We start from the raw sequence: 71,929 nt of genomic DNA on the forward strand, positions 1-71,929 counted from the left end.
ATATGTTTAATTAAAAAAGACAAGAAAATATAAATAATTTAATTATACGGAGGATGTGACTGAGTTTAAATATTGAATAAAATAAGATGAAAAGATTAAAAAGATTAAAAATATAAAATATATAACAATAAACACCAAATTACCCAAATCATGTTATGTAATAGAATAATATATATTATATTCTTATATATTATTGTTTTTAATTTTTTTTATAACGCAATAGTATAATATTTAACAATCAAAGAGAACAAAAAAAAACTTAAAACACAAAACTAAATTATACCAACCCAACGTAGAGTTATAACAAACACAAAAATTATCAACTTAAGCAGAGATGCAGGAAAAAAAATACTCCAAAATTTTTTGTGTGTGTGCGTGTGAGAGAGAGAGAGAGGGAGGGAGAAACAACTTTTTTTTGTGTTGGAAAACTATGCAAAAGAATGGAAGAGAGAATAACAAATTTATAGAAGATGGTGTGAATATGAAGAGACAAAATAAAGGAAGTTGAATGGAAAGATGAATAGTGATATTAAGGTTGAGGGTAGTGGGGAGATGAAAAGGTAAGGGAGGGAAAGATGAAGAGACAAAATAAAGAAAGATGAAAAGTTATATTAAGGTTAAGGGTAGTGGGGAGATGAAAATGTAAAGGCATGAGAAAGGTTGGAGAAAGTGCAATTATTAAAAAAAAAAAAAGAGTAAATATTAAGAAACAATTAAAAGAAAATTGGAAAGAAAAAGAATAATGACGTGGATGCTGATGTGGCTTAATGTGAGTACAATAACATTAAATGCTACGTTTCAGCTTTTAGTAATATATAGATATAGATTGTATGTTTATTTGTAAACTAGTTTAAACTTTAAAAATATTCTTACATAGATGTAAGTGCACAATTGCACCTGGCCCCAAGAACAGTTACGGGCTCAGGCCCAATGAGCTTTAAACAATGTAATTTGTAGAGTGTGGGCTTGAAACCCAGGTTAGAAGTGTTTGAGGATTAAATGGCAAGCCAAAGATTATAAACACTTAAAAACAACAAAGAATACTATAAGTCAATCTGCTCGGACGTAAGCCGAGAACTGTTCTTATATTATTTCTCTCTCTCTCCCTCTTTCTCTTTCCTTTAAGTTACAAAAAGGGGATCCTATTTTCTGTCTTAGATTGCTCTTTAAATACTACTCTTTTGAATACTTTGTACACGTGTTGCCTCACCTCCCCCTTAGCCCAAATATTTCTTTTCTCAGTGCCTTTGAATAGTAACCAGAAGTTTCTCTTCCACTGTTCATGTGTCACTTCCCCATAAATGCGGCCAGGGTGGTAGGTGCAGGGTCTTTAATGTGGAGGTGGCAACCTTTATCTTTGACATTTCTTCAATACCGGTGCTTCTGGGGCATTCTAGGGTTTCCCCCTTTTAACCATTGGCCTTAACCGTGTCATCCCCTAATCTTTACTACGAAATCCCAAGTTCTTCGGTGTCCATCCGAGGGTAAGTTCACCCTCGGCTGGATCCTCGGATCCTCGGCGTATGGGCCGACCCATAGTACTAACAAATTCTACACCCAGGAGCAGGTCGGCCTTCCTTAACACGGCCCAAAAGGCCCACATTCTCATCAGGATCTTTTTGCCCCCCACAATAGCCCCTCAAAACTCTAATTTTCAACGTCCGAGGAGAAAAATAGGGTTTTGATCCGACAAGAACCTACTCCACACACTTTGTGAGTGATGGCACGTGTGGAAATCGTTTCGCGTCCCAGAAGATGCCACTTGGTGGTTTTATTTTCAAGAACACGCGTATTTATTACTATAAGTTACATTTTGTCTCCCACGTTCAACGGTGAGATGGGCATCCAACGGTCCTCGCTACTCCACGAAATTTTAGGCGGGACAAATATAATTTCGAGGCCGCCTTTTCGCACGTCGCGACGCTTCGGGAACCTGCGCCTTCATTTAATTCATCAGGGACTAATCCCATCAAAACACCAACAATCATACTTTACCTGCAGAAAACCGTGGAAACCTGTACCTTCAACTTTGTAAGTTCTTGCTTTCTCTACTCTTAACCTTTTCTCCTCGGATACAGTCCTCGGCTGTCTTCGTAGATATTCTCCCTTTTAGAGTTTAGCCTTTCGTTCCTTTCTAATGGGTAGGTTTAAGTGTTTAGTTGATACCGCCGCTGGGATGGAAGGCTTTAGGGCCAAATACCGTATTCCCAGTGATGTAGGGTTAAAATATTGCCCGGCAGAAGCCGTGGCCGGTTCTAGGAAAGAGGGAGAGGTTATCATCCCAATGATAGCCTTTATAGAGTGTGGGATGACCCTTCCAATGAAACCTGTAACTAGGGAGTACCTTCGCAACCACCGGTTGTGTCCCGATCAGTGCCTCCCAAACGTTTTTAGAGTTTTGGGTAGCGTAGATGCTCTGAACGAGCAGATGGGTTCAAACCTCACATGGCACGATGTCGTGTTTCTATATGAGTCCCATAAACTTTCCAATGTAGGTTACTACATTAAGTCCCGTTCTAGTGTCGTTAGGTTAATCTCCTGTCTGCCCAAATCCAACAAAGGCATGAAGGACGACCACCTGATCGTCTCTGGGAACTGGCACGACGGCTTCCACTACCCAGTTGAGTGGGGGGATCCAGGTGCGATGCCGTAGGATTAATCTCCCCACAACACAACTTCTTCTAACACACACAGAAATGCATATTCATACTTACTTATACTTGTTAAATATCTGTGTGAATCTGACCAGGTTTGTTTGTTTTGATGTCTTTTTTGCAGATAAGCAACACGTGCATCCTCGTCTGAGTCACTGTAACGTCGCAGATCTAAACCGAGTACTTCGCTCCGAGGTGTTCGTTAGCGAAGACTTACAACTCCGGGCTGCTCATCTCATTCTAGGGTATACTCCCATTTCCTCGGACTTCCAGGAAATAGAGAACGCCATAGTTGCGGGTGACCGAAGACGAAAGAGGATAAATGTAGCTCGGCCCCACTTTCTGGACGACCGCGACCTCCCGGACGCTCCTAACACCGTTTTGTACAACCGGCCTATAGCAGCCATTCCCCTAACTGTGCACTCACAAGCAACTGTCGTTCCAGAAGAGCAGGTGTCTTCTTCGCATACTCTTGACGACGAGATAGATCAATTCCATCTCGAAGACACCGAGAGACCTCGCGGGAATCAGTTTGTTGTACTTTCCGACGAGGAGGAAGAAGCCACCGAGGCCTCTGGAATTGCAGGGCTGGTGGTTGCCCTACCCGAGGACGAGTCCGAAGAAAATATGGGAAGAATGGAGGGTCTCCTCACCAGTAGAGCTGCTAAGGTTGCAGAGAAAAAGACGGGGATGTCCCAAGTTCCCCCATCTTTACCACCTCCCCCTCCTCCAGCTGAGCCAAAACTTCCAGCCGAGGACCACAAGAAGAAGAGAAAGGGGGATACCGATGGGACGATCAATAAGGACCCCAAGAAGCCACGACAACAACTCCCTCCGGTCCAGCAGCAGAAGCTGGACAAAGGCAAGGGTAGGGCCCGCTCGGTTGAAATCGGGGAAATCAGGGACGAGGCTGAAGTGCGCCGAGCACCGACCACCTGGTCCCCCGATCTAAGACTGGACGGCGCACCCATCTCCTGCCAGTCCAGTATAAGGGCGGTTCAACAAGGCCATGCCCACCACTTGGCCGAAGTGTTGGAACGCCCTCTCCTGTTGCCCAAGGACATGGAGACCTTGGAAAAGATGGGTCAGCCACAACTATTCCTCTCACTAAAAAAAGACTTAGCGCTGGTAAGTTTTTTTTTTCCCTTTTTTAAGAAGATTCCACTTTTAACAATATTTATAAGTTTTTTTTTTTTTTTTTTTTTTTTTTTTTTTTTTTTTTTTACTATTCCTAATTCCATCATACTTTGTTATAGGCTATTCAGGAGGTCTTTGTAGCCGAGAAGTTTATAGAAGACACTCGGAAGATAGCCAGAACTGAGCTCGAAATCAGGCTGGAGACTGAGAAGTCCTTGGGCACAGCCCTTGCTGAGAATGAGAAGCTGACCTCAGAGGTGGCTGATCTGAGGAGAGAGAAAAATGGGGTCGAGTCAAACTTAAAGACCATGAAGACCCAGATAGAAGGACAGCTTAAGCTCCTTCGCGAAAGAGATGAAGAGCTCTCCCAAGCTCAAAGGGAGTGCTCGGATCTGAAAAAGGAACTGGCGCTGATGAAGGAAGAAGCCAGCTCCTTCCAACTCTCTCTCCAAGCTGCCAAGCAGGCAAGTTTCGATGAAGGGGTAGCAACTACCGAGGAGCAGCTGACAGAGGAGTTCGTGGCTTTGTGCCGGGAATACTGTCAAAAAGTATGGGGGGAAGCTTTAAACGTAGCAGGAGTTCCCCAATCTTCGGATCTGAGGAAGTCCGAGAACGTTTGGCTTCCCCTAGAAATACAGGAGATTGAAGAGGCTCCTGCTGCTACTCCTACCCCCGAGACAACTCTTCCTGCTCTACCTCCGGTGGTCCCACAGCAAATTCCTGATCCTACAGAGCCTTCTGGTTCCAACAAAGAGAAGGAAGGAGGAGGGGATGCAGAGAAGGACTTGAGCCAGACAATGGAACCCAACGTCCTTCCAACGAAGACAGCAGATAAAGGAAAGCAAGTTTTGACTCCTTTTGAGCTGGAGTTGAGAAAGACCAAGGGCACCAGTACCTCTCAGCAAGACCCCCCTCCAAAGGCTTAGGACTTATCTTTAGGACTTCTCTTTTTCCATATTTGAATTATATCTGTAATGTATATTTGACTGATCAATGAAGAACAATTTCATTTGCTTTCCACTCGGGTTGTACCTGTTTTTACTTTATTCTTTTTGTACTTATTACAAAAGTTTCCCATTAAGTCATAGCAAAAGTTTCTCAGAGTACACAAATCTAACTCCAAGGATTGCACAATCATAACTTCCACATAATCATGCGCATATTATTAAAGATTTAATAAAAGGTGACATGGTTAATATATTTGAACAATGTCTCGATTAAAAAGAAGAGAGGACGTCATATAACGATTAAACCCTTGTAAAGCATAGCACTGTTTCTAGTAAGATGTAAGATCCGAGGACCATTCCTTACACAAACTTACTTAACACTTAAAGATATAGAACTTAAGATCCGAGTTAATAAACAATAACGCATTAACATCCAGACATAATAAGGAGATAACTTTGATCAAAGTTATGGTCCGAAGATAAGACTTAACCAATTCTTCGTTTGATTCTTAAAAATTATAACTTCAAATGTAAAATTTCCCAAAGCAGGAGGTCCGAGAACCCGGCATAGCTAAGGTTTTGTTTAACAAATGACAAGACATCAATTTCCACAAGGTTTTTGGTCCGAGGACTGCACTTAACCAAGTTTCTGTTTGATTCTTAAAAATTATAACTTCAAATGTTAATTTTCCCAAAGCAGGAGGTCCGAAGACCCGACATAGCTAAGGTTCTGTTTAACAAATGACAAGACATCAATTTCCACAAGGTTTTTGGTCCGAGGACTGCACTTAACCAAGTTTCTGTTTGATTCTTAAAAATGATAACTTCAAATGTTAATTTTTCCAAAGCAGGAGGTCCGAAGACCTGACATAGCTAAGGTTCTGTTTAACAAATGACAAGACATCAATTTCCACAAGGTTTTTGGTCCGAGGACTGCACTTAACCAAGTTTCTGTTTGATTCTTAAAAATTATAACTTCAAATGTTAATTTTCCCAAAGCAGGAGGTCCGAAGACCCGACATAGCTAAGGTTCTGTTTAACAAATGACAAGACATCAATTTCCACAAGGTTTTTGGTCCGAGGACTGCACTTAACCAAGTTTTTGTTTGATTCTTAAAAATGATAACTTCAAATGTTAATTTTCCCAAAGCAGGAGGTCCAAAGACCCGACATAGCTAAGGTTCTGTTTAACAAATGACAAGACATCAATTTCCACAAGGTTTTTGGTCCGAGGACTGCACTTAACCAAGTTTCTGTTTGATTCTTAAAAATGATAACTTCAAATGTTAATTTTCTCAAAGCAGGAGGTCCGAAGACCCGACATAGCTAAGGTTCTGTTTAACAAATGACAAGACATCAATTTCCACAAGGTTTTTGGTCCGAGGACTGCACTTAACCAAGTTTCTGTTTGATTTTTAAAAATGATAACTTCAAATGTTAATTTTCCCAAAGCAGGAGGTCCGAAGACCCGACATAGCTAAGGTTCTGTTTAACAAATGACAAGACATCAATTTTCACAAGGTTTTTGGTCCGAGGACTGCACTTAACCAAGTTTCTGTTTGATTCTTAAAAATGATAACTTCAAATGTTAATTTTCCCAAAGCAGGAGGTCCGAAGACCCGACATAGCTAAGGTTCTGTTTAACAAATGACAAGACATCAATTTCCACAAGGTTTTTGGTCCGAGGACTACACTTAACCAAGTTTCTGTTTGATTCTTAAAAATGATAACTTCAAATGTTAATTTTCTCAAAGCAGGAGGTCCGAAGACCCGACATAGCTAAGGTTCTGTTTAACAAATGACAAGACATCAATTTCCACAAGGTTTTTGGTCCGAGGACTGCACTTAACCAAGTTTCTGTTTGATTCTTAAAAATGATAACTTCAAATGTTAATTTTCCCAAAGCAGGAGGTCCGAAGACCCGACATAGCTAAGGTTCTCGTTTAACAAATGACAAGACATCAATTTCCACAAGGTTTTTGGTCCGAGGACTGCACTTAACCAAGTTTCTGTTTGATTCTTAAAAATGATAACTTCAAATGTTAATTTTCCCAAAGCAGGAGGTCCGAAGACCCGACATAGCTAAGGTTCTGTTTAACAAATGACAAGACATCAATTTCCACAAGGTTTTTGGTCCGAGGACTGCACTTAACCAAGTTTCTGTTTGATTCTTAAGAACAGTAACTTCATGCATCAGAGGTAGTCATAACTTTGAAATGTTCACCGATAAAAGCACATTTTATTAATAATAATATCTTCTAAGATTGTTTACATTCCATGGGCGTGGTACAATTCTTTCATCTAGGTCAGCTAGCCGATATGACCCTATGCCTGCTACTGATACAATGCGGTAGGGGCCTTCCCAGTTGGGTCCTAACTTACCCCAAGCTGGGTTCTTAGAGGTACCCACAACTTTTCTTAGTACGAGATCACCAGGTGCAAGTGGCCTTAGCCTCACGTGGGCGTTGTAACCCCGTTTTAGCTTCTGTTGATAATAAGCCATCTGGACCATCGCTGCCTCGCGCCGTTCCTCAAGCAAATCTAGGCCTTTTTCCAGGAGTCCATTGTTATTCTCAGGGCTAAAGGAGCTGGTCTTTAGGGTGGGAAAACCAGATTCCAGAGGTATCACCGCCTCGGCTCCATAAGTCATAGAGAATGGAGTTTCTCCAGTGGACCTGCGCGCTGTGGTCCGATACGTCCACAGAACATGAGGGAGCTCTTCTACCCATCTGCCTTTCGCATCATCCAACCTTTTCTTTAGCCCACTGACAATGACTTTGTTAACGGCCTCGGCCTGCCCATTTCCTCGAGGATAAGCTGGGGTGGAATACCTATTTATAATACCCATGTCACCACAATACTTCCTAAAGGCCTTGCTGTCGAACTGAACACCATTGTCCGAGATGAGTGTGTGTGGTATACCGAATCTGGTCACGATGTTTTTCCAGACAAACTTCTTGGAGTCAATATCTCTTATATTTGCTAAGGGCTCGGCCTCAACCCATTTAGTGAAATAGTCTGTTCCCACAAGAAGCCATCTTTTATTGCCAGCAGCTCTCGGAAATGGCCCTACAATGTCCAAGCCCCATTGTGCGAAAGGCCAAGGGCTGGAGAGAGGGTTAAGAACCCCTCCAGGTTGGTGAATATTAGGGGCGAACCTCTGACACTGATCACATTTCCTGGCATAGTCTTGGGCCTCTCTTTGCATATTGGGCCACCAATAACCCTGAGTCAGAGCTCTGTGGGCCAAGGATCTTCCCCCAGTGTGGCTGCCACAAATCCCTTCATGCAATTCTTCTAGAAGCCCTTCCGTTAAATCAGGGTGTACACACAACAAGTACGGTCCTGAAAAGGATCGTTTGTACAGTTTTTGATCCTCGGACAGCCAGAAACGTGGCGCCTTTCGGCGTATCTTATCTGCTTCGGATTTGTCCTCAGGAAGGACATCATCCTTAAGAAAAGATACGACCGGGTCGATCCAACTAGGTCCAGGCCTTATTAGATGGATGCGGGGTGCGTCAGCAATGACAACAGAGGGTTTTAGTAAATCCTCAACGAGGATAACCCTAGGTAAACCTTGAGCCGAGGTAGTTGCCAGCGTGGCTAAGGAGTCTGCATGGGTGTTCCCGCTCCGAGAGATATGGGTTAAGGCGAAGGAACCAAACTCAGTTTGCTGACGTTTGATCTGGGCCAGATATTCCTGCATCCTGGGGTCTCTAGCCTCCATGGTCCCCGTGACCTGGCCGACCACCAGTTGAGAGTCCGAGAAGACATGGACTTCCTTACCACCCATCTTACGTACCATCTGCATGCCTACCAAGACTGCTTCATACTCGGCCTCATTGTTAGTAGCTGAGAAGGCCAATCTTAAAGATTTTTCAAAGACAATTCCTTCAGGGGACCTTAGAACGAGTCCAATACCAGACCCTCTCTGATTAGCAGCCCCATCCACATACACTTCCCAAATCGGAGACACCGCAACTGTAATTGCCTCAACTAATTTTTCACCCATGTGGGCATCTTTCAGAGTTTCTTCCAGCAATGGCTCGGCAAATTCCGCCACCAGGTCAGCGAGGACCTGGCCCTTCACCGAGGTGCGAGGCTTGTACTTTACATCAAAAGCCCCCAGGATGGTCCCCCACTTTGCTATCCTTCCTAAGTAGTCGGCGCTACGCAGCACTGCCTTAAGGGGCAATTGGGTCAGGACAACCACTGTGTGGGACTGAAAATAATGGGGAAGCTTTCGCGTGGCATGAACCACGGCCAGGAGCGCTTTCTCTAAGGGTTGATAACGCACCTCGGCATCACCCAAAGACTTACTAACATAATATACCGGTCTTTGCACCCCGCTATCATCTCTTATCAGGACCAGGCTGACCGCGTGGACGGCCACTGCCAGATAAGCAAACAAAATCTCATGTGCCTCTGGACGAGAAAGAATGGGTGGCCGAGATAGATATTGCTTAAGCTGTTGAAAGGCTAACTCGCAGTTCTCGGTCCATTGAAACCCTTTCCACTTATTCAGCAGTTGGAAGAAAGGACGACACCGGTCAGCTGATCGAGATATGAACCTGTTCAAAGCGGCAATCATTCCTGTCAACCTTTGAATTTCTTTTGGGTTCCGAGGAGGCTGCAAATCCTGAATAGCCTTGACCTGCACCGGGTTTACCTCTATGCCTCTATGAGTAATCATGTATCCCAAGAACTTTCCAGACCCCACGCCGAAAGAACATTTTGAGGCGTTGAGGCGCAACTTGTACCTTCTCAGTATCTGAAAAGTGTCGGCCAAATCTTTCACATGTGAGGGTATTGTTTTGCTTTTCACCACCATATCGTCAACGTATACTTCAATGGTTTTCCCCATTTGCTGTTCGAACATTCTGGTCATCATCCTTTGATAAGTAGCCCCAGCATTCTTCAGACCAAACGGCATGACCTTATAATGGTAATTCCCCGTCGGTGTAATGAATGCAGTCTTCTCCTGATCCTCTAGTGCCAAGGGAATCTGGTGATAACCCTGGAAGGCGTCTAAGAAACTCATCCGAGGATGCCCGACAGTGGCATCCACCAGTTGATCAATACGTGGCATTGGGAACGAATCTTTGGGACAGGCCTTGTTCAGATCAGTAAAGTCCACACATACCCTCCACGTTCCATTTTTCTTTTTAACGACGACTGTATGGGCTAACCACTCAGGGTAGAAAACTTCTTTGATAGCCCCAGCCCTTTTGAGTTTAAGCACCTCTTCCTTCACAGCCTCGGAATGTTCCCTGGAAGATCGCCGAGGTGGCTGCCTTCTCGGAATGATAGCCGGGTTGACATTTAGGTGATGACAAATGAAGCCCGGATCCAGGCCTGGAGCTTCATAAGGATCCCACGCAAAAACATCAACATTATCCTTCAAGAACTCTAACAACTCCATTTTCTCTTGGTGTGGCAAAAGTACACCGACTTGGAAGAATCTCTCCGGGTCATCGGCCACTGGAAACTTCTCTAATCCCTCGCACTGTGTCTCATCTCCTGTCACCACTCCAGATGAATCAGGAGCCGTTAACTGCTATAAATCCTTGTTGATCAAAGCCGAAGACTCGGCTTCTGTCTGATGTAGTACTGCAGCCGATATGCACTGCCTGGCTATTGATTGGCTGCCAAGGATTTCCTCAACACATTCCCCCGAGGGGAATTTAACTTTAACATGTAAGGTAGAGGAGACGGCTCCAAGCGCATGCAGCCAAGGCCTGGCAAGGATGGCCGTGTATGGAGAGTACGCATCAACCACGATGAAGTCCACCTCCACCGTTTCTGAGCCGGACTGAACGGGCAAACGGATTTGTCCCTTCGGCACAACGGCTCTCCCTTCAAAGCTTATAAGTGGCGAGTCATAAGGAGTAAGGTCTTCCAACTTCAACCTTAAACCCTTAAATAGATCAGGGTACATGATATCTGCACCGCTGCCCTGATCTATCATCACCCTTCTCACGTCATAGTTCCCAATCTTGAGGGTGACCACAAGAGCATCGTCATGGGGCTGGATAGTCCCTATCTTATCCTCCTCGGAGAAACCTAGGACGGGTAAGATGCCCTTCATCCTCTTCGGCCTACTACCCATATCCTCGACCTGAGGATGGGAAACTGCCATCACCCTAGTGGGACCTGAGCCGGTCCTGCCAGGGGCAGCGAAGATAACATTAATTGTTCCCAAGGCTGGCCGAAATGTATTGTTCCTCTGGTTGTTTGAACCAACTTGACTAACCTGCCCAGTGGGCTGACACAAGTGCTGCTTCAACTTTCCCTCACTGACGAGCTGCTCTAGATGGTTCCACAGGGTCCGACAGTTCTCGGTAGTGTGGCCCACATCCTGATGGTACTGACAAAAGAGATTTTGGTTTCTTTTCGCAGGGTCCCCTGCCATCTTGCCTGGCCATCTGAAGAAAGGCTCTTTACGAACTTTCTCTAGTAACTGATGCACCGGTTCTCGGAACACAGTATTTACAGCCTGAGGTGCTGCCGAGCCGGATTGCCCGAAGTAATCCCTCATCGGCTTGTTGTTGTGGTATCTATCCGACCTGAAATCCCTTCTCTCCTGCGGGATAACCTTTTCCTTTCCCTTCCCTTGCTGCTGGTCTTCTTCTACCCTATTGTACTCATCAATACGATCCATAAGGCGGCGTACACTGCGGACGTGCTTTTTCATCAAAGACTTTCTTAGGTCGTGGTCAGTAGGGAGACCTACCTTAAAGGTATTAAGAGCCACCTCATCAAAGTCGCCATCTATCTCGTTAAACATCTCCCAGTATCGGTCGGAGTATGCTTTCAGTGTCTCCCCTTCCTTCATGGCCATGGATAGCAGCGAATCCAATGGCCGAGGGACTCTGCTACACGTAATGAACCGCGAAGCGAATGCCCTAGTCAGCTCCCCAAACGAGCCTACGGACCCAGATTTGAGACCGTTAAACCATCTCATAGCCACAGGTCCCAAGCTGGAGGGGAAAACTTTACACATCAGAGTCTCATTGTGAGAGTGCACCACCATCCTCTGGTTGAAGTGACTCACGTGCTCCACCGGATCAGTCCGGCCATTATAAATGGTGAAGGTGGGCTGGGTGAACCTCTTGGGAAGCTTCCCCCTCTCAATCCTCCGCGAAAACGGAGATTTAGAGAGTTGGTGCAACGCCCTACTCATAGTATCGTTGCCTAAGCCCCTAGAACGAAGCTTCTTACGTCTACGGGTTGGCTGGTCGCCCTCCTCACCGGAGGACGTTACACTGGTGGGAGAGCGCGACCTTGAGCTGTGGCCAGCTCCCCTATCCTCCTCTGAGGAAGAATTAGATGAGGACGGTGAAAACCTACGCTTAGCGCGGCGTAGCTTTCTCTTTAGACGGTTGATTTCCTTCTGCATGGATTTAGAACCCTCATCGTGGGTGGTGCTACCCCCTTCATGAATATGGCCAGCACCTGGATATTCTGTATGGACACTCCCTTCACGATCCCTTCGACGTTCAAGACGTTCGAAATGGTCTTCCGGTTGTGATCCCTGTGACTCTGCATGGTGAGAGCCTAAGCCTGCCATAATATTCCTACCTCTTCTAGACTAGATTCTCCACAGACGGCGCCAATTGTAAGTGCACAATTGCACCTGGCCCCAAGAACAGTTACGGGCTCAGGCCCAATGAGCCTTAAACAATGTAATTTGTAGAGTGTGGGCTTGAAACCCAGGTTAGAAGTGTTTGAGGATTAAATGGCAAGCCAAAGATTATAAACACTTAAAAACAACAAAGAATACTATAAGTCAATCTGCTCGGACGTAAGCCGAGAACTGTTCTTATATTATTTCTCTCTCTCTCCCTCTTTCTCTTTCCTTTAAGTTACAAAAAGGGGATCCTATTTTCTGTCTTAGATTGCTCTTTAAATACTACTCTTTTGAATACTTTGTACACGTGTTGCCTCACCTCCCCCTTAGCCCAGATATTTCTTTTCTCAGTGCCTTTGAATAGTAACCAGAAGTTTCTCTTCCACTGTTCAGGTGTCACTTCTCCATAAATGCGGCCAGGGTGGTAGGTGCAGAGTCTTTAATGTGGAGGTGGCAGCCTTTATCTTTGACATTTCTTCAATACCGGTGCTTCTGGGGCATTCTAGGGTTTCCCCCTTTTAACCATTGGCCTTAACCGTGTCATCCCCTAATCTTTACTACGAAATCCCAAGTTCTTCGGTGTCCATCCGAGGGTAAGTTCACCCTCGGCTGGATCCTCGGATCCTCGGCGTATGGGCCGACCCATAGTACTAACAAATTCTACACCCAGGAGCAGGTCGGCCTTCCTTAACACGGCCCAAAAGGCCCACATTCTCATCAGGATCTTTTTGCCCCCCACAATAGACTTGATAGTAGATTGTGTAAAATTGTAAATTGGTTCTTACAATATCAAATTATTGTTTATAATTTATTGATAATATAATCATTCAATTCATATTAAAAATTATATATAAGTAGTTTTAATAATACAAAGTTGCTGAATCCAATTTTCATAAACTCATAAAATGAAAATCATTCTATATAATTAACTCAAATAATATAATTTCAAGAAGGTTGTAAACAAGTTCGAGCTTGTTTAACAAAAAATGAACAAAGCTTAAATGTATAATCTTATTTAATTGGCGATGAGTTCTCTAACTTCGCTTGTATTTGAAATAAAATTTAAATTACAACCCCATATGGGATATTAGTGTGCCCTTTACTTGTGGTTACTTTTGTTATTAAGTGGAGGGTTGCCACGTGTAGCCATGTAGGGTTGGGATTTGGGATGTATGGGATTCAAGTGAATAAGTCTAGCACTGTAAACTTTTACACACATATTTTGTCACAATTATTCTATATAACAAATTGTAATTAGGTGTTTATCACTATTATATAGACTCACGTGAATAGTATACACGTAAAATAGTACACAAGTGAAATGTGTGGTACTAAACGTCTTCGATTCAAGCGGAGGTATGTAAGAGAAGCATATAAATTAGGGACAGCAAGATTTACAGTTAAGTGGCAAAATTCTTTTGTCTTTATTAATTGTTGAAATTATTGCTTTTTACGGATGGAAAATGAAAAGGAGATGCGATGCCGTTTTTGTCCTGTGTAAGTGAGGCCAGAGGTGACAGCAACAAGTGTGCGAAATTATCCGGCGGTCCTCCAGATATGTTAAGGGATTTATTTTATGATTTTTCCCCTTTTCTTCTTTTAAGTGGATGGAATATATCCTTTTAAAGATTAGGATAATGAATTCTTTGGATCCCATATTTTCCTTGAAAAGGAGAAAAAGCATTCCATTATTATTTCTTAATCTACAAGATTATCAGTGATTTATCTCGGGTTAATTAGAATATTCAAATTAACGAGCATATTTTTAATAGATATGATAGGATTTGAACTTATAGATAATCTTTATTATAAAGTCAAGACACTAAATAATTTTACTTTTGATGTAAGCAAAACTTGAATTTGATTCTCTTATTTAATGGGTTGAGTTAAGTGGTACATAATTAACCAATTAGGTTTATCTCCAATTGTATTATCCATAATTACGTTCACTTTTTTCAAATTATTTATGTTTTAAGGTTTTTTTAATTAAGGGTAGGATGACAAATTAGCCATATGATTCAAGCTTCAATTCTCTCTCTAAAAATCCCATCTTCTATAGATTTATTGAATTTGATTGATATCGGATTTATAAATCATCTATTTAAGTTTTAGTTTTTGTAAAAAAATTATATATAAAAAAAGTTTGACTCCTAGTGGACCCAACTTAAAGATCTGCTCTAATTTCAAAAATTTTGGAGCATTCTATATCAGCAGTTTGTAAAAATGTTGTAAAATAGTTTGTGTCTGTAGCATTACTCTTTTTTTTTAATTGTTGTAGCATTACTCTTTCACTATTTAACTAGTCAAATTTATAGAGTGTGGACATATTTCAATAATTATTACATATCAATAATTTGTGCCTTGGACTGTATACTCTTGGTGCAATAATCACTCCACAAGTATAAGTGTTTGTGGGGTGTGGGGGTAAGGGTCAGGGTTCAAGTCTCCAGAAGAGAATTTCACACACACATATACACTCAGATTAGGCTAGAGTAGAATTCTATCTTGTATTAAAAATAATAATAAAAATAATATTTTGTGCCTTGGTGCTATATGAAAAGTCTCTAGGATCAGTTCTAATGTGGGTTTTAAATTGTTACTGCCACTTACCCATAGTAGTTACTTTTCATGATATTCATATCTTTAAATGAAAACAACAGTTTAATCTCAAATCATAAGTTACTAACTTTTTAAAAATAAATAAATTTAAGCATCGCCTTCTTTTTGTAAGGGATGACTTTAAGCATCACTTCAATACAAACTTGTGATACTCCCTACCTCTTACTTTAGACAGTTGCACTAAACCATATTCTTTAGAAAATCAATTTTATTTCTCAAAAAAAAAAGTCTCCTTAAGGATATTAGGCTAGTATTGGATGATTTTATCTTCTAAGTTAAACTTAGATTTCAGACCTTGGAATTAGACTTAAACTCAATTCTTCTTCTTTTTCTTCTATTATTTATTTATTATTTTTTAAAACTAGCACGAGTGTTCAGAGCCTTATGAGTACTTGGCTATTCTCTTGGATGTGCAAAATCCCTCCATTTTACACACCCGATAGTTATAGGGAGGACTCTAGAGGTGGTCTCAAATTAATGCATTTACCTACTTACATGGATACCCTAGTTTGCCATCTTCATCGCATAATGATGTTTGTGTATGAAATTTAACCTAACCTATTGTTCATAAATTTTTTGGGGCGGTTACTTCTTAAGTCTATATTAATGTAGGAAACTGGCATTCAACTTTGGTGTGATTTATTTGTTGAAGCAGTTTCAAACTTTCATTATGACCTTAGACACCAAAACTTACCCCAAATTTGGGGTTCAACGTCTTCACAAATCTAATTGACTTTCCATGCAATTTATTTCCATTGCATCAAGATTGTAATAAAGTCGTAGATTATTAAATCACTCCCAAGCACCCTCCCTTTAGCAGGAGAAGGTATCTCATACATCCAATATATGTATCATCCCTCTCATAATGTGTAAGTCGTACATATATATAATTCATAAGATAATTATTGTCTTAGAGGAGGCTCCAAGTTTGAATATGCAGGGTGCTTATCCCCTACTTATTGTAAAAAAGAAGAAGAGAGAAAATATTAAATCAGTAGGAACTAGGTAACAATGAGATTTGAGTATACAAAAAGAATTAAAAAAAAAAGGCAATTTAACAAGTGACCAGGCTGGTAGAAACCTTCTCATATTGAAACTTCCGAACAAATGATGAGCTTGCGCAACTAAAAATGGCAAGATATCCAAAAATCGATTTGGTGATCTCTTAAAAGCAGATATCAACCTTGCGCTAAGCATGTAAATGAATCTTTTCTATCGTTTGAGTTGGTTCAGAGTAAAAGTAGGTACAAATTCTACTTGACAGTTTCATTATTCTTCTGTGGAGTGTGTTTGAATGTTAGGTGTTAGCTGATGGGAAAGCAGATATAACTTGTCATCTGTATCATTCAAACCAAGGCTCTCGTCACCTTCATAATCAATGCCAATTTCACTTGAAGAAGAATTATCAGCATCCAGCTCGTGCAGTTCTGATATTATCAGTGCATTCATTCTTGCTCGTTCACGGTCTCTTGGATATGTGCAATAGAGGAATGAGTAGATGAAGCAACAAATTGCGGAAGGAATGCCAATTACTACATAGAGTGCTTTGGCAAGTGATGCAGCATTTTCTCTATCTGTTTCAATCCCTACAGAATTTGAGGATCCTTTCAGATTTGGTTTATAACCATAAACTTTCTGAGCCAAGATCCCAACTACGGCGGGAGAAAATGATGCTAGCATGGACTCAAATGATTCATCCAAAGCATAGATGCTTGTACGAGACTTCTCAGGAACTATCTCTGCAAATATTGGACTGTACACCATTTGAATATCAAAGAAAGAGTTGAGGTATGTTAATTGCAACATCATTAGTTAAAGTTAACATAGCATAGTTGAGCATGCCTCGCTTCAAAACATGAGCAGTTGCAACTATAATATGACGTTCTGATAATAACTTATCAACGTTTCTCAGCCATGGAAAGAAGTGCATTGAAGAGTGTGTTTTCACTTGACTGATCATGTATTCAGGGGGGAAAAAAGGACTGATCATGTGTATATAGTTGCTGCTTATGCAATCTTTATGTTGAAGAGGAACGCCAGGTCAAGGGAAATTGTGAAAACAAAGGTAAAAAAGCAGAACAGCCATGTTGAATTGTTGACAATTGAATTTGGCTGCTCTTTTAAAGCTATTTATTTCTCCAAGTCTAACATTAATACCGTGTACACTAACATATGCCTAATCACTTTCTGCACACTGTATTGATCTTAAACCTCAACAAGATCTGATTATTATTTCTAAGGTTATTATCTACACATGGTCCTTCTGAAGCAGTCAGGAGGTGGGGATCTAGATACTAGATATGGTCATAACATCAAATATTTTAGCATGAAGTAACCTAGCTCAAGAACTAAATCTGAGCACTTTTGCATCACTATAACCCGAAAAATTTTACAATTACAGATGGACAATCACCCCGGTGTAATCAACACTATTACAATCAATTCCAAAATACTAAACAATTAGAAGGGGAAAATCAGAGAATGTGCCGAGCACATAATTGATTAAGTGTACATACTTGTTAGTTGCTGGAGCTGCCCAGGATGTGAAAAATCCAATGATGAACAAGACCAATCCATACATGAATGCAGAAGATGGATCATCAGGCAATAGTACCAGCAAAATTCCGGTTAAAGGAATGGCTGAAGCCGTGCATATCTGTGACAGAATTGTTCTTCCAGTATTGGGTAAACGTTTTGCAAGGATATCCCCCATCCATCCACCAAAAAGACCCCCAAGTGAAACCCCAATTACTCGTATGGTAGAAAGGAATGCTGTTTTTTCATGTGAGAAACCAACAAGTTCCAACCACATCGGAGCAAATGACCAAGCTGCCCCAGCAAATGATCCAGAAACACCCTGAGCCACAATTACCTGAAAAGATGGGATTCTAATAACTGACTTTGCTTCCTTAATTAGGTCCTTCACATCCGACCAAAAAGGCTTTTGATTTTGAACTCCATTTCTAGCTGTACTATTGCTCTTAGAAAAATGTGGATCATTTGCAAATAGGCCAACTAATATACCAACTACGACACTTATGACTGCAATAAGATGGAAAGCTATTCTCCAACCAGGTACACCCAGAATAGAAGTTGGGGCAAAAAGTACAGCACACAGGCCACCAATGATGGACCCAAGGTTTCCTGTTAGTTGTAACCATCCAAAAGCCAAACCTCGGTTGCTATCATCAGTTGAATCAGCAACTAGGGACTGAATTGCAGGTATAACTATGGCAAGTCCAATTCCATTTAAACCTCGTGACACTGCCACCTGATTAACCAAATGAACCAAATTGAATGTTAAAGACTCTTGCACCAGAGATAATGCTCTAGGTCTTTCCTACTCATGGGTCATTCTCTTTTCTTTTTTTAAATGACTATTTTTACTATTAAGCAAATATTTCTTTTTTGAGTGGGACTAGAACGTAATAAGTTATTTATCCTGTAATTCAAAGACTTAGAAATTTAAAACCAGAGCTCGGTTTGTAATAATGCAATACATAAGGAATGAAATTTCTCACGTATTTTTTTTTTTCATTCATTTTAGAAAAAAAGACTTAGGTGAAAGCAAAAGTAAAAGTGTAAAACATAGTACTTTCCATAAAAAGAAACCTTGGTCAAACAAAAAACTTCTATAAGTGGCAAAGAAGTCTTAGAAGTGGGCAAGTAAAAAAGAAAACCAACATATACTAGATTGGTATATGGATCTGCACGTCTAAAAGAATATGCAATAACAAAGAATTGAATTCAAAAAGAAAAGGTTACAAATCTAAACAAAAGCAAGAAAAGAAGTGTGTTATACCTGGAAGAAGGTGGAGGAGATGGCAACACAGAAGGTGGCGGCGGCCCAGAGGAAAGCTCCGAGAGCAATGACATGGGCACGGTTGTGACGGAGAGCTAAGTAAGCAGCAAGTGGGTAACAAGAAGATTGCACTATCGATCGGAAGAGAGTGAGTGAGCCTAACCCAGTTGGGTCAGTGTGTAGAGCTTCCCCTACCTCCTTGTACACGCCTGGCAACAAAGCCTCATCAGCACTTTCCATGATACCAGCCAGATTCACCAGCGCCAATGTCAAAGTCTCTGCTTTCACTTTCATTTTCATTTTCATTTAAACTCTTCTTTTTTGGTCAAACTGCTTTCTTTTTCTCTCTCTCTCTCTCTCTCTCTCTCTCAGGTGCTTCATATTAGAGAGAGAGAGAGAGAGAGAGAGAGAGAGCAGGCAGCTGAGCTGGGGTATTGTCTAGTGTGTAGAAATATTAATTTTCTATTGGTAACTTGTTAATCAAGATGACTATTTTTTTAGTGATGGGGAGATTAAGAACACAACAACAATAATAAAAATTAAAGAAAATAGGATTGACATCTAAAGTGATTACGATTAACAACTAATAAGTTTGTTAAATTTACTTGAACTAAATGAAAGAGCGTAAAGATGTCATTATTACTAAGTTAATACATGAATACATCCGGATATATACTAAGATACTGTTTAGTTACATCACAAACAAAGTAAAATAAAAGTAACTAGTCTTTAACATACAGATTCCAGTGTTGTCCCAAATGTACCAGGTAGCCAAAACATTAGGACAATTATCATGCAACACTTTCTTTAATTTTCTGTTGGTTATCTCGTGGTTGCTAAAAGATCAGAACACCTATTTGCATCAAGATAGACATGCTCTATTGTTACTTGTCACTTTTTCTCTATAGCTTCCACCGTTCCAGCAATAAAACAAGACTTACCATTACTGTAACTTTTGAGTTTGTTAAGAAATGGGCCGTTAATCAAGAATATGTTTCAATTAGTAATTTTTGTGACTTCGATCTCGAGCTAGGTTCAAACCATATCTAATAGCCCATAATTTTGATGTTATACTTTTTGTCCATCCTAGATGCAAAAAGAAGCTTGTAATTTGTTTCGTGGGGACTAAATAGTATTCAACTTTATGGGTCGACACGAACATGACACATTTTTTAATTGTGTAAGGATTTCTCAATTTTAATATGACCTATTTATTAAACATGTTAACACAACATGTCTTGACAGCTTGAAATTACCCATTTGGACCCAGAGTCCTAATTTGATCATTCTTTGCTTCTTTTGTGGTTTTTGACATTTTTCTAATTTTAGCCATTTTAGAGTTAGGAATCATTAGGGTTCATTTATTAATCTTAAATATTAATTAATTATCTCAAATTTCAAGATAATTAATTGATGATTTAAAACAAGTAAATTAGTTAAGAGAAATGCTACGTGCATAACATTTTTACAACAAATCACAGATGGTTAGTTGTTATTCGTTCAAATTTGAACCTAACACTAAGATTACTTTTTTGCCTCAACAATAACAACTAGTAACAACTTGCCACTTAGAATTTGTTGTAAAAATGTTGTGAACATATTATTTCTCATTTTTTAATTATTCAGTGTATCAATATGCGATCATGCATTAAAATTGAACCAATTAAATTATGACACTTCATTAAATAAAATTGATTCTTTAAAAATCAATCATAATTAATTGATCATAATCATGGGGAATCAACCTCAGTTGCAAATGCATATTGAAATCTTAATTTTGACTATAACTTTTGATTTGGTGGTTCAATTTAAGCACACAATATGTTGTTTTGATTGTTAGAACTTCTAGATTTATTTTCAACGGATATTAAACAATCTAACATTAAAAATTATGAATTTTCCCTTACGTCATGAAATGACGACACTGCCCTTGAGGTAAGGTTAAGCAAAGGGTGCAAAATGGAGTATCTACATAGCTCTAAGTTCTTAGCCCCTCAATCTCCTGAAAATTGTGCATAAGGTGCTTTATATAGTCATGCTCAATGTCGGGTTTAGGTGACAGTTGAAACTGAGGTTAACATGGAAACAAGGTTTGGTTTTCGCGACCTCACTTGAGCAAGCTTCAAGTGAGGGTTAGACAAGCCTTTTGCTATTTAAGTGATTTGCTTGAGCAGGTATAATTCTTGCTTGAGCTCGCCTCTTCCATCTAGCTTGAGCAAGTCTTGATCTCATTCAAGCGAGCTATAAATTTCAACACTTCAAGACTCTTCTAGTCAGATTTATAGATTTATACATCATGCTATATTACACCAACAATCTAGAATTCGATTAAAAGCAAATGCCATGGAATCGGACAACACTAAAAACCTAACGGTATGTTTACTTGAAGAAACTTCAGAAGCAAACACACAATACACAATGTGTGCCCATTAAGTCTTTTTATTGTTTGAGTTCATCGTCCTTCCATGTCTGTGAATGTTAGCTGATAGGGAAAGCAGAGTTGACTTGTCATTAATGTCAATTTCACTTGAAGGAGAATCATTAGCCTCAAGCTGTTGCATTTCTGACACTATCAACGAATTCACTCTTGCCCGTTCGTGGTCTCGTGGGTATGTGCAATAGAGGAATGAGTAGATGAAGCAGCTAATTGCCGATGGAAAACCAATTGCTACATAGAGTGCCTTGGCGAGTGATGCAGCATTTTCTCTATTTGTTTCATCAATCCCTAAAAAGTTAGAAGATCCTTCTCGATCTGCTTTATAACCATATACATTCTGAGCCAAAATCTCAACTATAGCAGGAGCCAATGATGCTAGCATAGTCTCAAAAGATCGATCCAAAGCATAGATGCTTGTACGAGACTTTTCAGGGACTATTTCTGCAAAGATTGGACTGTGCAACATTTACATATTAATGAAATAGTAACCTTCAATATTTTAGCTCAAAGTAACCCAGCTAAGGATTTATACTTGTGCACTTAAATCCTGGGGCTTTTACTAGTGCAGATGGACAATGGCTTGTCTAATAACACTATCACTGACAATTCCAAAACACTATAACACTAGTAAGAGAGAATGTGCAGAGTTCACAATCAACAATTAATACTTACTTGTTAGTTGCTGGAGCTTCCCGGGATGCACAAAATCCAATAATGAACAATACCAGTCCATGCATGAATGCCGTAGATGGATCATAAGGCAATACAAGCAGGAAAAGTGCTATTAAAGGAATCGCTGAACCTGAGCTTATCTGTGACAAAATTATTCTTCCAGTATTAGGTAAACGCTTTGCAACAATATCCCCCATCCTTCCACCAAACAGACCCCCAAGTGAAACACCAATTACTAGTATAGTCCAAAGGAATGCTGTTTCTTCATGGGAGAAACCTACAAGTTCCAACCACATAGGAGCAAACGCCCAAGCTGACCCAGAGAATGATTCAAAAACACCCTGAGCCACAATTACCTGGAAAGATGGGATTCTAATAACCGACTTTGCTTCATTAATTAGGTCCTTCACATCTGACCAAAAAGGCTTTTCAATTTGATTTCTAGTTATACTATTGCTCTCATAGAAACGTGGATCTTTTGCGAAAAGGCGGACTAATATACCAACTATGACACTTATGATTGCAACCAGATGAAAAGCAATTCTCCAACCAGGTATACCCATGATAGAAGTTGCAGCAAAAAGTACAGCACACAGTCCACCAATTATGGATCCAAGGTTTCCTGTCAGTTGCAGCCATCCAAAAGCCAAACCGCGGTTGCTATCATCAGTTGAATCAGCAACAAGGGATTGAATAGCAGGTATAACAATTGCAAGTCCAATTCCATTTAAACCTTGAGAGACCGCCACCTAAATTAACCAAATGTACCAAAATGTGAGACCATGCTAATTAGAAGAACTATGTCTTTGTCAGTATTGCCTAGCTATTTGGGGGCAGCAAGCATCAAAGACTTATTTACAATGAATTTTTTAGGTGAGTGTAACATTCTAGAGAGTTAGTGAAATACAATAAGAGTGGTGCTAGGCCAGCTCAAGAACTTTTATATGGATTCTTAACAAAAAAAGAATGTTTAGAAGGGGGAGTGGTATCATTCTTATTATTGTCCCATTACAAATGCTAAAGAAAAAAGTTTAAGCCAAAATGTTTCCTACATGTATTTCCACTCATTTTCACATCTTTCTGATTTAACCAAAACCCAACTTAACGTGCTGAATGGATCTGGACTTGCACATATGATATTAATATATAAAAGAAGAGAAATGAAAAATGAAAATTTATATATACAAATTTTAAACATAAGCACAGAAGAAAGAATAAGGAAGTTGTATAGGAATAGAGGTACCTGAAAGAAGGTGGAGGAGATGGCAACACAGAAAGTGGCAGCAGCCCAGAGAAAAGAACCAAGAGCAATGACATGGGCACGGTTGTGGCGAAGAGCTAAGTAAGCAGCTATTGGGTAACATAAAGACTGCACTAAGGATCGGAGGAGAGTGAGTGAGCCCAACCCAGTTGGATCGATGTGTAGAGCTTCACCAACCTCCTTGTACACGCCTGGCAACAACGCCTCATCAGCTCTCTCCATAATACCAGCCAGATTGACCAGCACCAACGTCAAAGCCTCTGATTTCATTTTCATATCACTCTGTTTCAGTCACTGTACTCTGTTTTCCTCTGCTTCATATTGTGTGTACCAGTACTACTGGAGTTGGGAATGGCGTTGACTTTCAGTCGGGCATTCCAGATACCCTGATGGTCTCCCAGTTTGCATCTAATGTCTACATTTTTGGCAAAACGGCTAAATATAAAGTATAGAGTACAACATCCATCTTTCCAAAGAATCTAGAAAGATGCTCATGTTTTTGGAAACTCAATTTTAACAAATGTCAAGTTCTATTCATATTTTGAGATTTAAATTTTTAAAAATTTTTAAATAAAACTCGGTATTACTAATGTCATGTTCTACTTAAAAATGTGCATAAAACTCGATTTTGAAAATATCAAGTTTTACACCGAACTTGATTTTATGGCCATTTTGCTAAATACTTTGGAAAGAGTGGTGTTTTGCTACATACTCTAAAAATAAAGTGCATTTAGTCATTTCCTCCCTAATTTTGCCCTATAAATTATGTGAGTCACAATTCAAAACAAGAGTGCCGTGAAAATGTCCGTGCATTGTCTTTAGAATTGTAATGGGTCCTAGTATAATTATTTTTTAGATAAAAAGTGTTACACACATTTACAAGTGACTAAAATTGTAAGTTAGTCATAATTTTTACTTCGAAATTATGTATTCAACGCACAGTTTTAGTTGTTTTTTGATATGTGAGTAATAAACATTAATTTTTATTTTTATTTTATTTTGATGTGATTTGACACTTACTTTTTGTAAAATGTTATGAGATTTTGTTGCATCTTTAGAAGAACTCCATAGAAGAACTCCAGTTGGTATCCGTGCTATGTCAGCCAATCATCAGGACTCAATCCCTTTTGCTGTTTTATCTTTCTGTTCCTTCTTGGGATTGCCTAATGAAACTTAAAACATTTCCTCTCTGACAGAACACAACGTCCATCTTACAAACAAGACTACCTCAATATATTCAAAAACATTCTCAGGTAATTATTTGTGCACATGTTGTCAAGACTCATACTGTGTCTCTTAGCATTCTTGAATGACTACTCTTCCATCATTTGAAGACCATGAAATTGCTTGCATTTTATTATAAAATATAAATCCTTACTATAGTTTCTTTAGCCAGAAGTGAACTCAGATTTTGGTTCTTACAAAATTGGCTTCAGTTTTGAGCTAAAGAATTATTGATTAAGCAAGTACATATAATATATACTTTCTTGGTTTTAGAACAGGCTCAAATGGATACAGCAAAGTTGGATAATAGAAGGAGAACTTGGTCAGTTAAAACAGCCGTATATTTGTATGGAGATAGGTTCTTGAAGGTAGTCCTTCACTCAAGAAACCCAGATGGATTTCTCTCAGTTATTTTTCAAAAACTGTCAAAATCTCATCATACCATTTACATTTAATTCTATACAATATCATCCATTTGCATTTTCTAATGAAACTTTTTCTTCTGAATTCTTAAATAAGTCATCTTCAAGAGCAAAAGAAGTCCATATGGCAAGAAGGGACATTGATAGTCTGATAGATACAAAGACAGCAAGAAGGCTGCTGAGTTAGCAAGAGCTCAAAGAGGATCCTAGCTCCCTAATGCAAAGAAGACAGTGAAAGATCTATTTGTATTAGTCAAGGAGTCGAACATGAAGGCAAAGGCACAGATGCAAGACTTTGAGATGCTAAAGAAATCAGAAATGCGTGATGAAGGGGCATTGGCTGGGAGGAACATTGAGAGTTATCAGTATGAAGAAGTGATGAGAGAATTGGAATTTGTGAAACATGAATTGGGTAAGCTTAAGCTTGACAAGGCTTACGTTTTGGAAGAGAAATCGAGGATGGAGAAGGAAGTTAAAGCCTCAAGTTCAAAAATGCTGTCTTATTTGAACTCTGTTAAAGCCCTTAGGAAATAGATTGAGGGTGCCAATGAAGAAGAAGTGCTTGTTGAGTTGGCACGGATTGAGGCTTCAAAAGAGTTTGGAAAGATAAAGCTCAAAGAGTGAAGGAAACCGCTAAATTCTCAGCTTCAAGGGATAAAACCAAGCAGAAGATGAAGGATATTTGAAGAGATTCACCGAACAAAGAGCTTGAAGCGAAATTGACTGCCACTATGTCTGATGTTCATGTGTTTCAATTTGCAAAATGAGCTAAAGCTTAGTGAAAGAAATGGAAGCAAAGGTTCAAAGAAATGATAGCTTGAGCTGTAGTAGTTTTGAAAAGGCAAAGAATTGTGAACTTCATTACTTCACCTTCATTGAAGTCAATTACAGCAGATATGGAAGCAGCAAAAAAAAGAATTGTCTTTGGTCAGAGAAAAAGGTTTTCAGTTCATGTCCTCCATGGACATTATAAGAAATCAACTACAGCGTGTCACGAAAGAGACAGTTTGGTTGAAGAAAATAGAAGTGAATCCTGATTTAACCATTCAAAATCTCAATTCAAAGCTGCTCAGAGCCAAGTCCAAGTTGGAAGCTGTATCTGCAGCTAAGGAAAAGGCTAAATCAATTTAGTCAATCTATTCATAACTCTTGATCAGCTTAAGACAGAAGAGAGGCTGCAAAGAAAGAAAAGTAGTTTTCGTGTGTGTGTGTGTGTGTGTGGCTAAAGAAAGAAAAGGAGCTTAATACAGCAAAAACTGCAACCATCAAGGCAAACATTCAAAAGACTGAGTTTGAGATAAACTTAACTGAGAACTCTTATTGAGAAGACCATGACAGCCAGGGCATTGGCATCGCAGCATAGTTCCAAGATTAGCATTTCAAAGTTTGAATGAGTATCTAACTGGGCATGCAGTTAGGTAAAGGAACTGCTGATAAAAAGGTTGCTACTGCACATGTATGGATTGAAGCTCTAAAGGCCAGTGAGAAAGAAATATTGATGAAAACAGAATTAGCTCAGAGAGAGATCAGAGAGGTAAGGGTGGAGGAAGAATGTGAGGCCTACAAAACAAAGAGATCACTTTCAGCAAAACGTACAGTTGAGGGAGAATTACAAAACTGGAGACAGAAACGCAAGAAGAATGCAGAAGCTGAAAACTTGCAACTAGAATTACATAGAAAATCTATGAAAGGTAATGGCAGTTTTACTCCATCCAGGCGAGCCAAGTTTCAGAATTCTGCCTCACCAGGCTCACGACATCTTAATTCTTTCACTATATAGAAGAAAAATAAGGCAATGCCTAATCTAGCTAAGCTCATTAGTGGAAAAAGAAATGACAATGATCTGAAAGCTGCCTGAAGTTTGGTGGAGCTATCTGCACCTGTTTTCACAAAATCACTAGGCAAGTGAGTCCAATGAATCAAAAAAAAATATATATATATATATATATAAAAAGAAAACTGTGACATACTTCAAGAAATTGGAGTTGATAGTTGAAGTGATGACTTCATAGGGAAGTGCCCTTCTTTAACATTTCATACTTTCACTTTGCTTACTTCAAAGAAATGACATTCTTGCTTGAGTGTGAGGGATCCATGTGTAATAACCATGGGCTAGTTTTTCTAGCTATAATTTATGTCAATGTGGTTGATCATTTTGAGGCAAGAAGAAAACTCTTGCGGCTACTCATATTGATAAAAATTCCCTGCCAATTTTGGTTTCTTGAATACTCTGGCTTGTTTATGTTAGTACATGCAGCTTCAGTTTTTGTGTAGACATTGGGCATGTAGCAGTGCAGTTTTGCTCCAACATGGTCTTGCCGACTCTATCAAAAGTCAAACATCCCTACTAGACCTTATTTTGGGTCAAAATATGATCCAAGTGCCTCATAGGTAAGAGATTAGTCAAGAAAAAAAGAGGAGAAAATGGAAGTGAAAGAACCTTGTTACTCACCAACAGGCTTTCCTTGCTGAGGAGAGCAATTTGATTTCTAAATCTTCTTATTGACAACTTGAAGATGTGGATGGCTTGATTTGCCACTGAAGTTCATGCAGCATAGCCAGTGATCATGAAAAAAATTTACAAAGATTTTATTCTGTGGTGAAAACTTATCAACGAAATATTTTGGTGTTAACTAAGTTTCTCAACAAGCTCCATGGGAACAGGACAATCCTGAAGAAGATCCTACAATGTATCCAGATAGCTGATAAAAAATCAGAGTTAATGACTTTGAAACATTGAACTATTGTGACTTTCTCGATAGTGTACTAACAATGAAAATTTCAAAATTGTAAAGAAAACTGCTGATAGCTTCCTATGTTGATTTCATAATCAATAAAGCATGCTAGAACAAGATAAACTTAGAGATGTGTGTCAGCATGTGCACAAGTATCTCAAGTGCATCTAGATTTCAATAAGATGAACAACATTAATTTTACAACAAGGCTATAAGAAGAGTTAACAAGTGCACCAAAGTAATTTATAACCTACTCGTGTCCAAAATCATATTACAAGTTATTTACCAAAAGATGGTATGAATAAACATTGTTTTGGATATGAACTTAAAAGGAACATAAAAAGCATTTAACTATTGTGGATAAAGTGTGCCTATGAAGCTTTTTCATTGTGTAAGTTCATTTTTCACAGATTGGAGAACACTGGCTAATGTTAAAGAAGAGATGACTTCTCATTATTATCATCCAACCCTTCATAATCAATGTCAATTTTGTCTGAAAGAATATTATCTGCCTCTATCTTTTGCATTTCAGATTCTATTAATGCATACATTCTTGCATGTTCACGGTCTTTTGGGTATGTGCAGTAGAGGAAGGAGTAGATGAAGCAACAAATTGCCGCTGGAATGCCAATTGCTGTGTAGAGTGCCTTGGCAAGTGATGCAGCATTCTGTCTATCTGTTTCAATCTCTGCAGAGGTTGATGACCCTTTCGGAATTGGTTTATAACCATAAACGTTCTGAGCCAAAATCCCAACTACAGTGGGAGCAAATGATGATAGTATGGTCTCAAATGATCGGTCCAAAGCATAGATGCTCGTACGGGACTTCTCAGGGACTATTTCTGCAAATATTGGACTGTCCACACATTTTACGTTCAAAGAAAACTAGAAAAGTAGAGAATATGAGATATAATTCAATTTGTTCAAGTTAATATTGCCTGAGTTTGGCATGCATTACTTCATATGTAATATGACCAAATGCTTTTGGATGTAAAAGTAGTACTCATTTATGCTGGAGACCAATAAGATTTACTGTTGGAAATATTACACAAAGTAATAAAGGAAGAAAAATTTTAACACAAAAGACAAATAGAAAATAGATAAAAATTGTTATCCTTAGACAATATTTGCCCTTACACTAGAGTTTCTATAGGGTTATCACAAACTTGTCCTCAGAATACAACCAAGTTATTGGGTTCTACAGATAGCAATTCTGGAGAACACCCGCAGGATTTCTTGTATTTCTTAGAAACTAACTTTTTGGGAGAGAAAAGAAGTAGTAATTATCAAGTGAACATAAGCCACTATTTATACTTATAGGGTTATATTTCATCAAAAGGCACGTATGGAAAGTTAAAACATTTCATAAAACCATTCACAAGGCTTGAAACATTTCCAAACGTTCAAAACAATTACCAGAAAGTTCTATAGAAAATTCAGTTTTTACGAGTCTTGACCAATTGAGAGGAATTGAGAATCGATCGAAGGCTCTTTTCGATCGATCGAATAGGAATCGAATAGCGATCGAGTAAGGTAGAAGCTCCAAGATCATTTTCCCCATTACTTCAATCGATCTAGCAAAAACTTTGACCGATCAATCATACTGAATTTCGAATTTTCACTTAGAAAATTCCAGAACTTGAATTTTTTACTTTATCAACTTTATAAAACAATATTCTCCAAACTCAAATATCATTATTACAATCTATCCATGTATATACCTATATATACAACATTTACGTCTATTTTTAAATGCCTTCTCTGAAGTTATAATATTTCATCAAAAGTCACGTATGGAAAGTTAAAACGTTTCATAAAACCGTTCACAAGACTTGAAACCTTTTCAAATGTTCAAAACAGTTACAAAAAAGTTCTGCAGAAAATTCAGTTTTTACGAGTCTAAAACACTGTTGCCAAACTACTTATCGAAAAATTATATTGCTCAGAAGTGTTTCAAGACAAAACACTGTTGCTCTAAAATCTGGCTTCAGTATTGTCCAATTATGGAGGGAAAACCTGACTTAATTGATCATACAACAACCAAACGCATCAACAGTTCCTACACAGAGCAACTTGGTCCGCAGTTATGTTTCTGGCCGTTTATCTTAATAAACACTAACACCAATAATATCGGGTATCAGGTGATTAAGATTCTCTAGGGTGGTGTTACTATAGTGTGGATGCATCATGCATAACATAACCCATCCCTATCTCATGTGCACTTGTATGCTGTGAAAACTGAGCATAAAGGTCTTTTGCACTTCATTATCTCCCCACATGCACAATGAAAAGAAAACGACCTTTGGTTCTCAAAATTAGGAAAGAAAAATATATTTGATCCAGTATACATACTTGTTAGTTGCTGCAGCATCCCAGGATGCAAAAAATCCCAGAATGAACAAGGCCAGTCCATGCATAAATGCAGTGGATGGATCATCGGGCAATACTAGCAGCAAAACTGCAGCTGTAGGAACAAGCGAAGCTGAGCTTATTTGTGACAGAATAATTCTTCCTGAATTGGGTAAGCATTTTGCAAGGTTATCCCCCATCCATCCACCAAACACACATCCAAATGAAGAACCAATTATTAGTATGGTCCAAAGGACTGCTGTTTGTTCATGGGAGAAACCTATAAGCTCCAACCACATAGGGGCAAATGAAAAGGCTGATCCAGGGATTGAACCAGAGACACCTTGTGCGACAATTATCTGGAAAGATGGGATTCTTATTACCGATTTTGCTTCTTGAATCAGCTCTTTAACATTTGACCAAAAAGGTTTATGAATAACTTGATTTCTAGCACCACTATCACTCTTAGAAAAGCGTGGATCATTCGCAAAGAGGCGGACCAATATCCCAACTATGACACTTATAAATGCTACCATATGGAAAGCAATTCTCCAGCCAGCCACGCCCATGACTGATTTTGAGGCTATAAGTACTGAACAGAACCCACCAAAGATGGAGCCAAGGTTCCCTGTTAGTTGTAACAATCCAAAAGCCAAACCACGATTGCTAGCATCAGTTGAGTCAGCAACAAGTGACTGAATGGCAGGTATGACAATGGCAAGTCCAATTCCATTTAAACCTCTTGAGACTGCTACCTAATTAGCCAAATAATCCTACCATATGTTACATTATGCAGCTGAATTAGAAAGGCCTAATTTTCCTACCAAAGCAATAAATGCCATAAAAAAAAATTCCTGCCCACAAGTCTATCCGTCATACATAAACTTAAGTTGTTTAAGATTCAACTTGTCGAAGCTTCAACCATCAAAGCATGCAACTCCTCCATTAAAACTTCAAGATTCCAAGTTTCTTATGTTTTTCCTTAACTCAATTAAACTTGACTTGGATACACCCAAATGCACTAAATTTTGTTAAAATGCCATAGTTTTCAATTTCCACATCAGGTTTCAAATATTATCAATCTCATTTTTTCCTAAAATAGGTAATATTATTTGGTGCCCAAATTCCTTCTTTTTTTTTTTTCTTTTTTTGTTGTTGAAAGTAAGTAGATAGTGGGGGTAAGAGAGGTCGGATCGGAGGTGGGATTTGAAACACAGACATGTAACGCTACAAAAGATACCGGTATGCTATCACGTTGAAGCACACACAATTGCCTATATGTTGATAAGCAACAATATGTACTAACACCAAGTTAAACATCAAGAACCCATATTGCCAATTTCCAAGCCCATCGAACTCAACATGCTAGATAGGTATAGATCAACACTGCCCCCAAAACACACACACAACACACAAAATGCACCATATTATATACTATACAAGTCTAAAAATATCAACAAACAATCAGAAATCTGCCCATGCGATCAAATCTACAATGATAAAACACAAGCAAGAGGAAACTGTGACATGTAGTAGATACCTGGAAAAAGGTGGAAGAGATGGCAACAAGGAAAGTAGCTGCGGCCCAGAGGAAAGCACCAAGAGCAATGACATGGGCACGGTTGTGATTGCTAGCTAAGTAAGCAGCAAGTGGGTAACACAAAGACTGCACTATGGATCGGAAAAAAGTGAGCGAGCCCAAGCCAGTTGGGTCAGTGTGGAGAGCTGCTCCTACTTCCTTGTACACCCCAGGCAGCAACTTCTCGTCAGCTCTCTCCATTATGCTCGCTAGATTTACCAAGAGCAATGTCACAGTCTCTGACTTCATCTTCTTGTTCGATCAAAGTACTGTCCTCTGGCTTTGCTATATTTTTGGAAGGGGTATGTGATAGTTTGACTTTTGGTGGAGCAAGTTGGGAACGTGGAATGGACAAATTGACATATATTTTATTCAGCAAAAAAAAATGACAAATTTTTTGGCACTTTGTTTAATTGTCAAGTTTTTATTGGTCTTATTTGGGCAAACTAGGTTGTCAATTTTTTTTTTTCTTTTACCTATTACTTATGAAAATTTATATGAGAAATTGAAAAAATAGTTAAAAAGTTAGTCAATTTTTCATTTTTTTATAAAAATTTTAAAAATAATTTATTAATGTATGGTGTGAAAGCATACGTTAGTAAAACCCTACTAAAATTCTTCACAAGTGTCAATTTTTTGCGTCTAAATTTTCTCCTTAAAGACCATCATATGTGGACGACTTGCTAGTTATCAATTAGAGAAATTCTATCACCATAATATTTTCATAATATACTCGTAACAAATCTTAAGGTTTAGATTGTGATGGGTTGTTTTTTGTGGATAAAAAAATAATTTTAGTGATAAATTCAAATGAAAACCAATCACAACTTATTATTTATAATTTTTTGTAATAATATTATGAAAATGTTGTAATCCAATAATTTCTTTATTGTGGTTTCTTGAATACTCTGGCTTGTATATGTTAGTACATGCAGCTTCAGTTTTTGTGTAGACATTGGGCATGTAGCAGTGCAGTTTTGCTCCAACATGGTCTTCCCGACTCCATCAAAAGTCAAACATCCCTACTAGACCTTATTTTGGGTCTATTATCCAAGTGCCTCATACGAAGAGATTAGTCAAGAAAAAAAGAGGAGAAAATGGAAGTGAAAGAACCATGTTACTCACCAACAGGCTTTCCTTGCTGAGGAGAGCAATTTGATTTCTAAATCTTCTTATTGACAACTTAAAGATGCAAAGAAGAATATAGAAGTGTGATGAGGAAGGCTTGATTTGCCACTGAAGTTCATGCGGCATAGTCAGTGATCATGAAAAAAATTTAGAAAGATTCATTCCATGGTGAAAACTTTTCAGCGAAATATTTTGGTGTTAACTAAGTTTCTCAACAAGCTCCATGGGAGCAGGACAATCCTGAAGAAGATCCTACAATATATCCAAATTGCTGATAAAAACGAGTTAATGACTTTGAAACACTAACTATTGTGAGTTTCTCAATAGTGTACTGACAATGAAAATTTCAAAATTGTAAAGAAAACTGCTGATATCTTCCTATGTTGATTTCATAATCAATAAAACATGCTAGAACAAGATAAAACTTAGAGATGTGTGTCAGCATGTGCACAAGTATCTCAAGTGAATCTAGATTTCAATAAGATGAACAACATTAATTTTACTGAAAGGCTATAAGAAGAGTTAACAAGTGCACCAAAGTAATTTATAACCTACTCGTGTCCAAAACCATATTACAAGTTATTAACCAAAAGATGGAATGAATAAACGTTGTTTTGGATAGGAACTTAAAAGAAATATAAAAAGCATTTAACAATGATGGATAAAGTGTGCCTATGAAGCTTTTTCATTGTGTAAGTTCATATTTCACAGATTGGAGAACACTAGCTAATGTTTAAGAAGAGATGACTTCACATTATTATCATCCAACCCTTCATAATCAATGTCGATTTAGTCTGAAAGAGAATTATCTGCCTCTATATTTTGCATTTCAGATTCTATTAATGCATACAGTCTTGCATGTTCACGGTCTCTTGGGTATGTGCAGTAGAGGAAGGAGTAGATGAAGCAACAAATTGCCGCTGGAATGCCAATTGCTGGGTAGAGTGCCTTGGCGAGTGATGCAGCATTCTGTCTATCCGTTTCAATTTTCGCAAAGGTTGATGACGCTTTCGAAATTGGTTTATAACCATAAACGTTCTGAGCCAAAATCCCAACTACAGCGGGAGCAAATGACGATAGTATGGTCTCAAATGATCGATCCAAAGCATAGATGCTCGTACGAGACTTCTCAGGGACTATTTCTGCAAATATTGGACTGTCCACACATTTTACGTTCAAAGAAAACTAGAAAAGTAGAGAATATGAGATATAATTCAATTTGTTCAAGTTAAAATTGCCTGAGTTTGGCCCGCATTACTTCATATTTAATATGACCATATGCATTTGGATGTAAAAGCAGCACTCATTTACGCTGGAGACCAATAGGATTTACCGTTGAAATATTACACAAAGTAATAAAAAAAGAAAAAATTTAACACAAAAAAAAAATAGAAATTAAATAACTTGGGGGCAGAAGCTCCTGGATCATTTTCCCCATTACTTCGATCAATCGAGCAAACGTTTCGACTGATCGAACATATAAAATTTTAAAATTTGAATTTTTTTACTTTATCAATTTTATAAAACAATATTCTCCAAACTCAAACATCATTATTACAATCTATTTATGTATATACCTATATATACAACATGTACGTCTATTTTAAATGCCTTCTCCGAAGTTATAATTTAATTCAAGATGATTCTAATCACAACTCATAAAAAATACTTGGCTAGCCAAAGAAGATAATGAAGAATATGCTCAAAGCTGACACATGATTAAGCTCCCAAAATATTGTTTGTGTAAAGTTGTGATTCACAACTATGTTTTATGTTAACTTTATTTTATGACAAAAAGTGTTGTATTTGCTTTAATTTGTTCCTTGTATTTTGTGAGATTTTATTGTATTGGATTCATTATTAAGTTGGTGAAGACTCAAGCTTAATTGAAGATCAGTGCATTTCGCGACTAGCTCACGAGAAGTTTGCGAGAAGGGTTCCCGCGAAAAGGGCATGCGAGAAGCACATGACTAGAAGCTGGAGAGTCGTGTCAGGATGTCAATTTCACGAGTATCTCGCGGGTAAGGCCTTCTCGCGAGATACCCACGAAACTCTCTGCCTGGAGGATTTTTAAGTGTGACTTTTTTACCCTTCACCCATACTACATATACTCTCATTACCCAGAAAAGTATGTGAGACCATTCAAAGAGAAAAATCCTAGATAGGTTTTCTACAACACACACACCCATCTTTTAGAGAGAGAGCTACTCATCCTTAGTGAGAAATCATTGTAACATCTTCTCCTTCCCTCTCCTATTGTCATACCTTGAGAGGAGATTTGTACCCAAACACAACACACACACTTTCAGAGCGTAGAGAGTGCTTTGGAGTTTGGGAAACTTTGGAGATTTGTCAAAAGAAGCCGATGAGACTTGGCGGATGCAATCGTGCGTATTGCGGGATCCGGAAAGCTAGAGAAGACATGATTCCGAGAAGTCCGTTAGTAGTAGGAGCTTGGAGGGCTTAAGTACATTGGGTAGACTAGGCTTGGAGGGTCTTTTGTTATTCATGTACTCCAACTTTATTTTCTAGTGGATCGATTTACCGCTTGGAGGGCGGCGGAGAGGTTTTCCGCCGAGTTCTTTGGTTTCCTCTTCGATAGGAACTTTATTCTCTAGTGGATCGATTTACCGCTTGTGTTAAGCAACTCTTGTGTTTTTAACACAAATCCGAACTTTCAGTTTGCAAATTTGGTTTTAACACAAAGGACTAGCAGATCCCCAAAAAAGGTTGGGGTATCCAAACTACTTATCCAAAAATTATATTCCTTGAAAGTGTTTCAAGACTAAAACACTGTTGCTCTAAAATTTGGCTACAGTATTGTCCAATTATGAAGGGAAAACCTGACTTAATTGGTCATACAACAACCAAACGCATCAACAGTTCCTACACAGAGCAACTTGGTCCCCAGTTATGTTTGTGGTCATTTACCTTTAAACACCAATAATATTGGGTATCAGATGATTAAGATTCCCTAGGGTGGTGTTACTATACTGTGGATGCACATTGGTTTTTTGCACTTCATTATCTCCCCATATGCACAATGAAAAAATGCCCTTTGGTTCTCAAAATTAGGAAAGAAAAATATATTTGATCCAGTATACATACTTGTTAGTTGCTGCAGCATCCCAGGATGAAAAAAATCCCAGAATGAACAAGGCCAGTCCATGCATAAATGCAGTGGATGGATCATCGGGCAATACTAGCAGCAAAACTGCAGCTGTAGGAACAAGCGAAGCTGAGCTTATTTGTGACAGAATAATTCTTCCTGAATTGGGTAAGCATTTTGCAAGGTTATCCCCCATCCATCCACCAAACACACATCCAAATGAAGCACCAATTATTAGTATGGTCCAAAGGACTGCTGTTTGTTCATGGGAGAAACCTATAAGCTCCAACCACATAGGGGCAAATGAAAAGGCTGATCCAGGGATTGAACCAGAGACACCTTGTGCGACAATTATCTGGAAAGATGGGATTCTTATTACCGATTTTGCTTCTTGAATCAGCTCTTTAACATTTGACCAAAAAGGTTTATGAATAACTTGATTTCTAGCACCACTATCACTCTTAGAAAAGCGTGGATCATTCGCAAAGAGGCGGACCAATATCCCAACTATGACACTTATAAATGCCACCATATGGAAAGCAATTCTCCAGCCAGCCACGCCCATGACTGATTTTGAGGCTATAAGTACTGAACAGAACCCACCAAAGATGGAGCCAAGGTTTGCTGTTAGTTGTAACAATCCAAAAGCCAAACCACGATTGCTAGCATCAGTTGAGTCAGCAACAAGAGACTGAATGGCAGGTATGACAATGGCAAGTCCAATTCCATTTAAACCTCGTGCGACTGCAACCTAATTAGCCAAATGATTCTACCATATGTTATATTATGCAGCTGAATTAGAAAGGCCTAATTTTCCTACCAAAGCAATAAATGCCATTAAAAAAAAAAACTCCTGCCCACGCATAAACTTAAGTTGTTTAAGATTCAACTTGTCAAAGCTTCAACCATCAAAGCATGCAACTCCTCCATTAAAACTTCGACATTCCAAGTTTCTTATGTTTTTCCTTAACTCAATTAAACTTGACTTGGATAACACCCAAATGCACTAAATTTTGTTAAACTGCCATAGTTTTCAATTTCCTCATCAGATTTCAAATATCATCAATCTCTTCTTCTTCTTTTTTTCTTAAAATAGGTAATTTTATTTGGTGGCCTAATTCCTTTTTTTTTTTTTGGCTAACTAGTTATTTGTGTTGTTTACAATTGCCTTTTAGTATCCGTTTGGATACACGTTTGCGTTTTGCTTCCGTGCGTTTTCTCTTTTTTTCTTTTTTTTTTTTCTTTTTTTCAAGCCATAACTTTTAACTATTCTTCCGTGAACAGTATACCCGTATACAGTACCTGTGAACAGTAACCGCACTGTTTATGCACATGGATTCACTGTGCAGAGACAAGTGCACTGTTCAGCACTATTCACGGGACCCATAAACACTTTATTTAAAAATATATATATTAAAAATGAGTCCCACAATACTATTCACACATTTAAAAATTATTTTGCTACATTGTTTTCAGTTTTCGACAATAAGTTATATCCAAACGAACCTTTACATTTTCTTTTTCTTTTTTGTGTGGAAAGTAGGTAGATAGTGGGGTAGGAAAGGTCAAAGATAAAGTTCAAAACACAAACATGTAACGCTACCAAAGTTACCAGTATGCTATCACCCTGAAGCACACACAATTGCCTATACGTTGACGAGCAACAATATGAACTAACACCAAGTTAGACATCAAGAACCCATATTGCCAATTAATTTCCTAGACCATCGAACTCAACATACTAGATAGGTATAGATCAACACTCACTCCCCCCCCCCCCCCAACACGCACGCACGCACGCACGCACACACACACACACAAGGAAAAACACGCACACAACACACAAAATGCACCATATTATATACAATACAAGTCTAAAAATATCAACAAACAATCAGAAATCTGCCCATGCCATCAAATCTACAGTGATAAACACAAGCAAGAGGAAACTGTAACATGTAGATAGATACCTGGAAGAAGGTGGAAGAGATGGCAACAAGGAAAGTAGCTGCAGCCCAGAGGAATGCACCAAGAGCAATGACATGGGCACGGTTGTGATTGCTAGCTAAGTAAGCAGCAAGTGGGTAACACAAAGACTGCACTATGGATCGAAAAAGAGTGAGTGAGCCCAAACCAGTCGGGTCAGTGTGGAGAGCTGCTCCTACTTCCTTGTACACCCCAGGCAGCAACTTCTCGTCAGCTCTCTCCATTATGCTCGCTAGATTTACCAAGAGTAATGTCACAGTCTCTGACTTCATCTTCTTGTTTGATCAAAGCAAGTACTGTCCTCTGGCTTCGCTATATTTTTGGAAGGGGTTTGTGATAGTTTGAGTTTGTGGTGGAAGAAAATCTTGCACCCGGCGTATACGCTGGGTCTCTCACACAGAGGCAGGCCCCACATGCTGGAGGATCCACCTGTTTGCGAGAGTCTCGGCATATATGTGGTGTACACGATCTACTACCTCGTGGTGGAGACTGGAGACTCAAAAGAGATTTAAATAGCAAGTTGGGAATGTGGAATGGACAAATTGACAAATTTTTTGGCACTTTGTTTAATTGTCAAGGTTTTATTGGTGTTATTTGGGCCAACTAAGGACGTCAATTTTTTTTTTTTATCTGTTACTTATGAAATTTTATTTGAGAAATTGAAAAAATAGTCATATAGTTAGTTAATTTTTTATTTTTCTATAAAAATTTTTAAAAAAAAAATTATTAATGTATGCCGTGAAAGTATACATTAGTAAAATTCTACTAAAAAACTTCTGAAGTGTCAATTTTTTGTCTCGACTTTCTTCTTGAAGACCAAACTTGCTAGTTATTAATTAGAGAAATTATATTTTCATAATATTTTTATAATATTTTTACAATAAATTTTAAATGTCAAGTTGTTATGAGTTGTTTTTGGTAGATAAAAAAATAATTTCAATGATAAATTTAAATTAAAACCAATAATAACTTATCATTTATAATTTTTTGTAATAATATTGGGAAAATATTGTAATCCAATAATTTCTCTATTTTGGATTAACATGTTTGTCATATAATCAAAGTCTTGAAATGTGGGTCTTGTAGTAGAATGCTGTCTCTTCATCTATTATTCTCCATATGGCCGTGTCCAAATAAATTCAACAATTTTTTGTTTTGTAACTTTTGTTATATATATGAAAAAATGCACAGACAACAAAGAAAGATTTACCAAAATGTTTGATACTTACTTCACTTGAGTCATTTAATCTTGGTATGTACAATGAGTAAGGGACCTTAGGGAATCGGGATTTTATCTAAGAAGCCAAAACATGAAGCAAAAAATTTTGACCCCTTATGAATAAAAAAACAAATTAAAGTTTAAAATTAAATTATTACATAAAAATAAAAGTAGTATTTATTCAATATTAATAAATAAAAAGCACAAAATAATTAGTAATACATTTAAACTCTCATACGTATTATCAAATAAGAACTTAAAATTCCCTTAAATCTTTGAAATCATTTATCATTGATTGCATACTAAATTTTGCAACAATTTCCCTTGTAATATACAAAATTAAAGAGTTTTTTAGATTGTCATCTACCATTTTTTTTATTATATATTTTTTTAAAATTTTGAATAATATTAATAGTTGAAATTATGGTTCCATAATTGCAATATAAAAACTAGAAGAGTGCAAGTATGCATGCTATAAATAAATTGATTGGCTATTTATCTTCTAGTGCTTAATAGCCATTGACACAATTCAAAATATTTAACAATTTTTTAAAGTTTAGATGTTGAAATACTTGTGGGTTCTAATTAGCTCAACTGGTAAAATTTTTGATAGTTGAATAAGAGATATATTGTTCAATCCCCGCCTACACCAAATACTGATTGGTGTCTTAGTCTGATGATAAAGAGCTATTATTAGGAGCGGACATCATAGGTTAAAACTTTCTCAAAAAAGAGAGAGAGAGAGAGAGAGATGTTGAAATACTTTATACTCATAATGGTGAAATATTGTGAAGTCTTTTTGATAAAATAAAAAAAAAATAAAAAAATAAAAAATAAAAACTTCTTGCAAATAAATATAATCAATTCTAAAGAAATCCAAATGCATCTCAAGGATCTAGAGCTAAACTTCCGGGGAAAATACTTGAAAGCATTGACTGAGTTAATCAGAATTTTCTTTGGGGCTCCTCGGATTCAGTCAGAAAGATGCACTGGATTGGATGGAATAAGGTGACAAAGCCTAAAGAGGAAGGTGGTCTTGGGCTGCAAAGAGCAAAAGGGCGAAACACTGCATTGCTGGCAAAGCTAAACTGGAGGTCGGCTACTGAAAAGGAAGCTTTATGGGCCAAAGTGTTAAAGCAGAAATACTGCAAGCTACTCCTATAGCTATGACAGGTAGAGGTAAGGACAGATTAGTGTGGATGGAGAATCCAAGGGGTATATTTGATTTGAAAAGTGCTTATAGTATTGCTGATAGCTCTGGTCCTGGTCTTTCCTTTGCTGCGAGGTGGGTTTGGAGAGCTAAAACTCTTCTAAAAATAAAGACTATTCTTTGGAGGTGTGCTCATGAGAGCATCGGAGTAAAGGCGTGCCTGGTTAGAAGAGGATTGGGGGATGATGTTTTCTTTGCATCAGACTAAAGGCGTACAGTTTTCTTTGCAATATATCGTCTCCTTTACCACACACAAAAACAAAAAAACAAAAAAAACCCTTAGAATAACCAATTCCACAACACACTTATATTGATAATTTATTTGAGCATAAAAAAAATATCCAGTCAACATTTACGCTAAATTGTAAAGTCATTTTGTTGATGGCAAAAAAATAATAATGATAATCATTTTCATAGAACACACAAATATATATATATATAAGTCTGATTTTTAAATGATTTGATTTTTTTTTAAATAAAGGATTTTCTTTGTTAGTAAATTTTTTTTTTTTTTTAGAAGGACTGGCATAGATTAATGGCTATGTGGTTACCGAACATTTTGGGTTCTTTGGGTAAACCATAAATTTTGGAGACTGACTTTTGGGAGGGGTCAAATATGAATTTTTTGAACCATACAAGCCCAATAATCAAAATTAATATTTGGCCCAACACTTACTAAATATATGGCCCACGACAAGCAAAAACGGCTCGCTAGGCCTTTAAGGAGCTTTTGATTTAATTTTTCCGAGATTTAGATTGTGTGGCCCAAAACGTCTTAGTATTGTAGTATGTTTCAAATTGGGATGTAAGGGCATGTTTGTACGCCGCAATAGCCATAAGCCATCCTTTGTTTCAAAGGTTAACATTTTCTGGGAAAAAAAAAAAAAAAGTCATTTTTCAAAACATATTTTCTGAAAGGATATCTTTTTTTTGTTAATCTCATTTTTTTAAATCTTTGGTAGTGACCTTAACAATGAGTTGAAAAACTGTCTTTTGGTTTCCCTTATTTAGCTTGTCGTGAGATAAAGGTGCGGTTTGGATACAGATTATCCTGCGTCTGCGTCTGCTGCTGCTGCGTTTTTTTTTTTTTTTTTTTTTTTTTTTTTTTTTTTTTTGCTGATGCACGGGTCAAGGGGACAGCGGCTACTGTTCATGCACTGTGCATGAACAGTAGCCCGCTTTTGCTGACTTTTCAGCACATTTGTGGGTCCCGTGTACTGTTCACGGGACCCACAAACTTCACTTTTCAGATTTTTTTAAATTAAAAATGGGACCCACGGCACTATTTACACATTTAAAAATTATTTTGGTACAGTGTTTTCAGTTTTCAGTTTTCAGTTTTCAGCAATAAGCTGTATCCAAACGGACCCAAAGTTTTTTTCTTTGAAAATTTTAATAGAAAAAAATCTATAAAAAATAAGTCATATTTTTAATAGAATTTTTTGTTGGCCGTAATTAGTTTTCCTTCGGCCTATTCTGATATACCTAACACAAAAAAAAATAGAAGACTAATGGGCTTTAGTAAAAAAAAAAATCCAGTTCTGTATAATCCCAATGATTTATTCAGCTTTGGGCTAGACGAGGCTCAGGCTAGACAAGCCAGTAGAGCAGGCCATGCATCTTGATATTTACCCACGGATGGATGGAAAAACCTCCCTCTACGTGTATTAGATATCTTTCCAATGCTAATATCGGATTAGAGAACAATGGTATTTAAACAAAATATCATTGTAAATTGACTTTGAAAAGAGTTATAAAATTCTCAAAGGTGAACAAACCCATTTTTAATACTCAATTTCGCGGTTCAGATTTTACTTCTTATTATATATCTAACAAAATAGTAATATACATAGTTTCACATCATTTAAAATTTTAAATGATATAATATTAATTTCTACTATTTGAGTATATCATAGATGTCCTAGACCCTTTATTGTGAGTTTCCACATGAAAGTAATCCAAGTAATAGAGTTAATCCCATCAAAAAAAAAAAAAGTAATAGAGTTATTACACGTATACACACATATATAAAAGCGCTAATAATCCTACAATTGAAAGCGCCTTAATAAAATTGTAGTAATTCTGTAGATGTAGTCACTTAGCCCTAATTTTGAGTAAATCGCATAAATTTGTGCATTTGTATGTGTGTTGATATTTTCTATTTTTTTTTCCTGTTATTTTTATCTCATAGATATGGGTTGGGTTTCCTTTTTAATAACCGTGAATAGCGTATTAAGTTATTGAGTACACAAATTTTTATTAAAAAATATTAGCTCGAGAAAAAAGAGATGGTCACCATCTTTCTTTTCTCTAATGTGTTTTGTAACTTAATTGAGTTATTATGATGGACTAAATTCAATGAAATCATTCCTAACAAAGAAAAATGGAAACAACTTGGACCTCAGATTCGATTTCTATGATCCAATACTACGTTTAGTTGGAAGGAAATTGGAAATGAATGAAATTTGATTGGTGGAATTTTATTGTTTGGTCAGCATGAAAGATAAAAAGGGATATTTGGACAGAGGGAACTTTCCTAGGACGACTATTGACTATTGTTCACCATTTACCATTTTTTTTCCTTCCAAAGTTGGGCAAAAAGGAAGGAAAATAAAGCTTCAATTCTAATAAAATTATTTTTGAACCCTCACTATCAATTGCCATAAAATACAATTAAAAAGAGTATATAAGAGTCAAATCACTAACAATGCATATTTTTTCTTTCTCTGCTCTTGAATAATCAAACACAAGAAACTCATTACTTTTTCCTCTCTTTCTTTCATCCAAACCTAAAAGAGAAAATTCATCATTATCCTTTCCTTCTAGATTTAACATCTTTTCTATTCCTTTTCCACCTCCTTAGAGCAATTCAATTTTTAATTATAGTTTTGAAAGAGCTTTTCCACATAGAATGAATTCAGGAATGCAAAAATATTCATAACTTTTTTTTCAACAATCATTAAAATATGCGCATTTCAATTAGTTTCACTAATAAAATATTTTATCATCGAATAAAATATTTAGAGTTTAATACCCACTTACACAAAAACAAATCATTGATACCTTAACTTGATAATAAATAACAAATATACTACTATGTGTGTGTGTATATATATAATAAGATGAATGTCTATAATAAAATCTTTCATTCATAATTTACAACTTAAATTTATATTAAAATGTTAGATCATTCATATTATAAGTGCAACTTAAAAAACTACTTTATATATTAACATTTCACTTTATAATACATCCCATATTAAATATTTTATTATTTTACCAGTTTATTTGAGCATTTTGCTTTTATTCTTTCTTTCACCACGTATGTCTTTTTCTCTCTAACTTTCATTCAAATAAAACTTCTTCTTTTTTTCATTTTTTGTGTTTAACCATTTAGTTATAGTAAATTGCCAAAGATGTAGGTGTTAAAAAAATTAACATGTAGTGGGTTTTTCTTTCTTATTATTATTTTTTTGGGTGAAACTTTTGATGTGAATGGTGTATATGATAGGAATTATTCGAGTGGAGTGCAATACAACAAAGAGAAGGAGAGGTTAGAGAAGAGGTCGCCATCAAAAATCATAATCTGTGTCAGTGTCAAGTGTCAAGGGGATGGATGGGTCATCAGAAATCCGTACAACTGAGAGAGGCGCAGCCGAGCAGGTACAAAAATAATCCACTTGGGTAGGCCGTGTGGGGCCCTTCACTATGACATGGACATGGACGCCACCCATATCATCATCATCATCACACGTTAACTTAACTCCCTTCCCTCTTTGGGCTCGGGCCCACGTCCACTCATTATCACACGTGTTACTTTCCTAATAGGCTCTGTGAGGGCCCAAAATGAATAGTCTCAATTGTACTAAGCCTGAGGTGAAGCTGACGTAGAGGGCCTCCTATTTTTTTCTCAATATTGACAAAAGAAATAGTCTTTCATAAACAATGTTTCAAATTAATTGAGATAAATTCTCGGACAGTAAAATAATTAATATATAAATGATAAATATTCGAGCTAGATGCTAGAACCTTTTGATATTATAAAATTATGTGAATTGTGCCTAATGGCAGTTGTGAGTTGTGATTAATTTTTTGGTAATTTTGTTTGAGTTTGAAGGAGTAAAAATAAAACTCGGTTTAAGTTTTTGGAATTTTTTATTATTATTGAAAATAACTTTTAATGGTGATGGTTGAGGTATAATCAATAATGTATGAGAGATGTTTTTAGATATGTTTTGTATATTAGCTACTGATTTACCACCATCTTAAATAAAACACATGCTGATCCCCTTCTCCAAAAAAAAAAGATTTACATTTGGTATGCTAAAAAAATGTTGTTTGAGCATACCAGAACCTATTTTTGCTATTGTAACACATCATTTAACAATACTTTACATTTCACCTTCTATTCTGGCATACAGCACATTAAAATAACCAAAAAGAACTCTTATCATATATAAAATAAAATAAAGAAACAAAACAAAACCTAACACCATTGTAAACCAAAATCAATCCAACCACCACTGAGTCGCCGCTGCTATAGTGCCACAACCCCGAGCTACTGAGAAACAATGGGAGATTAGATTAAATGACTAATTATATATATTTTTTGTGTTCATAATGTTGGTTTTAATTGCCCATTATCCAATAAAAACCTAAAATTCAAAATCAACCAACCCACCACCACATCAACCCATCCCAAAATCAATGACCCACCACCACAACAACCCATAGCTAAAATCAACCCAACCCAAAATCAACAATTCCCAGCTAAAATCAATGACCCAAAAAAAAAAATGCAACAATTGCAATATGAAAATTGTCCTAAAAGCTATCCACAACAATGCCGATCCACCATCATCATCGCCACCAGAACCACTACCACAACCAACGGCAATTCAAATCCACATGTGACAGCTTGAAAGGGAAAAGAGACATTGAAAGAGTCAAAGAGAGGAGAGTAGTTTGGTTTGAAAAGAGAGAAGGACAAGAGAGGGTTGAAAGGATTTTTTTTTTTTTTTTAAGTAGAATTGCTACAGTGATCTGCTTTATTGAATTTTGGGTGTTTTAGCATACTAAATGCTAATGCTCTAAGATGGCGAATTAAAAAATCCTAGTATATAGGATATGGAACTACATGATTCATAATATAATAATAAAGACTTCATGTGGTATGAAAGTATTATAAAAAGTATTTTGGTTTAAATGTAAAAGCACTCTTGGAATTTGGGTCAGTCGCAAAAATACCCACTGGTGTTTCAATTCTTTCTTATAATTCCTTGAGGTTTCTATATCCACCAAATTTATCTCTAGGACTAACTTCCATTAGCCCTTATTGACAAGACTATCACTTGACCGTTGAAGCAAATTTGTTAGTAAGTCTTTTTAATGTAGCCACGTGATGGTCATATGATTTTTTTCATGCATGAGAGTTAACAAAAATTAGTCCCAAGAGTCAATTTAGCAGATATAGAAACTCCACGGAGTTATAAGGAAAAATTGAAACCTCATAAGGTGTTTTTACAATTGAGTTAAATCCTAGAGGATGTTTTTGCTTTTTCACCAAAATATGTTACCATTATAACTTATTATTTATATTTATCTTTCTTTTCAACTAAATAAATTAACTTAACATCAAATCTTATCACTTCTCCATTCTACCCACTATTTTAAAAATCAGACCAAATTGGCTAGTTGAACCAAGAACTGGCATCAATTTGGTCCGGTAAAAAACTCCAAAACCGGTCAAAAATCTATAAAAACTCATTTTTGCCCATTCCAGTTTTTAAAACCATAATTCTGCTTCCATATACATATATGAAAACAATTTTAATACATTTTCTATCTACTTTTGCATGATTTTACATTTTCAATCCTCCCACCAAATGAAGACTTAGTGTTTTTTTTTTTTTTTAGAAGAAAATGACGACTTAGTTTACTGCACATCTTTCGACCATAAAGAAATTTGCCAATTATTTCATATATTCTTAAAATTTTTTAGTTCCTATTTTAAATATATTTATATAAAATATTTCCATATTATTCTTTACAAGTATAATATATCCTCTGTGACTTGAGGTGACATTAAGTAAGAGGCATTACCAAATAACCATATAATTCAACTGGTATATCTCAGTATTTTCTGTTTAAAAAAAATATATATAGCAAGTAAGTGGCTTTAACTTCCACGTAGCATAAATCATCCAATAGCCAACAGGTTTAGTGGCTTTATATCAATCGGGCTTGGCCCAACCAATGGGAGACCAACTAATATGCTTTCCTTACTCTTAAATTAAATTCCATTTGATCGCTATGTGTTCTTAAAACTTTGATACCAATTCACAAAATTTTATTTACACTCCAATGCAGCGGATTAATTGAATTTATGGATTAAGTTGTATATATTTCAAATAGATAATTTTAACACAATTATTTCAATAGCCATAAATATCATTAAACAAAGCAATAGTAATAAAAGCAATAGGACACACACATAAAAATCTCTTCAAACAAAAAACTAATCCAGTAATCAAATCTCATAGAAAATTCACTAAAATAAACAGTTATAACATTCTACTTAGATGATCTCTACACAGCCAAACCTTTTATTGTAATCTCTGCAAACACAGTAAGATTTTTTTTTTTCTTGCATATGAGAAATCCTACAGTAAGATTTTTATTTGTTTTGGAGTTTTTTGCGTCGTTATGAGAAATTTATTATGAGTTTTTATTTGTCATAGGTAGGTATAGAATTCTTTGTAAGATATTATATATATATATATATATATATATATATATATATATGATTTTCAATACAAATCAAACACTCAAAAATTATTTTTCATAATAATTTTAAAAAGCAATCAAACTCCAAAAAACTAGGCGTTTTCCTTAAAATATTTTCAATCGAGAAATATTTAACGACAAAACGATCCCTACTTTGTCTCAAAAGTCAACCCTTTGTTTTTTCTTGTTTACCTCCAGCCAAGTATCGAGGCATGGCTAGCTTTTTTTAAGTTACAATTCAGTATTGACTTACAGCAAATTGCCAAATAATTATACAATTCTTTTTTGACCTTTTCGTAAACTATTAGGCCTCGGCCTTAGCAATTGGCTTGGTCCCAATTGCTTGCCCCATTTCACCAGCCCACTAACTAAGAGGTCCCGAAGGGTACATTAACTGTTATAATTGTCCTTGTCTCCTTGAACATTGCAACGGATTGGTTCCAATACTCCAATGTTAATGCCATGAACTGAAAGACCATGTTATGAGCTTGTTGCAAGAGAAGCAACTTTATTTGAGTTACTAGCCTTCTAGCTAGGCTACATGTAAAAGTTAAAGATTTTTGGCATTATCAAAAAAATAAGTTTAAAATTTTTGGCATCCAAAAGGCAAGAAAGTGGGAAAAATTACAGAAAATTTGTAAAAAACATATTGAAGTTGGAGAAATTATTAATTGTATTATATTTCAATCTCTTCTCAAACAGAAGTGGTATTATTATGCACAACTATTTTATGTAGCATCCCTCTTATATAAGAATGAGTCATATTTATGGGGTTATAATTTTATGTGATACAGTTAAAAAGATGTTATATGCAACTATTACACAAAATTATAAATCTCTCAAATGGGACCGATTTTTCTTGCCTTGGCTAAGATATGACATGGCACAAAACAAAAAGGTTAATTTGTGGAGAATGGAGATCTGATTTTATCAATGAAAATATAAATTGAATAATACACTTAATTTTTCATAACATAATTTTTATGTTTTGATAAAATTGCATGATCATATTATTATATCTACTGGTTTGTTGTAGTGCTAAAACTTTATTTGTTGTGTATTATGTTTGTTTATTTGTTTTTAGAAATATGTTTTATGGTTTATAAAAAATAAAAATGATTTAGATTCACTTTCCTTGTTCCAAAAAGTAGAGTTTAGAGATACGAAATTAGGAGGCCAAAAAAATTAAATCCCACCTAAAATTGGGGGCGATGGGGTTTAAAGGGGGAGGTTTTGTCGCCGCAAAAAACTAGGCGGGTTGTCCCGCAGTCACTTCATAGGTCGGTTGGTTTATTTGAGGATAGGGGCATAGAGCACTATGTATGACATCATTAATTATACGATGCGCAATGGTTGGAGACATGAACTTTGTATCTCATCTCTCTCTGTGTGTGTATTGAATCTATTGACAAGTGACTCACCGAAAGGTAGTGCCATTCCCATCTAATCACATCCTACTCAATGCCCCCTAATAAATAATCATCTCAGATTTCGTTATCATAACCCTCTTTGTTCTTTGTAATTAGAAAGTAATGGAGAATGTTCATTGGGTTTGGGTAAAGTTTTTATTCTTCATTTTTCCAAAGTAAAACAATCATTTTTTAAGGTTTTGCAAGTTATCATAACTCTTTATTTACTTTTTTTTTTTTTATTATATATATATATATATATATATAAAAATAAAGGAGAGAAAAAAATGTCATTCTAACATAAATATACCATAAATTTTATTCAAAACCGATAGTAATTTTTAAAAGAGAGTAGGACAAATTATACCACATAAAAATCTAAGACAATTACCAAATTTTCTTTTGAAAACAAATACACACATAGATAAGAAAGAGGGAATAATGTTTTAACACAAAGACAAACATTAAACACGCTTATACCCAAAAGCAATGATAACTTTAATTTATTTTCGTAAAAGGGAAAGTTATTAAAGTCTCCCTACCCCTACTAAGTAAGGTTTAAACTAATTTTTCATTTGTTTTGGTCTTTTTCTTTTTGCAATTTATCAAGATATTATATATTGATCCTAAAACCCCCCATAAACGAATAATTATATAATCTTCTTTCAAGAGTACAATAATGTTGCATTCTATCATTTTACATAACAGTAAATGTTATTAATTAAATTCATGGTAAGATTCATTATTCATATAAGATAAGGAAATTCAATATCATTATACTCTCAAAATAATGTACAATTTTTCCTTTCAATTAGGGATGTCAATAGGTTGAATTTTAGGATTTTTCTTACCCCATCCAATCATAATGATATGAATTTGAGATACATTTTTAATTTACTCTAAGTTCAAATGTTTGAACCCTTCAACAATGATATAAATTTTTATATTGTATTTTCAATATATTTGAATGAGTGTAATGCAAAATTATTAAAATGATTGAGTTACTATGCTTAATTAAGTTTATATTATACCATAAACCAGTTGGTAGTAGCACCAGAAAGTTAACCTTATATAAATTTTTTCTCTAAATATGAAACTTGATCGTTGTAGTAGTTATTAATAGGTAATTATGATTGTAAGGACACGTTTTGTTCCCAAAGCCCAAAAGAAAGGTCAATGGCCCAAAGAGCCAGAATCAATGAATTTGTAGAGGGTGAGGTTGAAATTGAACTTTCAATGAGTTAGGTGCTCAATGATCACAGTAAGTTAGCTAATAATGTAAAACATAAAATAAACAGTTTGAACAAGGAAAATCCTCCTTGGAAAAGTCTGAGGAAGGTTGTTCTTATGAATTTCTCTTACACTTAACCACAATTACAGTTTTTGAATGTACAGTGATTTTTCTCTAGATTATCTGATGATCCTTTTGTAATAGGGATTTCCTTCTATATATTCCCCTTCTTTACTTCATCTCAGCCTTTCACGTGTGGATCAGATTGCTGGTTTTGATACTTGTCCCATTAGCATCTTCCTGAAATTTTTATGGGTAGCTATAAGGCTAAAGATTATTGTTCAGGTATCACCTCCACATTAATGTGGCCAAGGAGTTAGCTGCAGAGTATTCAATGTGGTGGTAGTAGCTTTCTTATCAGATATTTTCCAAATCTCTTTTGTCTTATCCCCTCCTAATGTTCATCATTGCCAGAATGATCGTCTGTTGCCTTGTTCTTGACGAGAGGCTAGACGTATAACCTCTACCTTGCTCAGCCGAGGAGGTACATCTCCTCGGAAAACATTTTCAACTCCTCGTGACCAAACTTCTTTCACGGGCCATTATTCTGTAGGTCCACGTCATTATTACCTATCTTTAGGCTACTTGAGGTCCTCAGACATGGCCCACGGCCCAATACTTATATCTGGGCCCTTTATCCCTACAATAATGATTGTTTTATATGAAACCATATATTTTATGATTTAAATAAAATACAATGTGTCAAGATTCTAATAGAGAAGGTTTAAATATAAAATAGAATTTGAAAAATATATATTAAAATAATAACTTGTAAAATTGTGAGACTTTTAAAGTTTATGTAACACAATACTATGAGATCAATCAAAATTCAACATTTGAGTTTTATATATATCATTACTACTCAGTACCCTATGCAATACATGAAAGAGTTTAAAAAATATATCTATAATTATCTTATTATTTTTTAAATATAAAATTTGATAATTATAGTAATTATCGGTAAATATGAGGTTTTATATAAATAAAGGGATAAAGTGGGACCAGAGCCAGAGGGTTGGGTTGGGTGGGGTCATAGCTGAGTCAGTTGCCAATTTGCCATGATTTCATGAATAAGGGGATCAGAGAATTGGCATCATGAAGGGGAGCAAGCATGATGAGACAAGGAACGGTTGTGCTTGGCAATGGACCCACACAACCCCCCTCCACTCTTTGTCTCTCTCTTTTATTTTTTTGCTGAATCACTCTTTGTCCCTTGTTTGTGCAAATTAATACTCAGAATGTCAAAAGGGCTTTCCCTAAACTGTTTGAGCTTTTGCTTCGGGGGGGAGACAAATCCAATCAATGGCACACACCAAACTTACCAGAGTGCTCTCTGCTTGGCCTTCACATGCAACCAGTCTATCCTTGTACGCGTTTTTCCCTATAGCATGTTTTTTGTATGTCTCTAGCTATGTGATTGTGCGTGTTGTGTGTGTATGTGGAAATTATGAATGGAGCTATAGATGGAGGGGCCTCATCTCTATAAATTACTATATATACATTTTAACAATTGAATTGTTATAAGTGGGAGGAAATTTTGAATCATGATTTTCTTTATATAGGACATCAACTAGACAATGCTACTGAGGTATAACATTATGGATACAAATTAAGATGCATTTTGATAGGATATAGGTTCTTCAAAAGATATTGCCTAAGAACTCGCTATCACTCGGTTTAAAGGTGAATTAGACAAGTAATATAATTAAAAGTGTGCCATAAGATGTGAACAACCTAATCTTATTTGAAAAAATAGGATCTTTGCAACATGTGAGTAATGTTGCATACAATTGATACACCACTTCAAAACATTGGCTCATAACCTGAGACATTCGTCTATAATTTTAGTCATATCATCTTCCACAACTCTAAAGAGAGAAAAAAAAAAAAAAAAAAAAGGTTCGAAAATGACTAAAGTTCTATATAAATCATAAACACCAAGTATGAGACATTCCGAGGTATGAGAAAGACTCAATACCTCAAGACATTATTTTTAGGATTCAAATTGTTGACTTAAGTATAGATGAACTTTGGTTGGAACCATACTGGTATTTCTTCGAAACATGCGTGTGATTTACTTTTTGATGCTGCTTTCCAAAGCTCAGTCGGAATCAACTAATTTTTTACATTATCCCGTTTAAATTTTTAGTACTCCACTAAATGATGTTTTTATTTTATTTTTAAAACAAATTTGCATACAAAATATCAAAAAAGCACATACAAATACACAATCATTATGGCTTTTTGCGTGCAATGTACAAACCAATTAACAAGTGACAAACTTAAAAAAAAAAAAAATATATATATATATATATATATATATATATTACTTACATTTAAACATTTATTATTCCTTTACTTTTATTCTTGGAATAAACGTTAAATATTTAAAACCTATATATAGAGGTTCAAATAAATCAGGTTCATTAAAAGCCAAAAGTGGCATAACAACTTCAAATTAATTTCAGTACATTTGTCATCAAACTCATGGTTTCATACTTTTCCATGCATCTTCCAAACCAATTTGTCGGAGATTGCTAAAACCATTCATGTATTCATCCACATAAATTATTAAATGAATTATATGATTACAAACACACAAAAATATTTTATTAATCACCGTATAACAAGTTTGTAAAATTTTCTTCCACCCCGATCTAGGGCCAAAATTGTCAATTACAAAATATTTTTGAAATTTTCAGCAAAATAACACTATTCACAAACTATATAGCAGAAAGTAGAATACTACCATTTTGATTTTGATTTTTTTTTGTAAATATCAAGATCTCAATAGAATTGTTTTTCTCAATAAAAAATACTAAGTAAAACTTAATATTTATAAAATTAAGTTTTGTATAATTTTTATTTTTGGAACTCGATATTCATTGAATCTAGATTCAAAAAGATGGTATTCTTTGCATAATTTATAAACGGTACTATTTTACTGAAAATTTCAAATATGCGGTGATATTTGACAATTTTGACCCCATCTAGGATAAACTTTTTTGCAGAGCTAGAAAATCCATGCCGAAGAGCCGAAACGTTGTACCATATCCTCACAACTGTGCACCATTTGATTCGTTGGAATTTGTTAGATGTGGCAAGGGACATCATAATTTGGATGGCGGGAATTAGAGCGTATGAGAATTTTGTGGCAGACAATGTAGGATTCACGAAAATCACCTGTGACCCACTTGGACAGACCGAGGATAATGTTAAATCTAATTAGGCACCAAATCGATAGGAATTGCTGTTAATTAATCGTACCTTTTCTCATTCAGGATAGTATTCACTAATTTCCCTGAAAGGACGCTTAAAGCAAGTGTTTAAAAGGGGTATTCCTTTTCCTTTTCCTTTTTTTTTTTTTTTTCTCTCTCTTTTTTATTTTGGTTTCTCAATGATTGGACTTGACCTTGGCAATCTCAAAGAAATGTCAACGTTTTTAAAAAAAAAAAAAAAATTCTTATTTATGGAGAAAGATATTTTCTTCTTCTTCTTCCTTTTTGAGCCCGAGTACAGAAAATTTATTGGAAAAAAAAAATTCAAACAAAAAAGGGTTAAAGAACTGTCCCATCTGCCTCCACATCCTTTACATTGACTAATTAAAACTTGACAACCATTTTATGGTCCCTGACATTAAATACCTAGGCACCTGAAATGTGAGCTTGGTTCCTTGTAAAATAGGCTAGGAAAGTCACCATGTCATAGAGTTAACCGATATTTTCTAGGGGACAACATAAAATGATATATCAATAAATTATACATAGTGAAAATTGCAATCAAATTTATAAAATTGAGGTTAGTAGGCTTTTTTTTAATAGGAAAAAATATATGCTTTTAAGTTTAATTACCACGTCTTCTTATCTGGTCAATTTATGTAGGAAAATATATATGCTTTTAAGTTTAATTACCACGTCTTCTTATTTGGTCAATTTATGTTGAACGCTTCTTTTTATATATTAGGTAAATATGATACGTATGAGAAAATAAGTTTTTAACATAATTTTTCTTTAAACCATTTAGAGGAATTTCCTTCAACTCATTATATGACGATTGATAAAACTATTTATGTTTATTAATATAAATAAGTCACATGACTCTTTAAATAGCCATGTGACTAAAAGCATACATAAATAGTTTTATCAATCGTGGTGTAGTAAGTTTGAGAAATTTTCTTCTTAACCAATTTAAAGTTGATTTTTCCCCTTTTTTCCATGAGATTTTAAATTCACGATATAATTGTTGCATGTTCACATAGTTGCAGAACACTCGTATCCATATTTGTATATCAAGATAGCTTACTGTGGCTTATAAAAATACAAGTTTTAAAATGCGTTAAAATAATATGATACATTTTAATATTTTACAGATACTCAAATTCATAATATTAGAGTCAATAACCTTTGAGTCAAATGACATTTTCTGGTGTTTCAATAAGGACATCTGAAGTTCAAACTTTGAAGTACACTTTTGTCAAATAGAAGTTATCAAAACTAACTTATATGGTAAAGAAAATTAAGGACACGTTACATAATAATTCCCTCTATAATTATTTTTTTAAGAATAGTTTATGTAGGGATAAAGGGCCCAAATAAGGGTATTGTGTTGTGGCCCATCCCCGAGGATGTCATAAAGCCCGAAGACAAATACGTAGTAGGGCAGGCAAGTAGATTACTGGGCTGAGGAAGATGATTGATCATAATGAACATGTGACGTTGTCCAAGGAGTAATCCCTCCTTGGTCAAACAAAATGGAAGCTTAAAGCTAGACCACCCATCAAATACTAGCAGTGGGCAACCATGCTTGGGAGAATAAACTTCAGTGAGAGATGAGTCACCAGAGAGATGAAAAATATTTAGGAATAAATCTACTACCATCGCATTGAATACTCTGCATCTAACCCTCTGACCGCATTAATGTGGAAGTAATACCTGAACAGTAACTTTTAGCCTAACAGCTACCCATAAATATTTCAAGAAAGTGTTGATGGGACAAGTATCAAGGTTATTAGTAATCTGATCTACGCATGGAGGGCTGAGATGAAAGGGAGAAAGGGAGTATAAGAAGGGAGAATTCCATAACTGGAGGGGGCATCTGAGATTAGAAAATAAAAAGCATTGTGTAACTAAGAACTTGAATATTTGTACAAGTCCAAAAGAAATATATAAGAACATATCATCTTCGGACTTGACCAAGGAGTATTTTTTCTTCTTAAACCGTTTATCTTACTCGTTCCCACGCCAACTAGCCCACTATGATTCATATTTGACTTCTTGAACGTTCAATTTCTAACCCACTCTCTAACAAATTTATTGTTTTGGGCTTGTTGGGCCATCATCCTAACAACTTGGGCCGGTAGGTCAATTTGGGTCCTTACATTTTCCTATATAACTTAGGATTTAGGAATGAATTTAAGTTATCAACGTGCACCTTTGAAGTGATAGTTACTCTATAAGTATAAAGTTTTTATGGGGTGAGAGTTTCAAGTTTCTAGGAGGAATTTTACATACATATATACTTAGATTAGACTAGAGAGTAGAGTGAAATTTCTATCTTGTATCAAAAAAAAAAGAAAAAAAGAAAAAGGAATGAGTTTAAATTCTACCTGATTTATTAAAAAATGCTTCAATTAAAACAATGGAATAATTAAATTGTTTTAATTCACCCATAAAGAGTTGTTGAAAACTAAAAGAAACAAAAATCAAGTACATTATAGATCAGACTCATTTGAGCACTAAAAGAGTCATCACATGGACATCATGTGGTCTTTAATTTATTAAGAATAAAAAGAACTTATAAAATGATCAAAATTTAATGAAATTGTATTCACCAGATACAAATTTTCTTAAGTTATTCGCAATTTTTTATGTGCAAAAATTTTAAATGCTATTTGCATTGTTAAATATTAGCTATAATATATTCCATGTTAAATATGCTTGAATATATGCGAAAGAGAGAAGTATAAAATATGAACATATGAACATAAGGCTTACGTGGTTCAGCCTTACGGCCTATATCCATGGAGGAAACCCTTGAAGGCTACATCTTTATTATATAAGAGTGGAGTACAAAACCTATGTTACAATGAACTATAATATGGGTATATATAGTAGACTAAACCTTAAACTAATAGACTTCTAATACAAGTGGCAGACTTAACTTGCACACAAAGTAAAATTAGGCTTGAGCCTATGTGAATGAGTTAATATATCTCTAATATCCCCTCTCAAACTCAAGATGGAAACTTGATGAAATCTTAAGATTTGATAAAAGTAAGAAGATCCCTTACATGAATTTTGGCTTTGTGATAGTGGTTTAAGGAAGACAACGGTCTTGTAGTGTTGATGCGACTTCTACCGGTGGCACGACTATATCGAAGAGTTTTAACGGTAACAGTGGGAAGCCAAAGAATATGAATGCAGTGAAGAAACACTAAAAAAGACAAAGATTGTTCTTAAACACACTGTAAGGACAGATAACCATGGCCATAGGAAGGTAGTTTTGATACCATGTTAAATATTAGCTATGATATATTCCGTGTTAAATATGCTTGAATGTATGTGAAAGAGAGAAGCATAAAATAGGAAAACAGGAACACTAGACTTACGTGGTTCAGCCTTATAGCCTACGTCCATGGAGAAAACTCTTAAGGGCTACATGTTTATTATTTAAGAGTGTAGTACAAAACGTGTATTATAATTAACCATAATATGAGTATATATAGTAGACTAAACCCTAAACTAATAGACTTTTAATACAAAAGTAGGAGACTTAACTTGCACGTAAAGTAAAATTAGCTTCAACTTGTGCGAATGGGCTAATATATCCTTTAACATGCATAAAAACTTTTTTGTGTCTAGATAGTTTACAAATACAACTAATATAAATTTTCTTTAACTTTTTGTAAATAACAATTAACTGATGTGACTAATTGAAATTATTTAAAAATTATATTTTTTAATTATCATTTTAAAAAATCAATTAAAACTGCTTCAAAATTTAGAGGAAATTATATAATATTATCAAAATCCTATTAAAAAAATAACTTTATCCATGTGTTTCATTCGAAAGTAGGTGAATAAAAGAAATTAGATGATTTTATATAAAGAAAAGAAAAGAAAAGAAAAGAAAAAGACTGCTCACCAGGAAAAAAAGAAAAGAAAAGAAAGAAAGTTCAATAAAGTTGCACGGTTAACAACTAACTCCACCGACTACAGAAGGTTCTAGTGTTACGTCTCCGCATTAGCAGACTGAAATGTTATTTTCTGATGTTACAGCGACATTGTATATTCTTAGTGAAAAAACCAAAACGTCGTCGTATATTCCATTTTATTTATTTTTCCCTGAGTGCCGTACTCTTGGTTTTATTATATTTTGCAAAAGTCTATCTCACATTTTTCTTTTTCTTTTCTTTTTGGTTACAACCCTGGCATGTGCGATTATGAATGGTGGAGAAAATAAATGGTGAGTCTGTCAAAAATTGATGGTACACCAATTAAAATTGTACATATTATCAAGTTATGACAAAAATTATGATAATCGTATGGTCTTATTAGAATTGCATTACTTTAGTATGAATATTTGGTTTTAGTTATTTAAGGTTGATTTATTCTGTATGTGTCATAAACTCACAGGGGAAGAAGAAGGTGGGCCATTAAAATCGACTCAAGAAATCCACTTATCAGGCTAATAGGCAAGATTAATTAGCTATTGATCAGTTGACTGTTGAGCTCAAAAGTAATGTACAAGTGTAGCTGCTCAAGTGTAGCTATGGCCCAAGCAGGACCGCCAAAATGGAGTAATGGACTTAAGAAAAATAAATTAATAAGTTCGATAGGTTATTCTTTTCAAATTAAATTTTCTCCCTTAAATTTCCTCACATTCAGGCCAGCTAATGTGTCAAGTTCTGAACCTAGCATTTTTTAGTTGTGATTTGTACATAATAAAAATAGCAATACTAATACAATAATTACAAAACTTTTGTGATAACTCACCACATGATGAGTTGTAAATAGTTGAAGTGTGGATGCACAACTTTTTTTTTATTTTACCATTCACAACTAGTCACGTGACGAGTTGTGACAAAAATTGTGTGATTGTTTGTGGTCCTAGTATTATTCTAATAAAAATAGTGTCATTATTAGACCCATGTGAAAATAATGTTGCTTTTATTTTAAATTTGACAATTTGAATTGGAAAATTATTGAATATTCCAAAAGTATCATAAATTCGTACTCCTTTATTTTACATGAATTGTGGATCTCATAATAAATTAAATTAATGAAACTCACAATTATGTAGAAAAATGAATACACATTTATGATACTCCAAAATACTCCATAATTACCCATGGGAATTAGGTGCGTAGAATTGTTGTAAGTATACCGCAATTACAATGCCCCAAAATTTTAAAGGGAAAGATTCATTTGCAGTAATAAGTTGCCTAGTTAAACTCCTCTCAAAAAAGAAAGTTCCCTAATTAAACCAACAACGTGGTAACATTAAATAACATGCAGCACAACAGGCGTTATCTTCCCTCAAAGGCAATTAGATTTATTTTTTGGTAAAAACAATTAGACTTAACAATGTGCCTATTTGGTGAACAAACAACAGCACTATGTGGCTATTTGGTTAATACAAATATCTGTAGGACTATTTGTGTTCTACTTTATACTTCATCAATTGAGGTATAACATGTTTATGATTTTTTATTTTAAACTTTAGTTATTTTATAAGGATAGTAAAAAAGAATACATGATATGTCATGATTAGTAGAATATAAAGTACGTGAAACACAAAAAGTGGTACATAAGATTTGTATTCCTATTCGGCAAATTCAAATAATCTATTATAGTTTTTTTTTGTTCCACTTTATTCTCGGGAAAAACTATACTTTACCACCCTAAACTATTCCTCATATTACACTTTGTACCATAAACTTTTTGAATGTATGTTTTGTACCCTAAACTATGAACATTGTTACACTTTGCACCCCAACATTAAGTTTGCCATTAACTTGGATGAAAATTTAAATTTTAGTATGGAAAGTGTAATTAGAAACATAGATTAGGTGGTAAAGTGTAATTTTCTTATTTGCTTGTAAGGGATTAAGAAGATGGGCAATTAAGTTTTTTCGGATTATACCATATTTTTCCATTTAAGTTAACGGCAAATTTGATGTTGAGATGCAAAGTGTAATAATAATCATAGTTTAGAGTGCAAAGCATGCACTCGAAAAATTTATGATGCAAAGTGTAATCGAGAGTATAGTTTAGAATGGTAAAGTGTAATTCCCTTTATTCCCACCAATTATAATTTGCCACTATTTTTTTTTTTTAAAAAAACATGATTTATCATGATTGATGGAGTATAAAGTGAAACACAAGAAATTGAACAAATAATTTATATTTGCTATTTGGCTAATGTAACCATGCCATTAAATTTAATTGAGAATTCAAAGCATTGCACCAAAGTAATTATACCAATCTTGTATCCAATTACAAAACTAAACAATGTTCCTCATTAGATATTGGTAATAAGTACTTTGTCGCCTTTTGTTAGGATTTTTGTCAAATTTAAAGGAAAATTGAAATTTCTATTGAATTAGTTTTTCTTTAATATTATTATTTTTTTTGCTTTTCCATTAAATTTGACGAAAATTCCAATAGCAAGGGAAAAGTGCTTAATTAATACCACTAATTGAAAGGGGAAATCGCTCGATATTTGCAATTAACTTTTTTAATTTTGGGTCTTAGAAAAATATTATTTGATGTGATTCTGTGAAATTTTGGTGGAGTTGGCCTTGAGTTAGATCCAGTTGTTCAACAAATTGAAACTAATAAAATGTCAATTTTAGAAATAAGTTAACTTCGAATATTGCACCAAGTGCAATTGTTTTTGAATGTTAAGATTATAAGTTAAAAAGTTCACTTTTATTCTAAGCCATTGGAGACAATATCTTAATTATGCGCTTGTTCTGTGAAGTGCGACTTTCATAAATACTTGTGGGGCTCACAAATACTTATGAGAGGCGCGCTCCATAAAATAAGTTTTTTTTCAATCCTCGAGACCAATTGCATTCCACATGGGATTTTAATCGTTATTCCTCATGCTGAACAAAATGTTGTCCGCATGCTCCTTCTCAAGTTGGACTTTGATCACACAGTTCATTTTATGACCTCATGCTATGCATTTTAAATGTCGTATATGTATGATAGGTTGAGGTCCTCCAATGGGGTTATCATATATACACAGGGAAGCGGGAAACGTCGGCCCCTTTCCAATTGATCTCACTTTTTAAAGGTTAGAAAAGTTAGATATACCTTGCATTCCAACCCATTTAAGATTCTACTACAAGTTAACAAATATGCTTTAGAATTTTGATTACATTTGACGTTGTCTTTGCTTTCACTTTCACTCCAATGCCGTGCTGCCTTGGACATCCTTCACCATATATATCAGAATAGTATTTCACTGTTTTTCCAAATAATAATTTTACCATCATTATGCAATTAAATTGTTCAAAAGAACAATAATTGAGTTTGTGTAGTATAACCCTAATTAGCCAAAAAAAAAGAAAAAGGTTTGTATATATAGCTAATAATGCTCTAGCTAGAAGTATAGCACAAAGACTTTGAAGAGTAAAGACTCACTCACTTCCCTGAGCTCTCAGTCAGTCTGTTTTCATCATCATCATGGAACCCGTAAACCACGTCCATCAGAGAATATAAAAGACAATTCAAGCTTTCATATTTTGGTTGCTGTTGGCCATGGGCCATCTTTTATATATAGACATATAGTTCATTTTTATAAAGAGTGGACCATTTGACAAAAAGGTGATGCGAAATTCTTTTCGTTTAAGTAAAAGTAACACAAAAAAAGAAATTGAAAAAGTCTTACCCCTAAAAAGGGTACAATTTAAAATAGTGTATAAGCCAAAGGCATGTGAATTTGTCTAGATAGGTTAATTAATTAGGGACCCCCATTAAATAAATGTTTTAGATGACACATTTACTAGCTCAGGTCAAAGGTTGCATACATAGTTGAATTAGTTTATTAAAACTTCTTTTGAAAACATTTGTTTATATATAGAATGTAAAAATCAAGCATCATGTTGACATCAAGATATGTTTGCGAAAAAAGAGAGAGATGTGTGCTATAGAATATTGTTTATTCCATAATACGAAACTTTGTCTTCTTCTAGCAGTTAGAGCAATTGAATATATGCTTTTTTTTTCCTTACAAAGTGTGAATGGTTTCAAGTAAGGAAGGGATGGTGCCAGCCTTTTTTGATGGGGATACCAAAAAGTTCAGTGTCTTTTTGAGTTTAGGCTCAAATTTGTAGGGCATTTTTATGTAGAAAGTGAGAGAGAGGTGCCTTTGCCACAGTTTACCTTACTGTTTCAGCCTGTGATATTTACCTTGTGGGCTGAGATGGGAATGAGTGTGAGTGAGTGAGTGAGAGAGAAGAGCCATCATTGCTATTGAGCAAAGGCTTATTCACTGACATGGGCCACCATGATGCTAAAAGAAGTGTCCCCGGTCACAACACCCTCTCTCTTAATAGGCCTAGACCCCCTGGCCCTTAAATCTCTCAAAATCCCATGCCTAATCATTTCAATGTTTTTTATTTTATATTATTATTATTTAAAATGTTTATATTAAATAAAAAAAGATTTCATTTCCAAAAGAAATGTGAAATCTAGTACCCTTTTGTAAAAAGTCTCCCAAAATCCTATGGGTTGCATACCTCCTTTTGCCAAAAGATTCAAAACATTTTGAAAGCACACTCATCTCCCTCTCATCATTCTAAATTTAAACCAAAGGTGAAAGATGCATAATTGAAGTGAAAAAGATCATGATCTATCAATCAATTGAAATGAAAAAAGATTACCAGCTTTCAGATATATATTGGCATATCATATGCAAGTGCTTGGAATGGATTTGCAACTTTTCCCTAGTTCTTGATATTTGAAAATATTGGAACATTATGTGGTTGTCATGTGCGATTTGCCTTTGTGCTTTGGCGGGAATGGAAATCATCTTTTTTGTCACAATAATGTTTGACAAAAAGGTTGAAATAAGCTTTTCCCCTCTACCCCTCTCTCTTGTTTTCCTTCTTTTTACAATGTGCTTATTTTGTGGGTTTATCTAAAAGGTGATTGGGTAATGATATATTGAGAAACAAGACAGTACTTAACTACTTATATAAACAAGAGTGATGACTATTTAAGATGCTAAAACTTGCCTAGGTGCCTTTATTGCTTAGTGCAGTATTTGCAATAATTTATGGCAATTGGCATATATTGTTGGTCCAATTTTATTAATTTTTTTAAGGATGGTCCAAATTTTAGTTTAAAGTTCAATCCTTAAGGAAATTTAAGATCACAACTTTTTGTGTTACAACTTTGTTGTGATAGATTCTGAGTTATAAACAAAAAGTGGTGAGTTCATGTGAAAATGAGAAGTAGCTACTCACAATCTATTACATCAAAGTTGTGGCACAAAAAAATTGTGGTTCTAGAATAATTCCAAATGTTAACAATAGAGAGTCCTTGTCTTTTATGTGATTATAGGTGATTACAGGAAAAAATGGGGATGTGGACTTACAAAGAGGAGGGGGGGGGGGGTTGGACGTGATCCTAAATTTTTTTTTTGTTGATATATATCATATGTTATATTTTTCTCATAAATGAACACATGTACATTAAGATCTATGCATTTTGATTTTTGATACTTTCTTTATCAATTATCATTTTGTTGTTGACTATGTTATTTATTTATTAATTCAATAGTTAAGAGAGGAGAATTTAAGTTTTCAATACCTCTATTGGAAATACCAGAAAACACCGATCAATTGAGTTATAAGATTCTTGACTAGTTATTATAAATTTATAATGCAAAGTAACCACTAAAAGATGCTGAAAATTTCCTTGTATTTATCTCCACTCTACCTCATAAATTCTTGCGGCTAAAATCATACTTATGCCAGGAATTGAGATTGAATTTTAATACAACAGTAAGATTTTAAGCAAGCTAATTAGTGTCCCATACCCATAGCAAGGCACCTCCACCTACAAAGATGTAGGTCTTTTTTTTTTTGGCTCGAATAAAAGATTTTTATTGCCAAAAAAATTGTATGTCAAATTAATATGGGAATGCTGTGCCTAGATAGTTGAAATTAATATTCTGTTTTTTTTATTTTTTTCAAATATAATTGTAAATTTACAAAATTTATTTATTTAAAAAATAGACTCATCCAAATATACATTCAAAGCGATTGAATTTGCTTCCATGAAATCCCTTCTACTGCTTTCTCAAATCATTGAAATAACAAGATTATCACAAACATATTTTTCCCTTGGGGTGTGAGTTGAGTTAGGATCTTTGTTTTGGAGATAAAAAAGATATCTAGAAATATTTCCTGAAATATCACAAGCTAGATATTGGATTTTTGTTTATTATAATTTGAGAGTTGGAAGAGAGAGAATTTGAATTTTGAATATTTCCGTTAAATCACCAAAAAAATCTATTGAATTATAAGAGTTGATATTGGAATAATATATTAATATGAAGGAATTTTTTTTTTGACAGCGAAAATCTTGAAAAATTTATTGAAAATTTGCATTAATAAAACATTAAAAAAAATAAATGGCCGTGAAAAAATATAGAAAAATCTCAAATGTGGACTACATATTCAATACTTTGGCATATAGAAAAAGGTAAAGTTTTTACCTTTTTATTTATTTATTTTATTTTTCTGGTAAATGACTCTAACTACAGAAACCTACTCCCCACGATTGAGTAGAATTTGGATAAATTTCAGCTTAAAAAGTGGCATGAATGTCCATTTTACACAGCTGTTGTACACCAAGTTGCACCTGTTTTTTTGCATATTCATTAATACTAATATGAAGAAAAAAAAAATTAAGATTCCTTAATAATTAACCACAAAATTATCAAAATAAAAACTTCTCCAAAAACATTTTCCACTAATTATGGATAATTTTTTTTCCTCCCCCCTGTAATAAGGAAACCAGATTATAAATAAGTTGTAAAAAAATGTGGCAAATCAAACATATTTTAAATGTGGTGCAAAGCATATAAATATGCATCTAGTTCACTTCAGACTTTTCCCAAGTGAGAATACAAAGAAAGATCGAATACCGCACATCCTCTCTCCAACGAAGAGAAATAAAAAAACAAAAGAAAGAAATTCTAATCTTGTGGTTGTACTTTAAAGACCAACGAAAAAAGTTAGTTTTGTCTGAAATGTACAACCTTTGAATACAGGTTTTGTTTTGTCCGAAATGTACAACCTTGAAAGATAGATAGTATTCATATATATATATATATATATATATATATATATATATATATATATATTGTGTGAAAGTAGGCAAAGCCAAGTGCTAAAATGTCGTCCAAAGATAGGAGTGGTTACTGTAAAACTTAATAGTTTAATGGTGTTGTACAAATGCATGGATCCGTGTGAAACTTTTAAAGGGTATCACAAAATTAATTTTTTATATATAAAAAAAAAGAAAAAAAAGAAACACAAACACATGAAGATGTATTTGATTTGAAACCTATAAAACAAGATTGCGGCGGCTAACGATTCCCTAAATCTCGCCACCAATCACTCCCATACATAATACGGATTATTAAAGAAAGAAAGAAATAAATAAATAAAACTTAAATTAAATAAAGCATTATTAATAAATTTGTGGAGAGAGGGACTAAACGTAAAAAGCAGACAAAAATCTAAGCCACTCGCTGATTTGCACTGAAGAGTTTTTGAGTAGAAGTTTCATTCTTCGTTTTCAGATAAGGTAGAAATTTCAGAAGAGAAGGTACGAGGAAGATACATCATACATACACAGAGAGAGAGACTGTCTGATGGGTTTGTTTTGTTCCACTTTGATCCAAATATCCACCTTAAATAATAATAGTCAAACTCAGAAACCCATGTACAGCTAGCCATGAAAGGCCACGCAGTCTATAAGGCAAAAATAAACAGCATTTTACTATTGAAGTAAAGAGAATAATAAACACAGAAAAGAGACCATGGTCTTTCGTTCGTATATGAATGTATGAAAATGACCCAAAAAAAAAGAAGAAAGAGAATCAAAAGAAGAGGCTATTATTTACATATAATTAAGAGGAAAATGAACAAAGAAAAAAGCCAAAAAAGGTGTTTTGATTTTGTTGGTGGTCATGGTTTATAAGATGGACAACACCAACATTTTCTTCCATGCCATATTTCTTTATACCGCTACCTCATTCTTTTTTCTTTTTTTTGGGTGATATATATATTTTTTGGTTATGCCTAATCTGATGAACAAATCCATGATTCCACCATACCTTCACTTCTTGTAGCTACATTCTCTGGCCCTTTATCGCCATGATGAAAATCTGACGAAGAAGAAGCAGCAGCCGAGTAATTCAACTTTCCATTATTAGTAACCCTCTCTGAATTACTATAACTTCCATTGAGTCCCATGTCGTTGGTCCAGTTGGTTGGAGGAGGATTATTGTTGTTGCTGTTGCTGTTGCTGTTGTTGTCGGTCCGAGACAATGTTGTTCCATCCGAAGAAACTATGTTTGGAAGCCCACTCATGAGTTGCGTACTAACATGGTGGTGGTGGTGCTGCTGCTGTTGCTGATGATGATGCGGATGTTGTTGTTGTTGTTGTGGTGTCAACCCAAATTCTTCTAAAACACTAGTGCCCATCTTAAGATGCGAGTGATCATTGGATGGAATTTCCAAAGAGCCACCTTGAGGTTTAGAGCCAAGATTGTGTATGTTGGGTGAATTGGAAAGTGAGAATTTAGGTTGGGCTTGAAGGAGGGATTGGAAGTTGAGAATTGGGCTTTGCATGTTCATGTTGAGAAGATTATGATGTTGGTAAGTTGAATTAGAAGCATTAGTAGAGGGATTAGAACCTAAAACATCAATCATTGAAGTAGTAGAAGAAGTGGAGGAAACGAATGGGAGAGGCTGAACTTTTTGAGCAAAAGGTCTTAAAAGATAAGGAGGGGGTGAAGGGTCTAAACCTGGTGGCCCTGACGATCTCAAAGAAGAAGATGTGCCAAAGAGATCAAGGCGGCTTCTTGGGAACGGTGAGGATGTGAAGGGTGGTGCGGGAATCCCAGTAAATTCCTGAACCATGGCTCGGAAATTGGTGGTGTCTGTGGTCAGAACAGTAGTGGGTGCACGCCTTGAGGCTCTGGACCTCTTCTTTGGGTTCCGAACCATGTTGTTGTTGCTGGGCTGTGCTTGATCGTTTGCTGAAGTGGAGGAAAGTGAAGCACGCGAAGCATTTTGTTGCTGATCAGACTGAGGGGGGATCTGAATGTTGTGAAAAGTAGGGGCTCTGGTTTGTTGTCCACCTAATTGGTTGGTCAAGAATGGTTGGCTCGGCGCTGAGGATGAGGGAGTTATTAAGCCGCCAAGATCGGTGGGATTTGGGTCAGATCTTGCTGTTTTGGACCACACCATATCGAAATTCAGCAGGGAATTTGGGTTTGAGAGTGGGTTTTGAACCGACCGTGCTGTTGATGATGAAGGGTCGAAGTAGTTTGATAGAGGATCAAACATCGTGTGGGTTTGGTGGTGTGGCTGTTGATGTGGATGTGCTTGGTTAGACAATGAACCAACGTGGCTAGGTGGGTTCAAGAAGGCCGAGATCGATTCGGCGCGTGAATCATACTCTTCATCACCGCCACTTGAAGATTGCATACTGCCACTATTACCAGAATCCATGACAAAGAGAAAAAGACAACAACAAAGAGATAGAGCCAACAAGACCACAAACAAAGGGAAAGACGTGAGTTTGAGAGACAGAGATATGGAGAAGCTAGAGCTGCAGAGAGATTTGCTCACTTACTTACTTACTAACATACACAGACCCATTTGAGAGGAAGCTACAAAACAAAGCATGAGGTAATAATATTATAAAGACCCAGAGAGAGAGAGACCAGATAAGAGAGAGATCTTTCTGGAAGAAGAGCTTTCAGAAAGTACCCATGTCTTAAAGGCTCTGATCTGGAAACTCAGACAGTGGCTTTGCGTGCTTTTGCTTTGTCTTTGAGCAACAGGGGTATGTGTAAAGAAGGGAGAATAATAAACAACCCACGGATCATGAAATTGATGGTTGAAGAAGAGCTACACAAATGAAAGCCCTTTGGTTTTGGTTTTTTACTATTATGGGGTTAAGGTGGATTAGGGTTTCAAAGGGCTTATAGTGCACCCAAAAAAAAAAAAAAAATAGAAACAAAGAAAGAGAGAAAAGAAAGAGAGGAATGGTTCTCTATAACCTTTTCTGCTCTAGCTAGGGGCTGCTTGGATCTACGGTTCCACTCAAAAAGATCAGGGTGGGGTAGCCATAGAAAGAGAGAGAAAGAGAGAGAGGTTTTGATAGGGGGAGGCTTACTGGTCAAAGTAAGTGAGAGTTGTGGTTTTGATTCGTAGTGTGAAATGAAGAATAAGATATGAGATTAAGGGAGCTGTTAGAATATATAATTAAATTAAAAAAAAAATGAATCTTATTATTTATTTATTTCTCAGTCTGTTTCTATTTTAATATTACTATTTGTTTATTTATTTTTTTGGAATAATGAGGTGGGCAAGCAACCAAATTAGGGAAGATGGTTGTTGAATGATATAAAGGAAAGAGAACTACCGTCACCACCATTACTTTTCAAAGTCCTGCACCAAATTAAAATTTAAAAAAAAAAGCTTTTTTTTCTAAAATAAAATAAGCTATTAATAAATCTAAGAAAAGGGTATTTAAAATAATGGCAAATCAATTTATAGTACTTATTTAATAATTCCGTCCCATCCTTTTAGGGTTAGGTTAAAGGATGGCCAAAGTAACTACCTCGTTTCGTTATTTTCTTTTTCAGACTGATTGGATTATAAATTAAAATAATGTAATAAAAAAATTAGTACAAAATTTTTTGCTTCATAATTGACCAAGTCAGAAAACCATGGTATAATAATATTATTATTGTGTAAGAAATTCTCAATATCTTTATGTTATTATTGAGGAGCATCAGAGAATCTTTCACAGTCTCTCCCTGCTGAAAAATGTAGATGGAAAATCATCATATTTCTCCTGTTATGTTCTACTTTACATGACATTTATACCACTACTTTTCTACACAATATTCTCCTTCTTCATTTTTATTTATTTATTTATTTTTAATTTTCCTATGTAATGAAATTATATATATATATATATATATATCTTTTTTTTTTGGAAGAAAGAAGAAGAAAGATCCAATCTATGGATGGATGGATGGATCAGTTCAACAACACCTGAGTTCGCTGCAACCATCAAAGCTGAAAAGAAAACTGATGTTATTTACTACTGTTTATTTTATCCTTTTAGAATATTTAATTTTTATTATATAATAATAAAACTATATTTTATCACACAACTTGGGTTATTGATGTCTTTATCATTCTACGTGTTTATATTTATTCTTTTCTTTACCAATGGTCTGTATTTGCCCCTACAAAACCAAACCCTAACACTAACACATCCCAATCCCCACGTCTTCAAAGTCTACACGTAATGTAATATTTTTATGTTTTTAACTATAAAAAATTTACAGTTCTAATAGTTTTTACCATGACACAAGCAGAGATTTATAATTTACATGTCTCAATTGACTCAAATCAACTACCTAATATTGTCTAATCAAGGTTTCTTCAACCTATAAGCTGCTTTGGCTTTTACTTAAGTGGGCACTATCTCTGCCTACTACATAGACCTTTTTTATATCAAAATTTTGGGGGATCAATGGGACCTATCATTTCAATTGAACCTGTTGTGCCCACTTGGATGCCACAGACAGATACTATCATTGATCTGGACCGTTGGTTTGATGGGGTCTCCTTTTTTAATATATATATGACTCCCTTTGTGAAATAAATTCAGCTCACAAAATGCTCGGTTCTCTGAAAAGGTTATTATGTGTTGGGATTCGAAGAGGGGACCCTCATAATCTTACGGTGAGCTTCCATAATTACATAAATCTCTGCGAATTGTTGCTTTTATGCTGGGATAATATGGTTGAAGAATTTTAGAATAAAGATAATTCGATACCCGTTTTGTTACAGGTATACATATTGACTCTCTTCATAATAAGGGATGAATATAGATGATAGATCATGGCTGTCCAGCAATAAAGGAATATAGATCATGACTGCAGAGCCAAACATTCTAAAGACTTTAAGACACGGCATAAGGGTTTGTGTGAGTCTGGTTGGCAAAAATTCTGAGATTATGATTGAATAATTTTTAACATATAATTTAGAAAAAAAAAAATGTTCTTTTGCAAGTGACAATTGTTAGCTAGGGACATACGTAATTTTTTCACAACTTGTTAAGATGATATTGTCGTTAGAGCAACGTCACATTATTGGAGGTGTTTAGTTCGTCATGGTATTGCATTACGTCATAATATTACATTATTGTAATCTTATATTAATGTACTCTCAATACAATAATACAACATTACATTGTTTAGGAATGTGATGAGATTAAGATAATGTTAGAAAAAAATAAAATAAACTAAAAATCTTAATGTCACATCATTGTAATGTGTGTCACTTTATCGTAACGTGCATCACATTAAGGGCACATTACAGTAAACCCAATGCTCCTATATGAATTCATCATTAAAATACAACTTTATTTATTAATAATAACATGCCACATTAATAGTTGTACAAATTTTTTTGAAAATTTTGTGTTTTTAAATTTATTATTTGACCACTGCAAAAACTTATAATTTTAAATTTATGGTCACGTTAGAAAAAATAAAATAAACCAAAAATCTTAATATCACATTATTGTAATGTACTTTAAGGACACATCACAACGAACCTAATGCTCATATATGAATTCATCTTTAGTATACTACTTTATTTATTAATGATAACATGCCACATTAATAGTTGTACAAAAAATTTTGTGTTTTTAAATTTATTGTTTGACCACTGCGAACACTTGGCATGATGGTCACTTTATAAGTATAAATTTTTTATGGGATGGGGAGTGAAAAGGTCATGGTTCAAGTCTCCAAGGAGAAGTTTCACACACATATATATTTAGATTATGTTAAAATTGAATTTCTATCTTGTATTTAAAAAAAAAAAAGCTATTGTTTGCAATTTATATGCTCTAATTTAGCACATTAATCACATCATATACCCTTCATCGTTTTAGCTAAATTTTAGTTAATGGTGTACCTGTTATATATTAACTCACAATTTTCACACCTGCCTACATATTAGACACTCTACTCTTTCTCCCTCCTATTTAAATATTGTATATTTACATTTTTTTTTTTTTGTAGTTTTTCTAGTTCAGCCTTTACCTCTTTCTCATTTTTCAAATCTTCCCCACCTTTCATGCCTTTCCCACCCCACACTAGCTCTTGTGCATCGATCTTTTGAGTGGTCATGCAATGCCCTAATGAAGAGCTGACATTGGTGGCATGGGTGCCATTGGCAATCATTCTTTGAGTTAATCAATTTGCCATCCATTAGTGTCAATTGATTTCTTTCATTTGCGCGACTATGGCCATGGGTTGGTCATATGAGTTTGTTGTATCACCATTCGTTGGTGCCAATCGATTTCTTTTATTCATCGTCAATGACAATGGGTAAGCCACATGAAAATCAAGGCATCAATCTTATATTATTTACCTTTTTTATTTGTAGAGTAGTTATTGTGGGAGGGGGAAGCCCAAAGAGAGAGGATCATAGAATGGAATACACCCAAGGGGTGCAGCTGGGCCCAACTATTCATCAGATCAGGCCTAGTCTAGCTAGGATAACACAGTCAGGGAAACTGAGGAGGATAGCCCGCTCGAGGAGCAGATACTTTTCGAGAGATTGGAGACAAACCACAAAGGCCATAAGGTTGAAGGCCGAGGAATGTAGTAGTGACGTGCAAGCAAGGAGGAGGAATGACCCTTGAACAATGCCCATACCAACTTAGCCTACCGGATTAATGGCAGAATGATTCCTAAAGAGTGCCCCCATAGCTTGTAGCCTATTCTATTGCCATCAGTAAGGCAGTGATGAGACAAGTATCTAAGGAGGGATCAAGGACCATCCAAATGAAAGGCTAAGATGCAATTCAAGCAGCTATATATAGGAAGGAAGATCCTCCTAGATGGGGGATCAGAAAAAGTTCAAAGAGAGAGAAATAGGGACATAGAGAGAGAAAGTATCATTGTATAGCCATGGACTGTGTATCAAGAGAACCATCCATCATCGGCTAGCTTGATGAAGAACTTAAATAAGAATCTCTCTTTCCTTGCTACAATTTTTTACTAAAACTGTTGTACTTGCCAATCTTCTTTCTTTAAATTACTAAACCGAGGCTACCAAGGCCTAAAAGGTTAACTTTGACCATCCACCTCTACAAATTAGTTGTATTGGGTCTCTTTCTTAACCCAGTCTTATTCCAATTGAGCCGGGCCGTAAGGCTTGCCCCCTACAGTTATACTTATACTTACTTTTTCAATGTCACTACCACAACTATGGAACAAGAATTTCTCATCAATCCTCTAAACACATGTAATTTCAAACCCTACTAAGTTGTCAATTGATGATGGGTCATGGGAGCAACACCACTATTTCTTTTTACTTGACCCATGGGCCAAATGGGTTGTTGACCAATGAACAAGTCAGGTTGGTATGATAAACAGTACCCCATGAACAATTAATGCCTATTTTGTCTTTCGCAACTCAACAACGGGACCCGTTTAGTAAGAGATTTCTAGTATCATTGTTTAAATGTTGTGGAAATATATGTGGATGAAAAAAGTGTTGAGGAAATACGTGTTGTGTTGTTTAAACACTGAAAACTGTTGTTTAAACAACAATACCAAATAGGCTATAGATTAGGCCGAATGGGCTACCCTTGGGTTTTATTAATAGACTTTCCTCTTCTCTTTTTTTCTTTTTATTTTATTAAGAAAATAATCAAAGAATTTAAAACTTATTTAATTTTTTTACTGCCAAAACCTAATATAATTTTCTTATCAAGGTTTTAAATAGTTTTTTTCCTTTTAGGAACCAAAAAAAAAAAAAAAAAAAACCAGAAACGGCATTGCACCATTTTTCATGTGATGGTGAGTTGTAGGGGTGCCAATGAGCCATATTCTGGTTCACGTTGCACGTGTGTTGGAAAATTGAAGTTTTATGCAATTATAGTGAGATAAATAAATTCTTATTCCCACGATATATTCTCCAAATCAGAATTTCTTGAACACCAATGGTGTTACACCACTGAAACGA

At 35.6% G+C, this 71,929-nt stretch overlaps 5 protein-coding genes and 1 pseudogene across 7 annotated transcripts; 1 reads left to right on the top strand and 5 right to left on the bottom strand.

The window, feature by feature from the left end:
• Window positions 1-15,868: 15,868 nt before the first annotated feature.
• Window positions 15,869-19,099, bottom strand: LOC142626333 (uncharacterized). The gene is made up of 3 exons (XM_075800153.1): window positions 18,790-19,099; window positions 17,504-18,258; window positions 15,869-16,740 (listed from the first exon to the last, which is right to left on the bottom strand). Exons 1-3 carry the CDS (start codon window positions 19,093-19,095, stop codon window positions 16,257-16,259), a joined length of 1,545 nt encoding a protein of 514 aa, XP_075656268.1. The 5' UTR covers window positions 19,096-19,099; the 3' UTR covers window positions 15,869-16,256.
• Window positions 19,100-21,041: 1,942 nt separating this feature from the next.
• LOC142626391 (uncharacterized) lies at window positions 21,042-23,544 on the bottom strand. The gene is made up of 3 exons (XM_075800215.1): window positions 23,142-23,544; window positions 21,899-22,647; window positions 21,042-21,681 (listed from the first exon to the last, which is right to left on the bottom strand). The coding sequence occupies exons 1-3, from the start codon at window positions 23,433-23,435 to the stop codon at window positions 21,219-21,221; spliced, it is 1,506 nt and encodes a 501-aa protein (XP_075656330.1). The 5' UTR covers window positions 23,436-23,544; the 3' UTR covers window positions 21,042-21,218.
• A 1,123-nt stretch (window positions 23,545-24,667) lies between these two features.
• LOC142623805 (protein PLASTID MOVEMENT IMPAIRED 2-like) lies at window positions 24,668-26,663 on the top strand (annotated as a pseudogene).
• Window positions 26,664-27,649: 986 nt separating this feature from the next.
• On the bottom strand, window positions 27,650-31,780 carry LOC142626148 (uncharacterized). Its single transcript, XM_075799934.1, has 3 exons — window positions 31,429-31,780; window positions 29,892-30,643; window positions 27,650-28,395 (listed from the first exon to the last, which is right to left on the bottom strand). Exons 1-3 carry the CDS (start codon window positions 31,714-31,716, stop codon window positions 27,972-27,974), a joined length of 1,464 nt encoding a protein of 487 aa, XP_075656049.1. The 5' UTR covers window positions 31,717-31,780; the 3' UTR covers window positions 27,650-27,971.
• A 1,512-nt stretch (window positions 31,781-33,292) lies between these two features.
• On the bottom strand, window positions 33,293-37,986 carry LOC142626456 (uncharacterized). Its single transcript, XM_075800273.1, has 3 exons — window positions 37,675-37,986; window positions 35,704-36,455; window positions 33,293-33,751 (listed from the first exon to the last, which is right to left on the bottom strand). Exons 1-3 carry the CDS (start codon window positions 37,960-37,962, stop codon window positions 33,385-33,387), a joined length of 1,407 nt encoding a protein of 468 aa, XP_075656388.1. The 5' UTR covers window positions 37,963-37,986; the 3' UTR covers window positions 33,293-33,384.
• A 26,358-nt stretch (window positions 37,987-64,344) lies between these two features.
• LOC142626239 (uncharacterized) lies at window positions 64,345-67,033 on the bottom strand. Of its 3 annotated transcripts, none has more exons than XM_075800040.1 (2): window positions 64,969-67,028; window positions 64,345-64,541 (listed from the first exon to the last, which is right to left on the bottom strand). In XM_075800040.1, the coding sequence occupies exons 1-2, from the start codon at window positions 66,368-66,370 to the stop codon at window positions 64,474-64,476; spliced, it is 1,470 nt and encodes a 489-aa protein (XP_075656155.1). In that variant the 5' UTR covers window positions 66,371-67,028; the 3' UTR covers window positions 64,345-64,473. The 3 variants fall into 3 exon arrangements, with proteins under 3 accessions (XP_075656155.1, XP_075656157.1, XP_075656156.1); XM_075800042.1 differs by having other exon boundaries at window positions 64,466-64,603; window positions 64,969-67,026; XM_075800041.1 differs by lacking the exon at window positions 64,345-64,541 and having other exon boundaries at window positions 64,609-67,033.
• Window positions 67,034-71,929: the final 4,896 nt, after the last annotated feature.

The sequence above is a fragment of the Castanea sativa genome, chromosome 2 (assembly GCF_040712315.1).
Source record: "Castanea sativa cultivar Marrone di Chiusa Pesio chromosome 2, ASM4071231v1".
Classification (NCBI taxonomy): domain Eukaryota; kingdom Viridiplantae; phylum Streptophyta; class Magnoliopsida; order Fagales; family Fagaceae; genus Castanea; species Castanea sativa.

Excerpts from the sequence above, each read along its gene's own strand:
- LOC142626333 (XM_075800153.1), bottom strand. The coding sequence starts at position 19,095 with ATGAAAATGAAAATGAAAGTGAAAGCAGAGACTTTGACATTGGCGCTG. Across the intron at positions 18,259-18,789 it reads TCTCCTCCACCTTCTTCCAG|GTGGCAGTGTCACGAGGTTT; the intron begins GTATAACACACT and ends TTGGTTAATCAG. Across the intron at positions 16,741-17,503 it reads GCAGCTCCAGCAACTAACAA|TCCAATATTTGCAGAGATAG; the intron begins GTATGTACACTT and ends AATGGTGTACAG.
- LOC142626391 (XM_075800215.1), bottom strand. The coding sequence starts at position 23,435 with ATGAAAATGAAATCAGAGGCTTTGACGTTGGTGCTGGTCAATCTGGCT. Across the intron at positions 22,648-23,141 it reads TCTCCTCCACCTTCTTTCAG|GTGGCGGTCTCTCAAGGTTT; the intron begins GTACCTCTATTC and ends TGGTTAATTTAG. Across the intron at positions 21,682-21,898 it reads GAAGCTCCAGCAACTAACAA|TCCAATCTTTGCAGAAATAG; the intron begins GTAAGTATTAAT and ends AATGTTGCACAG.
- LOC142626148 (XM_075799934.1), bottom strand. The coding sequence starts at position 31,716 with ATGAAGTCAGAGACTGTGACATTGCTCTTGGTAAATCTAGCGAGCATA. Across the intron at positions 30,644-31,428 it reads TCTCTTCCACCTTTTTCCAG|GTAGCAGTCTCAAGAGGTTT; the intron begins GTATCTACTACA and ends TTGGCTAATTAG. Across the intron at positions 28,396-29,891 it reads GATGCTGCAGCAACTAACAA|TCCAATATTTGCAGAAATAG; the intron begins GTATGTATACTG and ends ATGTGTGGACAG.
- LOC142626456 (XM_075800273.1), bottom strand. The coding sequence starts at position 37,962 with ATGAAGTCAGAGACTGTGACATTACTCTTGGTAAATCTAGCGAGCATA. Across the intron at positions 36,456-37,674 it reads TCTCTTCCACCTTCTTCCAG|GTTGCAGTCGCACGAGGTTT; the intron begins GTATCTATCTAC and ends TTGGCTAATTAG. Across the intron at positions 33,752-35,703 it reads GATGCTGCAGCAACTAACAA|TCCAATATTTGCAGAAATAG; the intron begins GTATGTATACTG and ends ATGTGTGGACAG.
- LOC142626239 (XM_075800040.1), bottom strand. The coding sequence starts at position 66,370 with ATGGATTCTGGTAATAGTGGCAGTATGCAATCTTCAAGTGGCGGTGAT. Across the intron at positions 64,542-64,968 it reads TGTAGCTACAAGAAGTGAAG|GTGGATATTTGGATCAAAGT; the intron begins GTATGGTGGAAT and ends TTATTATTTAAG.